The sequence below is a fragment of the Peromyscus californicus genome, unplaced genomic scaffold, assembly GCF_007827085.1.
Source record: "Peromyscus californicus insignis strain IS unplaced genomic scaffold, ASM782708v3 Scaffold_24__1_contigs__length_46423439, whole genome shotgun sequence".
NCBI classification, from domain to species: domain Eukaryota; kingdom Metazoa; phylum Chordata; class Mammalia; order Rodentia; family Cricetidae; genus Peromyscus; species Peromyscus californicus.
The window spans coordinates 14,363,092-14,434,673 of record NW_026294535.1 but is presented as its reverse complement, the minus strand read 5'-3'; the positions used below and the strand labels follow the sequence as shown (position 1 = coordinate 14,434,673).

The 71,582-nt window shown below is 44.5% G+C and overlaps 1 long non-coding RNA gene across 1 annotated transcript; it reads right to left on the bottom strand.

The window, feature by feature from the left end:
* Positions 1-20,288: 20,288 nt before the first annotated feature.
* LOC128119996 (uncharacterized) lies at positions 20,289-47,854 on the bottom strand. The gene is made up of 2 exons (XR_008221741.1): positions 47,602-47,854; positions 20,289-22,247 (listed from the first exon to the last, which is right to left on the bottom strand). It is a non-coding gene; the product is annotated as an uncharacterized LOC128119996 (long non-coding RNA).
* Positions 47,855-71,582: the final 23,728 nt, after the last annotated feature.

Here is a 71,582-nt window from a genome sequence, read left to right as displayed (position 1 = left end):
GTCTAGCCCATTAACATTTGACAGATTTAGATAAAAACTCCATTATATATATTAACAATGTCCAGTCCAGTAACATCTGATAAACTCAGACCAAAAAATTTTCATTACTTATCTTATTTAAAACAAGTAGTTCCTTTTTAAAAGTAGATTCCATAATCTCCCTTTTTATCTTATCATATCCACAAAACCCCCTGCTACAGCTGAAACTCTGAGAGTCAGGGGGAGTGTTTTTCTGCTACAGCTTATTAAAACAGAGGAGACGACATTGACCAAGAAAAGGGATCCGCTTCCTAACGAGACTAAATCAGATGTACCCAAATCGGGACTGGACTGAAAGGAGGGGAAGATCCAATCTGTGCCTAGTTTACATCTTGGAAAGCTCTAGAGCAGAGCTAAATTGTACATATACCCAATTCACGAGGACATTATTTCACACATCAATGGAATGACTCCCTTTCATAACATAATGTACAGGAAAACTATAACTATGTGAGAAGCACATTCCCATGAATTCAGAACGTTTGATACAAAAATGTAAGAACCGTCTGTATAGTCAGACTTTCTTGGACCACCAGCTCCCAGATAATGACATAGAGACTTCTTATTAAGTATGAAAGCTTGGCCGTAGCTTAGGCTTCTTCCCAACTAGCACTTATAACTGAAATTAGGTCATTTATATTCATCTTTACTCTGCCACGTAGCTTGTTACCTCTCGCCAGTGCAGGACATCCCACTTGCTCTGTGTCTGGCTGGCCAATCCCTGCCTCTCAGAGTTCCTCTCTCCCCCCCCCCCCCCCCCGACGCTGTCCTGCCTAGCTATTGGCTGTTCAGCTCTTTATTAAACCAATCAGAAGGTGCCTTGGCAGAGACACATCTTCACAGTGTGCGAAAAGATTCTCCCACAACGCATCTGAACTACTACAGACTGCTTGCAACTTCCGCTAATGTAAAGGGTTCAGGAGACAGCATCAGCAAAACTGTCAGCACTAACACAGGCACAGACCAACAACCCAATGGAAAACAATTACAACCAAGAACTCCATAGCATATAGCTCAATAAAAAACCATGATGTTCTAAAGCATTTTGATATTTGGTGCTCCCGAGCAACGATGTATTCAAATTTCCACAATTCTTGTTCTTTTGAGATTTGGTGCTTGTAAAGTAACTTAGCAAGGAAGTAGTTGAAGAAAACAAAATTATATACATTGTGTATGTGAAACACAAATGAATATTAACAGTCAAAGTTTCTGAGTTTGTAATGTAGACAGAATTTAATTCTTTATTCTATATTTTGGAATGACTGCATTCTTAGGCTACTGGTTCCCAGGCTTAACTTTTGGGGGACAGTAAAAGTTCCCAGAGTACTTGAGAGAGTCCCCAGAGTTGCCAAACTATTCATTTTGCCAACAATAACAATAACAAAAAGGCTACCATTTCAGAGAGGAAAGGATATTTCAACACCAACAAAAAAGGGAAGTTCCTAACTTCAAAACAAAAGAGAGCTCTTCCCAAGAAATACATTTGTTAACCACCGAGAACTCAAAATAATATCTTTATGGTTTCATACAAACACAGAAACGTTTGCAACCCTAAATTGCATTTAACAACACAGTCTATATTACATCTTCTTGGTATAAGCTTCCCCTTAATTTTATCTTACAGTGTGCATTGGGCATTGGTATTTGAGCTCTCACAGATCTAAAGTGCAACTTGCTCTGAGTCTTATCTGTCTGAGGGCCTGGGAGGATGTCTCAGGGGTGAGGTGCCCGCTCTGCAGCATCTGGACCAGAGCTGGATCCATGAACCTGAACGAGAAAAGGAGATTGGGGAGAATACATGGGGGGTTAGGAATGACAGGAGGGGTAGGAGTGACGGTGCAGGGGAGAGAATATATGAAAACACAGTTCGTTCAAAAATACCACAACAATATCTAATAGTTTGTATGTTAGTTTAAAAGTGAAAAAAATAGCTGGATGTGGTAGTGCACACCTTTAATCCCAGCACTCTGGAGTCAGAGGCAGGGTTGGATCTCGATGAGTTTAAAACCAGCCTGGTCTACAGAGTGAACTCCATTCCAGCTAAGGCTACGTCATGAGGCCATGTTTAAAAATAAATAAGTAAAGTAAAATATAATTAAATAAAAATTAAAAAAATATAGAGAGTAATTGAGTAAGACACCTAATATTGACATGTATGTATGCATCTCCCCAAACATGTTCACTCTTGAATATACGCATGTGCACAATAAAAAAATTCTGTTTCAAATGAGATCTGAGCAAGAGTGGAAAGGCTGGTTTTGACAGTGTGTATGGGGCTGATGCCCTACTTACTGAACTATGAGAAAGCCTTGACTGTTCTAATACATTTGAAACAGTCAAGACAAGCGAGGAAACTAAGGGACAAGATGGCCCCAAGCCTTCTTCTTTATTTGACAGGCAGGGGCAGGTCAGAAAACAAGCCCACAGCACCCCCTGAAGTCCCCTTGTTGTATTTCAAGACAGCACCAGGATGGCTCCCTTGCCTTCTAGAGGGAAGCTGAGGTTCCCTACAACAGGGCTTCTAAAGTCAAGTACAAACTTCTCCCTAGCTTCTCATAATGGCACGTGACCAGTAATCCCAGCTCCGGGAAGATAGAGACAGGATGATTGCAAGTTCAAGGCCAGCCTGGGCTACATGGTGAGTTTCAGGCCAGCTTGGGATACATACTCATTAAGCCTTGTCTTAAATAAAATAACATTTAAAAAAGTGAAAATTCTGAAGTTTCCCAGAGAGAAGAAGAAATAGACAAATATTCAGGCTACTAGATGAGAAAAATATGAAAAAGTATTTCATTTATACAGCTATATTTTAAATTTTATGATTGTATGTATATGTGTGATGTGGGTATGGGGTATATGTGGTGTATGTGTGTGTGTGTGTGTGTGTGTGTGTGTGTGTGAGAGAGAGAGAGAGAGAGAGAGAGAGAGAGAGAGAGAGAGAGAGAGAGAGAGAGAGAGATGTAGGTGGGAGTGGGTGCATTCTCCACGGCACACGTGTGGAGTTGGTTCTCTGTTTGCCCCTTTACCTGGTTCTAAGGATGTTGTCTTAGTTAGGGTTTCTATAGCTGTGAAGAGACACCATGACCACAGCAACTCTTATAAAGGAAACATTTAATTGGGGTGGCAGCTTACAGTTTCAGAGGTTCAGTCCATTATCATCATGGTGGGGAGCATGGCAGCATGCAGGCAGACATGGTGCTGGAGGAGCTGAAAGTCCTACATCTTACAGGCAACAGGAAGTCAACCGAGACATGGGGCAGTATCCTGAGCATAGGAAACCTCAAAGCCCGCCCCCACAGTGACACACTTCCTTCAACAAAGCCACACCATCCAATAGTGCCACTCCCTATGAGATTATGGGGGCCAATTACATTCAAACGACCCCAGGATTGAACCCAAGTCTCCAGGCTTGTGCAGCAAATCCCTCTACCCACTGAGCCATCTTATTGGCCCAAAACTGTATCTTAAAGAGCTAGAAATCATTAGCTAAATATAGCTATGAGAGAAACCACTTAAAGCAAGTTAGCATATACCTTGGGCTACTTTCTGTTGCTATAACTGGAAACCGCAGACAAGTCTACTTTATAAAAAATAAATAAAAGTTTATTTGGCTCTTAGCTTGGGAGACTGTGGCCCCAGGCAGGGGCCTGGCCTATGGGAGGGCCCTCTTGCTGCATCCTCATATGGAGGCCATCACAGGGTCAGAGAGAACTAGCCTGCTGACTCAGAACTCTCTCTTTATAGTGCTGCTTCCTCACGGGGCCTCATCCCATGAGTTCACGCAGTTGGATTATTTCCCGAAGGCCCCACCTCCAAACACCATTGATATGTGAATCTGGGGAGGTTACGCTTCTAAGATGTGGGCTTTCAGGAGACACGTTCAATCCACACCAATGTGTTTGATCTCTAATGTGTAGAAATTAGTTACTGCTGATTGTATCTATACAAGGTATGCACATTAATCTACATAGCACATTTCTTTGTTAGCTGTAGAAGATAAATATAAACATGCACACACATCACACACAGGTACACCCACACAGGCACACACATCACTCACACATCACACCCACACACACCACACACGCATACAGGCACACACACACACACACACACACACACACATACACACCTCATACACACATGTGCACATACGCACACATGCACACACATACCACATACACATATCACACACACACACACACACACACACACACACACACACACACACACACACACACGAGAACAGCAGCCGTACAATGAGATGCACTCAGACATTTCAGACTGGGTTTAGGGCCTGGTTGGTTCAGTTCACGCCCTTGTCCCACTGGCTCCAGCCTCTTTCTCCTTTGGTCCTGTTCCACCTTTTCATTGTGTTTTGACAGGTGAAGCCACTCACGCAAAGTCATCGAACAAAAACACAGGAAGTCCACCTTTGCCTCCTTCCCGGCTGCGCACCCTCCTACCCTTCTGCAGAGCCGGGAAGGAGGGAGTGGCAGGAGGGCTGTTTGCTTTGTGGGGAGGGAACTGGAATGCTGTCTGTCTGTCTGTCTGTCTTCTGACCTCTCCACCCCAGTCCCCAGGAGACCCAGCCCTGGAGCTCTTCAGGCTTCAGCCAGCACAAACACGGCCCAGCAAGGCGGACAGGGCTTGCAATCAGCCCATACAATCCACTTAAGCACAAACATTGTTCTTTATCTTTTATTAAAAGCTTCATTGTTACATCACAACCAGAGGAATTTAGCCTTTAACCCGCAGTTTCCCACTCCTAGCTGCAGGAAACCTTCGTTTCTGATAAGAGGAAATTTTCTGCCTCTCTCTCATTTCTGGAGATGAGGCAAACCGCGGCAATGTCTTTTGGACCCTGATTCACTCCACCTAAAATAACAGAAAGGGCTCCCCAGTAATATATAACACAAACAGAATCTCCTGGTACAGCAACGCACAGAACACACAAATGAAAGGACCAAGGAGTTTTTGTTTCTGCTTGTTTGTTTGTTTGTTTGTTTGGTGTGTGTTTTATATTTCCCAATCTGCTTCGTTATTTTCTTATTATTTCCTTCCATCTGCTCCTAAAAATTCTTTAGGTATTGTTTGGAAGCTTCATACAGTCATAAAGTGAATTTTCATTATTTTCATGCCCTCTCTCATCCTTCCAACAATCCCTTCTCCTACTTTAATGTCTCAAGGCTCAGGGAATATCACAAAGGAGAGGACAGAAAGACTCTAACAGCCAGATACTTATTTTAAAAAAGATGTAGGTTTCTCTTGCTTATGTGTGGAGCCATGCTCTGTTCCTTCACCTCCCTCTAAAGATCACAATGAAAAGACCCAAACCCTTCCTAATGGACGGAATGTCTGTGCCCCTGCCCATCTACATTGAAATCCTAATATCCCTCTCCGGGTGGAGGTACTTTAGAGGAGGCCTTCTGGAAGTCAGTAAGTCGTGAGGATTCCACCTTCATGAACAAGACCCTTGTCAGAAAGCACGGAGCCATGCTTCTACCGAGGGAAGTCAAGTGAGCGCATCACCTAGGAGGCAGTGGGCTCTCATCAGATAGTGCGTCTCCCAGGATACTGATCTCGGACTCCCCAGCCCTCTGAACCATGAGAAACATGTTCTGGAGGGAGTGTTGCACTGTGATGTATTCATCTTACATGCATGTATATATCGTGGGTGCACACATGCCACCATGTACCTGTGAAGGTGGAGACAACTTTCCGGAGTCATTTCTCTCCATCCACCACCTGGTGCTGAGGGGTTAAATTTAGGTTGTCGTGCTTGGTGGCCTTTATCCTCTGAGTCTCTAACAGGCCTGCGTGTAAGCCATCTGGTTCTTGGTGTTTTACAGGGTGTGTGTGTGTGTGTGTGTGTGTGTGTGTGTGTAATAGAGTTTGTTAGCTCCAAGAGACTAAGGTACTCCTTCCCTCCACTGCTGAGTTCTACTGAAATTTTGAGAACCAGACTTTATGGGACCAGCTGAGCAAGGTGGAGCTGGACAGGGAAGAAAGGGGTTAGAACAGAGGGGAAAAAAATCTCCCCATCACCCACGGAGGAGAGATCTCATGAACTAATTTCATCGGTTCTGAATCCTCCTCAGAACCCTAGTTCCCACCTAATTTATCAAATAAGATAAGATATGTGTGTGTGTGTGTGTGTGTGTGTGTGTGTGTGTGTGTGTGTGTGTGTGTTTAAACTAATGGTCTGGGTTTTGCTTTCCTTTTTGAATGCATGTATGTAAGTGCACGTAGTGTGTTGTGTATGTGTGTGAATGGGTGCATGTGTGTGCTTGTGCGTGCGTGCATGTGAGTGTAGAGGTCAGAGGATATCCTCAGAAACTCTTGAGAAAGTGTCTGGCCTGAAGCTCGCCAATTAGGCTAGACTGGCTGGCCAGCACGCTCCAGGAATCCTCCTGTCTCTGCCTCCTCAACGCTCATCACAAATCCACACCACCAGACTTAACGATTTCAGGTTGCTTCCTGGACTTGAACTCAGATCCTCACACTTGCGAAGCAAACATTTTGCCAGCTGAGCTACCTCCCTAGGACCCTGCTTTTGTTTGCTGTTGTATAGCAAGTTTCCGCAAACGGCCACTTGAAACAACTCTTTTCGATTATGTTATAACTATTATGGGTCCTCCTCTGCGGGCCTTAACACAATGCAAATGAAGACGCAGTTGCTGGAGGTGGAGATCTCGGCTGAGAAGGACTTGCCTCTGATTCCTCAAGTTACCGATTTTCTTTCCTTGCTATTAGATTCACGTTGTGTAGATTCACTTCGGAATCTGCTGTTGCCTTGGAGACCTCCCAGTGTGTCCACTATGAAGACAGGGTATCACATGATTTTATCCAGTCACTAGAATTACACCCCATTCCTGTGGTTAGAGGTGAGCCATGGGTTCTATCTGCCCACCCTGGGGAGCAGTGCACAACGGTGAGTGTCTGGAAGCTGAGCTCATGGGGCATCCTCTAGACCCCCTGGGGTCACGCCATTTCTGTTTATCCTTCCTCCAATGGATAGTGTGAAAGACCCGAGACCTCTGCAATGGCTGAAAAGTCACAGAATCAGCTTTTGGTAAAGTGAAGAGAGATATTTTACAAACATACACCCTAACACAAAGGTAAAATACATCTAGCTCTTTTCCCTAGTGGCTAATGGCATGAGAAGTTGACACCATGCGGCCGCCATGGCTTTAAAGCCCCGATTCCCAGCTCAGTCTTTGACTTACTCGGTTTCAGCCCCTGTCTTTAAGATAGGAATAACAATATCTCCCTTTGTGATTATTGTGAGAAGTAAATTAGATGAAACTAATAAGCACTTGGGAAATGCTTGGTGTAGAAGTGTTTGATAAATGGTCACTTTGGTATCCAGGTAAGAACCCGGGGGTGCCTCAAACAAGGTTTGGTTTTACTGTGTGTTCTGAACACAGAAAACTGAATTGCCAGAGATGGGCTGCCCCTTCCGAGGCCTTGGAGGGTTGGGCTTCAGGCATCGTACAAAACCGTTGGTCTGTCTGACCTCCCGGATGACTCTAACAGGGCTCTCTAGCCCAACTTCTCCTTTGTCTTCATCTATGAAACCCGATTTTGCAGTCTGGGGTCCTTGTAGATCTCCAGACTTCATAATAGCATGCTTGAGGGAGGATGGGGTGTCTCTGCCCATAGCTCATGGGCCAACACAAGTCAGTGGCCCACACAATTTCGGGGGAGGACAAGGAAAAGTCATTGTGTCAAACTTGGACTTGTAACACCGAGTGGCGGTAAGATAACCAGCACAAAGCAAAGGGCAAGCAGGTATTTTTAGGAGAGCGAATGAATGTGTTCCTGAAGGGAACGGGGTGCTAACGAGCTTTGTCACCTCTCTGTACAGTAACTTCTTCCTCGTGTAGAGTATCTCCATAAAAGTCTTCGGAAACACAAGCATCACATCTACTTAAAACTGGTGTCCCGATTTGACTAAGGTGTCGAATGATGCTGAAGAAATTGTGGAATTAAAAAAAGAATGAGACATGGATAGCAGGAAGATGAAACTATTCATATTCTATTGTAGGATTGCTGAGAAAACTCACTGTGAGATCCTACAAAGGTCATGTTTTGAAGCTTGGAAAACTTCATAAATGTTTTGTCCTTGAACACACATATATACCATCCTGCTATTTTTTCAAGTAAATTTCAAAGAGTTTTGCTGTGTATCATCTGGGGCTTTCAATGGGATTGCGACTATTTCATTTGTAAGAATACTCATTTCTTTTCTCTCTTTATTTTTAAATTTTGCTCTTCTTCTACTTCCTTTTCTTCTGCTGCTGTTGTTTTGTTTTGGTTTGATTTTGATGTTTTAAATTTGAGGCAGAATCTTACCATGTAACCCCCTCCAGCATTGAACTCCTCCTCCCAAGTGCTGGGATTACAGGCCCATGCCACCCCTCGTGGCTTCATTTTTTTTTTTTTTTGCTAACAAAACACCTGAGGCAGGATGTCTTTTTAAAGAAAAGATTTATTTATCTCATGTTTCTGGAGATTCAAGGGTGTGGCTTGCTCAGGCCATCATCGATCATGGCAGCTGAATGTGTGAGAAAAAATCACATTACTGAGCAGGAGACCAAGCAAAGAGAAAGGGCCAGTCAGCCTTTCAACTTCCCACTAGATCCCACCCCTTAAAGGTCCTACCACCCCTTAGCATCACCACATCAGAGACCAAGTTCCCGAACACATAAAACTGTGAGACACACTCCAACTGTATCCAAATCCATTGGTTACTTCATTCAACAAATTAGGGCATATTTAAATGCTGATCTGTGAAACCCTGAGTTTAAATCTAACTTAAGTTGTAAGACCCACAAGATCATGGGATCCCGCAAATGAGGTCTCACAAAGTATTTGGATAGACCAGAGGAGAGAAGCCCATGAGAAGTCATAATGCTACCAATCTTTGTCCGTATGTTCCAGCAGAAAACATCTTCAATGGTCACACCCAGTTAGCAGAGATCAGTAACTGTCCCTATGCTAGAATAAAGGGTAGGGAACCTGTTCATCACGCCTCCACCCTCTGGCTTTTCAACACACCACATTACCCTGTGGTTCCCACAAGTTTCCTTGGGCAGAACAAGTCCTACTATATCACCTGGTAGTACGTAAGAGCATGGGTTAGTTCATTGGTTCTCAGAGTGTGGCTTCCAACAGGCATCATCAGCCCCATCAGGGAACTTTCTAGAAGGGCAACTCTGTGACCCTGTCAGGACTGATAAGGAGAGTACCCAGCCAACTGGTTTAACAAGTCTTTCAGGGGATTCTGATGTACAGGAATGTTTGGGACCACCAAGTTCATCCAGCATGATGGTGCATGCCTACAGTCCCAGCATCTGGGGAAACTAAGGCAGGAGGATTGCCATAAATCTTGTCAGGGACACACAGCAAGATCTTGTCTCAAAACAAAACAAAACAAAACAAAACAAAACAAAAAGCCTTTTTTAAAAGCAAAGGAGATGATCATTGTGCCCATCAAATGTTCTTCCTCTACTTTAAGGCAATGGTGGAACTCCTCAACTCCATGCCTTAAGCAGACACTTAATCTTGCTGTATCTCAAATGGGAGCCCGCTGTAGTCATACTTACAGGTTACTGTGAGGAATCAATGAATTCTGTATGTAAAACCCCTACGCACATCCTTGGCAATGAGCGGTAGTCACACTTACAGGTTACTGTGAGGGATCAATGAATTCTGTATGTAAAACCCCTACTCACATCCTTGGCAATGAGCGGTAGTCACACTTACAGGTTACTGTGAGGGATCAATGAATTCTGTATGTAAAACCCCTACTCACATCCTTGGCAATGAGCGGTAGTCACACTTACAGGTTACTGTGAGGGATCAATGAATTCTGTATGTAAAACCCCTACTCACATCCTTGGCAATGAGCTGTAGTCACACTTACAGGTTACTGTGAGGGAATCAATGAATTCTGTATGTAAAACCCCTACTCACATCCTTGGCAATGAGCTGTAGTCATACTTACAGGTTACTGTGAAGGATCAATGAATTCTGTATGTAAAAGCCCTACGCACATCCTTGTCAATGAGCTGTAGTCACACTTACAGGTTACTGTGAGGGAATCAATGAATTCTGTATGTAAAACCCCTACTCACATCCTTGTCAATGAGCTGTAGTCATACTTACAGGTTACTGTGAGGGAATCAATGAATTCTGTAAGTAAAAGCCCTACGCACATCCTTGTCAATGAGCTGTAGTCACACTTACAGGTTACTGTGAGGGAATCAATGAATTCTGTATGTAAAACCCCTACGCACATCCTTGGCAATGAGTACACAGTTGATAAGTTACCACTTGACAAGAATTCCCTTCACCCTCATATCTTTTTTAACTGGCGTGATCTGGTTGGGAAACCTCGCCAAGAGCTCTGTGGCTCTGATCCTGTTTGTCCCTTTCCTCCACCGGTACCTCCTGTGCCCCCTTCCTAACATGTTTGGCTTTCTTTGGGGGAATTTTTTTGTTGTTGTTGTTTTGGTTTTTTTTTTTTTTTTGTTTTTCGAGACAGGGTTTCTCTGTGTAGCTTTGCGCCTTTCCTAGAACTCACTCTGTAGACCAGGCTGGCCTCGAACTCACAAAGGTCCGCCTGCCTCTGCCTCCCGAGTGCTGGGATTAAAGGCGTGTGCCACCACCACCCGGCTCTTTTGGGGAATTTTTAAGACAGGGTCTCACTGGGTAGCTCTCACTAGCCTGGAATTCACTATGTAGACCAGGCTAACCTGGAACTTGCAGTGATCCTCCCGCTTCTACCTCTCAGGCGCTGGCATTATGGATATGCTCCACCTCGTCCAGATTCTAAGATTTTTGTTTTTCCCAGCAGATCGTTCACCACAGTAATCCCTCCCCGTAAGTGAGAAGTCCGATGGCCGTCGCTACACTCTGTTGTGTGACCATGGGTACCTTCCATCTCCTGAACGGTTGTCACCTTCTCCCCACTGCAACCCTGTGCCCACTAAACACTAACACCTCGACTCCCTTCCCCCTCCCCTCCTGTGACTCTTTGAAAACAGCATTCTACTTTTCCGTCTCTGAGGACTTGACTATTCTAGGCGTCCGAGAGAAGTGAAATCATACGGTGTTGATCCTTCTGTGACTGACCTCCTCGGCTCAGCAGAATGTCAAGACCCACGCGTAGTGCATCACAGTGAGGATGCCCTTTCTTGCTAGGGTTGATTTGTGTCCCAGAGTATAAATGCACCGCTCTGTTTTTGTCATTCATTCTCTGTTCGTGGACACTTAGGGGCCATCGTGAGTAGTTTCTCTACAAACACGGTTGTATACGTCTTTCTTTGAATCCCTGCTTAGCACTCATTTTAATGTGAAGTGCGTTTCTGGTAGTCTACTAGTCTTGACAGCCCCATCCTTATTATAGAAGCCCCCCCTCTCTCTTCTCTTCTCTTCTCTTCTCTAAGGCTGCTTGGCCTCCGTCATCCCTCTCCGGCAGCCTAGAGAATGTTGTCCGATTTTCTTACGTTCTTTGAAAACTTCAGAGTGAAGGCCCAGTTTTTCCCGAGATTTCATTTGATTATAGGGCATGGTTATTTTTTTACGACCCATCTGCCAAATTCGAAGTACTCACAGAGAAAATGTTATTTTTTCCATCCCGTGGGTGATAGAGGCCTAAGAACAAAGGAGGATTATAGGGTGGACCATCTTCTATGATAACTTAGTTGTCTTCCAGTTGTTTCCAACCAAACACACAGTATCATTAGCTTTGGCCTTGGCTTCCACTTAATCTATTTTGACTAGGAATATTGTCTTCGGAAGCACTACAATTTCCTGAAGAGACTGCAAATCAGCATTCTTGCCTGCAATCATACATTATCTTTCCCCTGCTTGAAAGACGTACAAAGGCAGCATATCATTGCGAGCAGCAAGGTTTTATTTTATCTGATTTTATTTTTTTTATTTAGTGTCTGCCTCCCAGATGAACTGCAAGGTAAGGTATTTAGACACTGAACATTTATCAGATGTGTTTCATTTTCCTGCTATGTCCTGTAGACAGTTGAAAAAAAAAAAAAGATAATAGACTGTAACTAGCAGTTAAGAGGTTCAGACTTCCAAACCTTTAGTCTGTATAATATACAGTGGCAAGACAGTGGATAGCAAACTCATCTGCTGCTCGAAAGTACCCTGAGATGAAATGTTTAGTGAAGAATCATTTCTGTGAGGTCTGCAAAAAGATGGGTGTTACAACAGCTTTTTACAGACTCAACCTGAGCTTCGTCAGGAGTTGGTGCACATGTGTCCTCTAGGGGGCAGTGTTGTGTAGTGGAGACGTGGTCTGGATGCTGGTTGCTGAGGATCATAATACCCTTCACCTCTAGCTGTGTGACCTTGAGAAACTGTTGTAAATCTCTCTCTCTCTCTCTCTCTCTCTCTCTCTCTCTTCTCTCTCTCTCTCTCTCTCTCTCTCTCTCTCTCTCTCTCCCTCTCCCTCAATTGAAAAGTAGGAACGGTAATATCATCTACAGGATAGTTCCTATCTTTCCAGTGTAAATACCTAGAAAAGGTCACTTAAATCCATCAAACAAGATTTGAGAAACAAGTGTGTTATCAGGATAGCTTACTGAAAAGTTGGCAAAGAATTGTATAAATTATAAAATTATTTTCATTTCATCAAATTTGGTTTAAAGCTTCTATTAATAGTTTTTCTTAAGGAAAAACAAAATTTTAAAGAGGTTTTTTGTTAAAATTTTCAAATAATTGTTTTTTTGAGACAGGTTTCTCTGTGTAGCTCTGACTGTCTTGGAACTCACTCTGTAGACCTGGTTGGCCTCGAACTCAGAGATCTGCCTGCCTCTGCCTCCGGAGTACTGGGATAAAATACGTGCGCCACCACTGCCTGGCATATTCCTTCTTTTTCTGTTTGATTTTAGTTGGTGGTTTTTTTTGTTTTTGTTTTTGTTTTTGTTTTTCGCTGTTATTGCTGCTCTGGATTTTGTTTGCTTTTTCCCCCCTTTATTCTTTGTTTTTGTTGGTTGGTTGTTGTTTTCAGGATCTCCTCCAACCCAGATTCATCTCAGATTTGCTGTGCAGCTAAGGAGGGCCAGGAACTTCCGATTCCCATCTCCTCCCTGAGGGTTGGGATTAATAACGTGCACCACCATACCCAGCTTTACACAGTGCTGGGCCAAACTCGGAGCACTGTGCATGCTCCATGTACATTGTACACCCTGGGCAAGCATTTTGCCAACTGAGTTCCACCCGGCCTTTTTTTGTTTTGATTTGAGACTAGTTTGCACTGTGAAGCCTAGGCAAACTTTGCAATCTTATTATCTCAGATGACTGAATTTGGGGGTTACAGGCATGTGCCACCATACACCTTACATAATGTTCTTCATTTCACATGGACTCAATGTTTTAATAGGACCTGCATTTTGAGAAACTATTCTGAGGCTTCAAGTTTCTAAGCACCTTTCCTGTTTCCTTAAGATCGAGTCCTTCCCTTTAAAATCTCTGTCCTTCTTCCCATCATCCTTTTCCTCAGTGTGGACGGGGTGACGACTGTCCAACTATCAGTTGTCAGTGGCTCTACAGATAATCTCAGTGGGTTTTCTGTATTACTTTCACCAACTCCACGAAACCCAGAAATCTTGGCAAATCCCCCCTTCGTAACCCACTTTCCATTGTTCAGGCTTCTGCGGCCTCTGACAGTAAACCAGGCCATGTTCAGCAGAGTGCCTGCTTGCTGGCCAGGGTAGAAACTAGAGCGAGATGGTGAGAGGTTCAAGCAAGGGTTGCTTTTAGTGAACAGCCAGCCCATTACGATACATTGTGCTCCTGACACCTCTTGGGAGACGAACACTCGGAGAGCAAAGGCCTTCTTCCTCCTGAAACGGTGTTGAAGCCATGCCGTGTCCTCAGCTTAGTGCTGGGTGAACAGGCGTATACTTTAGTTGCCAATAACTGTCCTCATTGTTTACATAAAGACTCACATGGTCACAAAAGGCACTGAGTTGTGGTATTGAAGGTGTTGAAGGCACCGAAACATGTGGGGAGAGACAAGAAAACAGCATTGTGTCTATTTATGCTTACGTATAAATATGTAGCATTCACTCTCTGTAGCCATAAGTTCTGGGCTCACAAATTCAACACTATATAGAAAATCTTAAAAAGAAAAAAAAGAAAGAAAGAAAGAAAAAGAAATCATCTGAGCTGAGAGGGGTAATAGACGCTTTTGATTTCTGCATCCAGAAAACAGAAGCAGGTGAATCTCTGTGAGTCTGAGGCCAGACTGGCCTGTATAGTGAGTTCCAGACTAGGCAAGGTTACAAAGTGAGATTCCCCATTTTTCCATCCTTCTCTCTCTATATATATATATAGGTATATAATATATTTATTATATATACTGTATTGACGTGTCATTTTTTCCCAAACAATAAACTTAACAACTATTTATGTAACATTTATATTGGGTTAGAGATTATGTATGATCTAGACATGTGTCAAAGCACATGGTAGGATATATCATTTAATTAAAGGTACTAAACCATTTTACATCAATATCAATGAATAGACTATACCACTTTACATCAATATCAATGGATATACTATACCATTTTATAACAATGGGTAATGGACACGGGCTAAGAGGAATATTTCCCTCAAATCAGTTCCCCCTTTCCTTCAATTACAACCACAACTAGAGAATAAATTAATTCATTTCTCTTCAATCTACTCCTTACTTTTGACTTATCTTCTTTCAACAACTGTATTCCCATCATGCCTCATGATTACAAATATGCTATTCATCTGTCTCCTGTCATTAGATCTATGTTCCAGCATCCATAGCACTTAGTTTGTTCACTGAGGTGTCCCAGCACCAATAACAGGGTCTGTCACTTGGTAGGTGTTCAATAAAGCATTTGTTTGTGAATACATGGTGTGGTGGTTTGGATGAGAATGGCCCCCATAGGCTCACATATTTGAATGCTCGGTTCCCAGCCAGTGGAACTGTTTAGGAAGGATTAGGAGGTGTGGCCTTGTGGGAGTGTGTGTGGCCTTGTTGGAGGAGGTGTGCCACTAGGCATGAGGCTTTGAGCCCAGTCTTGCTCTCTCTCTCTCTCTACCTGTTGCCTGTGGATCAGGATGTAAAGTGCTCAGCTACTGCTCCAGCGCCATGCCTGTCTGCTTCCGGCCGTGATGGCCATGAACTCCACTACCTTGTGGAACCAGCAGCTTTTTGTCAAATGCTTTATTTTATAAGAGTTGCCCTTTTCATCATCTTTCTTCACAGCAGTAGAATAGTAACTAATACACATAGTAAATCAAAGACTCCATTAATGCCCACAGGCTATCACAACCATTCTGTGGTCAAGGATGCTCATTCACTCTGCCTGACAGACTCTGATGTGAATAAGAAAGACAGTCTGGGAAGCCAGTCAAATCTTAAGGAGCACAGTGCAGGATTCTCAGAAGCTCCAGGAAGAATGGCAGGCTGAGGCAGTCAGGCAAACTTAGTCTTCTGGGTTCTTAGACAAAGCCCCATTCGGACTCAGCTGACAAGGAATCAAAGCTGGTACTCCCAAAGGACAAAGGAAGGAAGCCAGAATTCTCGTCGTTATGAAGGGAAAAGTTTGTGCTTGAATCCTGGTGTGGTAGAATGAATTGCCTCCCTAGGGTGAGGAAATTTGTGTCCTGTGGCATTAATTGGGCCTGTATCTCAGGAAAATGGCCTCCAACTTTCAGGGCCCTGAAATGCATTTGTGTGACTGCAGAGGTTGAGCCAGCATTCCCCAGCCTCCAGACCTGCACCCATGTGGGAGCCACTGGCCACATGTGGCTGATGAGTCCTTGAAGTGGTGCTAGGGCCACATTTTCAAATGAGAAGACCAAAACACCATGTAGAAAAGGCAAAACAAACACGCAATGCATCCCTTAAATACTTTTGTAATGACTAATTTTAAAATAATGGTAGTTTTATCTACCGGGCTAAATAAAATATATCATCAGAATGAGGACAGTAGGGGAGGCAGATTTGAGGCAGAGGCTATGTGTGGACTGCAGTACCTTTGTTCGGTTTTGCTACAAAAACCTAAAACTGCTTTGAAAGAAAGAATGTTTAAGTCAACCATTGTAGAACATACTTATAATGGCAGCATTCTGGGACAGAACAGGAAGATCATGAGCTCCAGGCCAGCCTGAACTGCATTGCTAGTTTGAGGCCAACCTGGGCTATATAATCAGAACCTGCCTAAGAAACCAAAAACCAAAACAGAAGACTGTTTATAAATAAATTAATTAAATCAATAAATAAAATTTATATAAATATTAAGTTCACTTGTTCTTTTTTTTTTTTTACCTTTTTAACTGTAGCTGCTAGAACCTTGAAATTTATATATGCAACTAAAGATATGCCAAGCCAGGCATCATGACTCATACCTGTAATCCCAGTATTCAAGGGTCAGAGACAGGAGGATTGCCATGAGCTCCAGGTCAGCTTGGGCTATAGTATGAGATCCTGTCCAAAAAAGAAAACTGACTGAGGTGGTTTGAATAGGTATGGCCTGCATAGACTCATGTGTTTGGATACTCGGCCCACAGGGAGTGGCACGATTAGCAGGTGTGGCCTTATTGGAGGAGGTGTGGCCTTGTTGGAGGAAGTGTGTCACTGTAGAGGCGAGCTTTGAGGTCTCAGGTGATCAAGCTAGGCCCAGTGTGCCACACAGTTGCTTCTGCAGCCTACAGATCAAGATGTAGAACCTCTCAGCTCTTTCTCCAGCACCATGTCTGCCTGCACACCATCATGAAGATAATGGACTAAACCTCTGAAACTGTAAGCCAGTCCCCATTAAATGTTTTCCTTTATAAGAGTTGCCATGGTCATGGTGTCTCTTCACAGCAATAGAAATCCTAATGAAAATACTGATGGTGGGTGGGATATTTCTATTTAATAAATTCTCGTTTCTCCTTCATAAGCTGAAAGAAAACAGTTTTTCTGATCAAATACCTACATCTCATCCCACACTTTAGCAATCTCCATCCCATGTCATCCATGCTTATTATCCAAGTGTGTCTGCCAAGCCTGCTCAGAATACGTAGTGTACAGAACCCTGTTCAATTGGCATTTTCTAAATGCAGTTAGCCAGGGCACCTATTTCCCACTGAATACTAACTCATATCTTTCATTTTGAGGAAGACATCTTGGAAAACATGGCTCTAGATCGTCTGCAGCATTCCGATTCAATTGATTTATCACACGATTCTAAGGATATGGAAAGAAATCTTGAGTAGGCACGTGAGATACTTGTTCAGACAGGGAGAGTTAGAGGGAGAAATTACATTTCATTGATGGCTCCTGGGAGAAGCCACAGCTAGGTAGAAGCTGATAAGGAATGGAGTGTAGAGTTGGAGAGGGAAGATGAGCTTGGGTTCAATTTCTCAACAGAAGTGTACCCTGATTTTTCCACTTCTTGGGTTGCCTTATAGCAGTGGTTCTCAACCTTCCTAATGCTGTGACCCTTTAATATAGCTCCTCGTGTTGTAGAGACCCACAATCATAACATTATTTTCATTGCGACTTCCTAACTGTAATTTTGTTACTGTTGTGAATCATAATGCAGATGTTTGCTATGCAGATGGTCTTGGGCAGGTGACCCCCCACCCCAAGGGGTCATGAACCACAGGTTGAGAACCTCTGTCTCGAGGAATCAGTTTCCCAAGAACATCAAAGTCCTGGCTGCAGTATAAAGATACAGCGCCCTCAAAATAAACTCAAAACTCTAGGAAGAAGCATTGAGTTACCATGACTAGACAGCTACAGATTTCAAAGTTAGGAGAACATAAGACCTAAGAATAAGTCAAACCCAGCAAGAGCTGGGCCACCACACAGGGCTTCCCCTCTCACCCAGATGGCTCCAGGGAGCAGCTGAGGAGAACCCCCTCAGCGTTTATCTCTCCAGATAAAGCACGAAGCCACAGTTCACCACCTCTGATGGCTTCTGACAGAAGTTCCTATGTGGATGATAAGAAAGCTATTTCTGATGTCCAGCATTTCAGATGCCTTGCCGGATGTGGTGTTCTAAGTGGTTCAGATGTGAGTGAAAATTTCTCCTAGAAAAACCTCAAAATTTCTCCTGTTGTCTGCAAACTTCTTCACAGCTACTGAGGCTGGGCTTGGCGGCAATGCTCTCTGTAAACATCAAGCATGTACTCTGGGTTATATGTATTTTTCAGAGCTAGACATTGAAACCGGGCCTTCCTGCAGGCTAGACAAGCGCCCTACCGCTCAGAGCTAAATAACATTTTTGATAGCTCTATTAAGGTATAACTTATACACAATAAAATTCACCAATTTGAAGTGTGAGTGATCACAAACCTGTTTTGGAAAATTTCTACCGCCCTACCTTTCATCCCCAAGTTTTGGGGGGCTCCTTTTCAGTTAATTATCATTCTTAACTACGACTCCCAGAACTACCAATCTGATTGTTTTTCTGGTGACTTTTTATCGTGTGTGTGTGTGTGTGTGTGTGTGTGTGTGTGTGTGTGTGTGTGTGTGTGTGTGTGTATAGATGTGTATATGCAGTGTGTGTGTATGTATGTATATATATGCATATATATATATATATATAAAATCTTCATATAAGATTTCATGTTAATGGAGGAATACAATGTACTATGAGGTGTTTTGTTTCTGGCAATCTTTTGCTTATCATGATTTTGTTTGTTTGGTTGGTTGGTTTTGGTTTTTTCGAGACAGGGTTTCTCTGTGTAGCTTTGCGCCTGTCCTGGAACTCACTCTGTAGACCAGGGTGGCCTCCAACTCACAGAGATCCGCCAGCCTCTGCCTCCCGAGTGCTAGGATTAAAAGTGTGTGCCACCACTGCCCGGCACCATGACGTTTTTTAAGATTCCTCTGGGTCATAGGTCAGGACTCAGCTCCTTTTAATTGTAAACATTCCAATGCTCCTCACCAGTCTCTTTTTATCTATACATCAGTTGTTGGGCAATTGGATTGACTCAGTTCAGTACTCATAATATAATGACACTATAAATATGTGCATATCTTTAGTTGACATATATTTTTGTTTATCTAGGGTAATACCCTGTAATATAATTAGTTACTGGGTCATATGATAAGCGTATGTTTAACCTTTCAAGAACTTTATTTTCAAAATTGCTGTACTACTTTGCATTCCCAGCGGCAGTAAATCAGACTTCCGGTTTGCACCACAGTCTCAGCCCTTGTTGTCGGGCTTTTTAATCTTAGCTGTGCTAGTGTGGGCTTTACAGCATCTGTGCATCAAGTTGAATTTCCCATCATGCTAAGCATCTATCCAGTCATGTGCTTTTTGACTGTAGATGTTCTCTTGCCAAGTGCTTATGAAAATATTATGGGGTGGGGGCGCTGGAGAGATGGCTCAGCAGTCAAGAGCTCTGGCTGCTCTTCCAGAGGACCTGGGTTCAATTCCCAGCACCCACATGGCAGCTCACAACTGTCTATAACTCAGGAGCTGACACCCTCACACAGACGTACATGTAAAATAACAATGCACGTAAAATTAAAAAAAATATTTTCCTCACCTTATTATACTATTGGATTGGATTGTTACCCTTTTATTGAGTTGAGAGCTATATTTATGTTATCTAAATATGAGTCCTTTGTCAATTATATACCACACAATTATTTCCTCTTGGTCAATGGCTTGCTTTTTAATCTTCTCAATTACATTTTTGACAAGCTAATGTTTTTAAACTTTATGAAGTCTATTTTTCTTTGTTTGTTTTTTTTTTTGGTTTTGTTTTTTTTGTTTTTTTTTTTGGTTTTTTGAGACAGGGTTTCTCTGTGTAGCTTTGTGCCTTTCCTGGAACTAACTTTGTAGACCAGGCTGGCCTCGAACTCACAGAGATCCGCCTGCCTCTGCCTCCCAAGTGATGGGATCAAAGGCGTGCGCCACCGCCGCCCGGCGCTTCTTTGTTTTTTTTGTGTTTATTTGTTTTTTGTTTGTTTGTTTTGATTGTTTTTGAGACAGGATCACACTCTGTAGCCCAGGATAGGCTGGGATTTATTATGTAGAACAGGCTAGCCTCAAACATCTAGTGATCTTCCTATATCTGCCTCCTAAGTGCTAAAATTATATTCATGCACCATACTATCTAGCTTTGTAAAGTTTTAAAATAAATGTTTTTTTTAAGTCTCATATTTCTGTGTTCTAAATAAGAAATTTAAGACAACCCAACATCCCAAGGATCATCCTCACATATATTATTCTAGAATCTTTATGATACTAGCTTTCAGATTTAGCTCTAGGATCTGTTTTGAATTGAATTTTCAATCCATCGTGAGGAAAAGGTCGAGGCACCTTCCTTAATATAGATATCTAGTTACATATCAAAGTCTGTACTTTTGATCACCACAGTTTATCGTGACTCAATTGGCCACAGAGATGGGAGTCTCTTTCTGAACTCTAAACTCTGTCACGTAGATCTATACGCCTATCTTTATGACTACCACATTGTCAAGTGATTAAAGCTTTCACAGTAAGCCTGAAGATCAGGGAGTGCTGGTCCGTACCTTTGTTCGCTTAGAAAGTCGTTGTTTGCCTGGGCTGCATTTTAAAGGACGCTTTAGTGTCTGGGAGGGATAATCCTGTGCCAATTTCATAGCACAAAATGTGTAGACACCTAGACAGACGCTCCCAACTTCATACGGTGAGACTGGGCTCTCTCTTTGTGGTCACCACTCATTTCCCTATGGTAATGTCAGCTCATGAGAGCAGAGACCGCACGTTCTCTTCACCTCCCAGTCCCAAGCGTGATCAGGCTTCTGGTAGGTTTTCTTTCAACAATTACTTTGTCAACAAAAGGAGTAACCAGGTCCAAGAGCCACGCGGTGGCTTATCTCTAGTACCAAAGTCAAGGGCAGGCTGTGTCTAGAATTTCAGTTTCTGAATGTCTCTATTTTATCTTTTTTCCACAACACATCCGAAAGCAGTAGACAGAAGGAAGGAAAAGCAAGGGCGGGAGGAATGGAGGTAGGAAATAGATAAGAGCCCTTCTGGAAAGTTCTTTGAAAGGCTCTTGTTTTGAAACCACTTAGCCCATTACCTGTAGCTTCCAGCTTCTGAACATGCACAACATGCACGTGTCTATTCTTTGTGTAGGATGCCAAGGGATGCCAGTGATTCGCGGGTTCCAAACTACAACCTTGGCAGGGGACAATAGTTCTTTCCCTTCCTGACACAGTGCTAAAAAAAAATAAAGGACAGATGCGCAGGCCAGAATGGATCCAGAGGTCAGGAGACGACAATCCCAGCAGAACTGGCCAGGAATCACAGTGCCTCCAATTCCCAACATCTCTAGGGACCAACAGTCGGCAACTTTCCCCCTTCGCCACCGAATTTAGGAAAGGCCCTTACCTTTAGGAAAACAAAGAGTAGACATCCTGGAGAAGTGGATGTCAGGGGGGAGGGGGGGAAGATAACCTGGTATAAATCTGAGAGGAGAATACTCGGAGAAAAAGATAAGGAATGTATGAGTAAAGACGGAGGTGGCTTCAGTGCGCAACCCCTAATTCATGCGGCATGCAATCTTCTTAAATAGCGGTTGCAGGATGTAAATGCGCATTTGGAGGGCCGGGCACTGTCAATAAGCCCATCAGCCAAATTGTCTCTTCAAGTAATTACATGTCCCTCCTATTGAAATGAATGGGTGTCACTTACAGGTAACCGGGAAGACGTGGTCCCAGGAGCTTACAAGGTGCTCTGAAGATTGATTTAGAAACAGTGACTAAGGCAGATTTCTACCAGAAACAGCTATCGATCAGGAGAGAAAGGGATCAGTATGTCATAGCCAAGGAAACGCTCGCTTAGGGGGGATTTCATGAGCGCAACACGGTAGTCACTTCAGAGGCAAATCTAAGGTGAGACATGGCCCTGCCACAACTTGTTCTCAAGTCTGCAGGGGAGGGGCCGGGGCAGCATCCCTGTACGTGGCTCATTCCCTTGGTTCTCAGCTTGAGGCGTTTTCTCTGCATGAGATTAGGTTGCCTGGGAAGATGCACGTTATCTGTTCTCTTTCGTCACTTGCCTATCGCTTGTTTCCAGCTTCAAGAACAGAGGGGGAGCACGTATGCTTAGCCTGCCAGGCGGTGGGTTTCTTGGGAAGAACATGAGTCCCAAAGGCTGCAGTCTGTGTCCAAATCGTCCACTCTCTGTGTGATCCTGGGGAAAAACCAACAAAAAGCACATTAGTCCTCCCATCTGAAGGACAGAAACAATAATTTTGTAATCCTCACCTCCTAGCACTGTATGATTAAATGACACCCAGTCACTAAATGGCCCAATGTGCATTAAGACTTCAGTAACAAAATAAAATACAGCAAATAAATAGGTGGATCTTTTAAATGAGTAAGTAAGTGGTGTTCTCTGGCTGCAAAGACAGCAAAACAGTGGTCGGAAGTGTTACTGGGGGCTTACTTTGGGCCAGGCACTATGCTGGATGAACATTACTCAGTGCTGTTGGGAGATGGGGTTATTGAAGCATCAATAACAGCCTGACCATTCTGGCTCTTCTCTGTGAGCAGGACATTATTCATTAGAGAAGTCAGGTTATCAGGACAGCCCTTACCTTGGTGACAAGTGAGTCACTGGAGAAATCAGTCTTGGAATAAATAAGTGACAAGCTCCAACAGTAGACCAAAAGACAATGCAAGGATTTAGTGGCTCAAGGAAGCCCACAGGAGATCAAGAGGACCCAGAGACTCCCGACAGTGCAGAGCGGTTGCCTCCCATGGGCTGGAGTAAGTGGGAGAAATGGCGTTTCCAGGATGCAGTGAGTCAAGGGATCACAGCCACCCTGGGCTTGAATGATGAGTCATAGCCAAGCCATGGTGAGGCAGAAGCAGTAAGAATTCCTAAACTATTCTCCTCTCATTTGGTTGATTTCCTGTTGCTATGGCATAATGGCTCCACCCAACAAGAAGCTGGAGACGGTGGAGCCCAGGGGATGCTGCCCAGAATCATTTTTGTCTGGAGCAGAGAACAATATACAAGGGCTGAAGACAAACCATCTGGCTGGAAGAACCACAGAATAATGTGAATAGGTGCATAGAACCACTGCCCATTACACCTACTGGATTATGTTAGGAAATGAACAGTGTTGACCGTTAAACTGAGCAACACTCACAGAACTATTGTGATGTGCTGGGGTTGCTGTGAATGTGTTGCTCTGATTTGGTGGATAAATAAAACACTGATTGGCCAGTAGCCAGGCAGGAAGTATAGTATAGGCAGGACAAGCAGAGAAGAGAATTCTGGGAAGAGGAAGGCTGAGTCAGGAGTTGCCAGCCAGACACAGAGGAAGCGAGATATAAAAGTACTGGTAAGTCACAAGCCACGTGGTGAATTATAGATTAATAGAAATGGGTTAATTTAAGATATAAGAACTAGATACAAGAAGCCTGCCACAGCCATACAGTTTATAAGTAATATAAATCTCTGTGTGTTTACTTGGGTCTGAGTGGCTGTGGGCCTGGGCAGGACTGGAGAAAACTCCAGCTACAGTGAAGTTAAAGATGAAGGCAGGCTTTTTGTTTTCTTCTACAACTGATAAAGACACCAACAGTCGGGCTCATTGGTTCACGGAGGCCCATCATTTCTTCTTCTCAGACTTCACTGAGATCCCACACTTGCAAATGATGCCATATTTTTATTTTGTTGAATTTAAGAATCCTGGCTTTGTTAATGAACCCAGATCATCCTCACCTGCCGCTCTATCCCCTTTCATTTTTCTAGGCTAACAATCATCTGATTAAGACTGGGGCTTTGCCAGGCAGTGATGGCCTAGACCTTTAATCTCAGCACTCGAGAGACAGAGGCAGGCAGATCTCTGTGAGTTTGAGGCCAGCCTGGTCTACAGAGCAAGTTCCAGGACAAGCTCCAAAGCTACACAGAGAAATCCTGTCTCAAAAAACCAAAAAAAAAAAAAAAAAAAAGACTGGGGGCTTTTTCTGTTTGTCCAAACAGAACGTTTTTCTGAAAGAAGAATTTATTATCATTATTTATGATATATTTTTATTTTATGAAAATAAAGTTATTTTTATTTTTGTAAAAATAGAACAAAATACAATTCTAATTTAACTTCATTGTTGTTGTTTTGAAACACACTGGCAGCTCAGGCTTGCCTCAGACTCACCACGTAGCAGTGGGTGACTTTAAACTCCTAATTCTGCTGTCTCTCCCTCCCCAGTGCTGAGTTGACAAAGCTGTACCACCATGCCCAGCCCTCTAAACGGTTCTGAAGTTTACAACGTGGTGGCGCTAAGTGCAGACACACTCCTGTGCAAGCGTCACGGTATCTAACCCCTAGACTTTCCACCATCCTACATGGAAACGATACCCATTAAACAAGAGCTCTCCATTTCTTCCTTCCACAAGCCCTACACCACCATTCTTCTGCCTTTCCTCCTGTGCGGAGCTGGCTGCTCCAGGACCCTTGCAGACACGGAATTACACAGAACTTGCCTTTGCAGCTGGCTTGTTTCACTTAGCTTAGTGTTCCCAAGCATTATCCACGGTGCAGCCTGAGTCCTTCCTTCAAGAAGGTGAAAACACTCACACTGTTTTATCTGTTCAAGTGTCAACCCTTGGCTGTTGTCAATAATGCTGGTCTAAACACGGGTGTCCAAATACTCAGTCTTCAATTCTTTGGGAGTTATACCCAGACGTGAAATTGTTGGGTTGTGTGGTAATTACCTTTATCTATTTTGGGAAGCCATTATACATTATTTTACACCCGTCAACACTGTGCTGGGTTTCTAATGGGCCCACCGCCTCACCTTTACTTACCTCAGTTGTTTTTTTTTTTTATTGTTGTCGATGTTTGCTTTTGTTGACAGCCATTGCAGTGTGTATGAATTCGTATGTTGCTGTGGTTTTGATCCTTATTTCCTTAATGTTTGGTGTTGCCAAGCACGGCTTGAGTAACTTACGGCCCTCTGTACATTTTCTCCGCAGATATGTGAGTTTGAGTCCCTTGCCAATTTGAAAACCAGGATGTCAGAGGCTTTGCCGTGGAGCTCTAGGGACTATGTACACAGTCTTTCATTTCCCCACCTTACGTTTTTTTCTCTTGGTAACTTGAGGAGTATAAAACCCCTTCTCACTTTTCTGTGTTGTTCTGCCCTACTGGGAGGCACCAGCAAGGAGCCAGGAGAAGGACTCTCTTAGTCCATAAATGACAATCCTAAACATTTTTAAATGCTTTATTTTTGCATTTATTATATGTATGTATGTTGTGTAAATATGTCATGTGGGCAGGGGAAGACCCTGAGAGGCCAGAAGAGGGCGTTAGATCCCCTGGAACTGGAGTTACCTGCATTGTGAGCTGCCTGACATGGGTTCTGGGAACCCAAGTTGGGTCTTCCGGAAGGGTAGCAGAGCACTCATAACCACTGAGACATCTCTCTAGTCCCACAAACTTTTTTTTTCTTAATTTAGGGGGAAAAAACTAAAAAGTCCAGAGAGAAGCATCTCAGCTCCAGGTGTAGGCAACTCTAGCTATGGTGGCTCAGACTCAGGTTGTGGGGTCCCTTATTATGAAAAGGTGGCATCCCTCCATTCATGTTTATATTCCACCCCATGAGCAAGTGCCAGGCAAAAGACAGGTTCAGTTTCCCTTAGAGTTACCAGAAAAGGCCCAGCATGTTCTTCTGTGTTAACATTGATCAAAGGTTGAGTATGGGCTATATTCTCAGCACTTGAGAAGTTGAGACAGAAGGATCAGGAGTTCAAGGCCAGCCTAGACAACACACCCCTGAAATAGTGAGACACTATCTTAAACAAAACAATAAATCCTTCACAGCATCATTAAGGCCAATGTCTAAGAAAACATCCCTGGGGAATTTGAAGTGCTTGACTTGACAAGCGTTGTCAATATTGACATTGGCCATCATTTTGATTTACTCCTTCTATAGTTAACTTACTCCCCTTATAGAAGGAGGAAATGCTCAAGCTAATGGTGCATTACTCAGGGACTGTATTCTGAGTCCCCTTACTCATAAGATGCATGGGTCTAGTGGGTTAGAAAGAAAAGGCCATAGAAATAATTATGTTTAAGGAAAAAAATTGGTGTAGATGATTGTTCAATGAGATCTTTCAAAGCAAACAAACCAACTTCATTAATCACCAAATTCTGCCTGTTTTATGAAAATATAGAAATGGGATAGAACATGAAGATGAATGATCCAAGTCTGTGTCCTAACCCTCCAGCTGCCCACTGTGTGCCCTGAACACAGTCCTTGACCTGGGTGTCTGATCCAAGACAAGAATAGAGGGGAGACAGCAAGCATCAGCTAGACTGAAGAGTTGGATGTGGTATTGCATTTGCAGGTAGTATGTGGGGAAAGGAAGGAGGGCATGATTCCAGGACTAACTGTGAGTCTTCCTTAGCTCACATAGAAATGGAAATCACTCACAAACGATATTTCAATTATTAGTAGCAAGAAAGTGTTAGCATTATACCTCACAGTGGATCATCTCAATCACAACAGGAGAAACTGATCCAGAGCAATGGCTTTCTGGATGTTTTGATTGAAGACATCCAAGGCAGGACAAGAGATCCTATAGTTGACATATTTCACCCAATTCTACTTTCCAACTTTAAAATCCATTCATGGGTTGCAAAAGTAAACATTTGAAAATACTGCCTAAATCAAATAAGAATGAAAAAAAGAAACCATGATCGATTCAAGATAAAATCTGTGATATACAGATCTGAGTGATTTGTGCATACCTGTGTGATAATGAAGGTACTACTTCCTAAATATACCACATATATACTTCCTATATACAACTGTTTGCTGGTGGGTATACCTACATGGTAGTTATGATGTTAATAAGCATTGCATATGAGCAAGCTATCTTAGTGAGTGCCTTAGCTACTTTTCTATTGCCATAAACAAAACGCTCTGACCAAGGCAACTCATAAAAGAAAGCATTCCATTTGGGGCTTGCTTGCAGTTTTAGAGGGTGATTCTCTGACCATCATGGTGGGAAACATGGCTGCCGCCATGGGCAGATGCTGGAGAAGCATGAGGCAGAGAGGGAGAAGCTGGAAAATGGCCCTGTCTTTAAAAAAAAAAAAAAAAAAAAAGGACAGCTCCTAAGGAATAATACCCAAGATTGTACTCTGGCCTACACACACACACACACACACACACACACACACACACACACACGTACAGTGAAATGAGGAATCATAAACAGATCTTGAAGGAGCATATAGAATACGAGAACTCAGTAAGTACTGTGAGAGACCAAATATCTGAGATCAAAGCCATGTGTGTGATTGACTTCATGACAGAGAATACAATGCTCTTGTGTAGTGTCAATAGTAAATGCAGTCCTTCCAACACTGTGGCCTTAAGATTTCCTTCACTGTAACTAAAGCCCAGTGACCTTTATCAGAGTTGCCCATACACACACACACACACACACACACACACACACACACACACACACACATCACCATAAAGAGCTGAGTCTGAGCTTCCAGGTTATTTGGCTCCAGTGCAGATAAGCACACACAATAATTCTAACAATCTGCTCTTGCTTCAAGCGTGTGTGCACCAATAACACAAAGTTCACTGAAGGAGCTGTAAAACACTGCTCCATGAGAGTCAATCCAACCATTTAGATCTCACGCTGCCTACAAAAATAGCTGCCGTAAAAGAAAATCAGATGCGGTGAATAATTCACACAAGTGCCCTGGTGTGGGCGGGAGTTGGGTGCTATTTGCTTTGATACTGCGAAACCTGCAGTTAGAATACAGACTTCTTCTGCCTAGAATGTCAGCCTGAGCATTTTAAGCCACTGACAGTTGCAGAGCGAATGGGAATGTTCTGGTCACGCAGCTGTGGCACTAAGGGGCACCGGGAGGCGTGGTAGTTTCTAATTAATGACTTATTTCTGTCAGTATATGTTATCTTTGTTTTGGGGGTTGTTTTCAACCCCCTCTGTGGGCTGTAAACAGACTGTGATGTCTTAGATGATACAGAAGCTGAAGAATAACTTCAAATCTCCTTTTAGAATAATATTCAAGTTCTCTCTTTACCCCAACATGTTCGTCCTGTGAATTTAACTCAACACCTATGACATCTATTTTCAGAGGCCCTGGAGGGCTGAGACACCAAAGAAAGAGGGTAGAAATAGGCAAGTGAGAATATTAATTGTATCTTCTTGTTTGTTGTGTTCTGTGATGTTCTAACATGCTGGAGGTCTTCTGAACATGGAAGAAACTCTTCCCCGAACTAGTGAATTTCTGTGAGTATGCTATTCATAGAAACCATCCAATTTCAAGCTCACGTGACCACATGCTTTTCATCTAACCCTCAGACACTAAGCCAATATTGCCTGTGCCCTACATCACCCCAGGGCCAAGTGTGGGGCAGGGTGGGCAGGCTCTGCCTCTGCAGCCCAAAGTTCTCCAGAAATTGCTAGCCAGCCAATGCTGAATTGCTCAATGGCTCACTCCCTGCCCCATAGAAAAAGAAAAGGGCTGTAGTTTATGACTTCTCATTCTTTTCTGGCTCCTGACCAAATCTGGTGACCCCCGTGTGGCCCAGAATGACGGGCATTCCTCCTCTTCTCAGAAAATATAAGTAATAAATTCTTCTTCCAATAACATTAGTTTCTCCATGTTGTCACTCAGTCACTTCCGTAAATAAATTCCCACAGGCACAAAACAAGGCAACTACCCTCCAGTCATTTTTAGGAAGATGGTCATTTGGTTTCAAGTCTGGTTCAGAGGCAACCCATTTCATCAGAACATCCTAAGTGACCTACCTGTAGCTGAGGATAAGAACCAGACATTCCATATATGAGTCTTCTTATTGCCACACGGCAAAATGGTACATGTGGAAGTACACTCTTGGGTTGACATTTAATTTTTTTTTCTTTTGGTTTTTTGAGACAGGGTTTCTCTGTGTAGCTTTGCGCCTTTCCTGGAACTCACTTGGTAGCCCAGGCTGGCCTCGAACTCACAGAGATCCGCCTGGCTCTGCCTCCGGAATGCTGGGATTAAAGGCGTGTGCCACCACCGCCTGCTGGGCTGGAGGGATAGCTCAGCCGTTAAAGGCTAGGCTCACAACCAAAAATATAAGAGTTGGGTTGACATTTATAGGGACACCAACGACTAGAAGCGTGTGCCCTGCCGAGGAGGGCGGGAACGCAAACCTGTAAAGGACGTGAACAGAGGAGCCTTTTCTTGGAGGCTCTTCCAACTGCTCAGGCAACACACGGATCACAATTGCATTGAAATTGATGTACTGACTTCTGTGGGATGTTCTGTATGTCAAATATGTTGCTCTGATTGGTTGGTAAATAAAACACTGATTGGCCAGTAGCCAGGCAGGAAGGATAGGCAGAACAAGCAGAGAAGAGAATTCTGGGAAGTGGAAGGCTGAGTCAGAGAGACACTGCCAGCCACCGCCATGATGACAAACAGCATGTGAAGATGCCGGTAAGCCACGAGCCATGTGGCAAGGTATAGATTAATGGAAATGGATTAATTTAAGCTGTAAGAACAGTTAGCAAGAAGCCTGCCATGGCCATACAGTTTGTAAGCAATATAAGTCTCTGTGTTTACTTGGTTGGGTCTGAGCAGCCGTGGGATTGGCGGGTGACAGAGATTTGTCCTGACTGTGGGCCAGGCAGGAAAACTCTAGCTACAACTGACTGCCCAGCTGTGACCGCTGCCGTAAAATCCTCTTCACTGGACCCTTATGACCGTGAGTACCGTTATCATCCCACTTCAGAGAAAATTTCGAGGTGAAAGACAATGGGCCAAGGTCACAGAGTGTACACAGACTCCACAAAGTCTAAATCCACACTCCACTACTTGCTCTAGACCATCTGTCAAAGCGGAATGAGGCAATTTCTCTCCCACGACACAGAATCCAAGAGTACAGTTCCCTTTGCAAACAATGTGTCCATCGGAAAACCCTCAACTCCTAATTGGCACCTCCTATTGGCTGGCAGATGGAGCCGCATTCCTTCCAAACCAAACATATTTGGGGGTAGGTTTTTAGAAGGTTCCAGTTCAAAAAACATTGGGAAATAGGCAGCCCTCTTAGAGTCCAGAGATTGCTTTTCCTAGAATTCAGTGTTCTCAGGAATGAGAACACTGTTATTAACACTTCTGTTAATGACCCAGGTCACTCTATCTTCAATTTCTCAGGTCACTCTGTCTTCACTATTCTCTGTGGTCTGTGTTTAGGGCTAAATTGTTTCTCTGTGTTTCTAAACACACCGGAATTTTCATTCTGTCTTGTTTGGAAATCCATCAAGAGCTTCATTCCAATGGACTTGTTTCTGATTCCAGCTGTACAGCTGTGTAAGCTATGGCCTTGAGCCCCGATTTCCTCATCTGGAAGATGGCTATTGTAACTCTGACTTTCTCAGCTGTGAGTGAGTGTGTGTGTGTGTGTGTGTGTGTGTGTGTGTGTGTGTGTGTGTGTGTGTACACGCACGTGCGTGGGCACACATGCAGGTGCACTTCTGTGTGGGTTTGTAAACACGTTCCTTCATGTTGATGCTGGAAGACAGCCCTGAGTGTCATCCTCAAGAATGCCATCCAACTCTCTTTGAAGCAGTCTGCCGTTGATTGGGAACTTATCAATCAATTGGGGGGGGGGGGATGAGGGATCCTCCTGTTTCCTCCTCCCCAGTACTAGAACTATAAATGTACACCACCACACTTGGAATTTTTATGTGGATTCTGGGTCAAACTCAGTTCCTCACGCTTGCAAGGAATGAGATTTATTCTCCCCACTCCCTAGTTAGAAAAGAAGATAAAAATAAGTCCACTGTGCTGCGCTAAGACCAATTATTAACATGATGAATGTGCGACGATGATGGTTTAGCCATGAGCAATGGCTCTCTGATTTCCATATATGCAGTTTGGAAAAGAATCGCCAGTAGCTAGTGGAGCTGTAGAAGAGGCAGGTACATTATGGACCTGCGTCCAAATAGGGCTTGATGAACCAGCCATAAAGTTAACGCTGGCCGAGTACATCTGAGGATTCAAGAGCTTATACAGGAAGTCTGTTGGAACTAGATGATGGAGTAAATAAAATCTAAACAAATCTAGCAAAGGACCGTGAGGAGTACAACCCAGAGTTTCTCCAAATGTTTGCAACTTTTCATGTCATAGAACTCTAGAAAGAGAGCTAAAAAAAAATCAAGCATTAATATTGTTCTCAAGTCCATCCTACTTTGGGGCCAGATGTCCTTGACTATGTCATTCAGCCTCGGGTGTCAGTTTCATCCCCTAGAAGAAGAGAGTGTTGGACCAGCTGATCTCAGCGACCTCTTCCTGTTGAGCCACTCCACAAATCAACGACACCATTGTCCCTCCCCTTGTACTCTGGAGATACTGTTGCCACAATAATTAGCGCTGCCCCCAAGTAACATCACGTAGCAAAGTCCAGTCACGCACGGGAATTCTAAGCAGTGTGAGTGTGAATTCTAATCCCTCTTTGTTCGTACTGTCCTTGAATAACCTTGGGCAGGGCACCTAACTTCCGCTCATTCCCTCCGATACCTCATGACACAAAAAAAAAAAGTTCCCTGGCCTACTAATTTCCAACTGCCCTCCAAGTGCCCTTACATTTCTGCCACCCACAGAAAATCATAAAATTAGGCTTTTTCTTTGAATAATTCTCAGTTGCAGAGTTTTCACTTCAAGCTTGGAAGCCCTATTTTTTTCCTTTTCAAATTATAACCACTCTTTAAGGAAGGCCAAATTTAAGTGAAGGTTTAAAAAGCTATCGTATCTACAGCAAAGTCAAGGTCTATGAGGAGGGCTGAGTCTCACTGTAGAATGGAACTGCCATACTTTCAGTAGGTTGCAACAAAAAGTAGAAACTGCATATTTCACCAAGCATTTTTGAGTAGATGTATTTTCTAATCATATTGACACTATAATTCCTGCCCTGAATTAAACAAAAAAGTTTAATATTTTTGTTAAATAATAATAAAGTGAAAGTAGTGTAAATAGTATGTGTTTGACACTACGATGAGGGATTTACATAGCATGCCTATTAATACTCATTCAATGGCTTAAATAGTAGGTGTTTCCTTTCTCATGTAACTATTGGCCAATGAGTGGCTTTTTTTGAGTTGATTGAATGAGCACCATGTAGTGGTTTGAGAAATGTCTTCCTATAGGCTCTGTATTTAAACACCGGGTTCCCAGTTGATGGCCACTCAGCATCCCATTTGGGCCAAGATGCCTGCTAATGGCTGCCACGTTTCCCCGCCACAATCGACTCTAATCTCTCTGGAGTCACAAACCCGAACAAACCTTCTTCTACACGTTGCCTTGGTCATGGACTTTTATCCCAGCAACAGAAAAGTAACTAATACACCAACAATAACATGATGGGGAATCCATCCTCCAACTCCACCATGCTCAGGGTAAGGTCGACATCTCCACTTGAGCTTGCATAATGGCGGTGTGTACCACAGACATTCTGACAGCTAGCAGGGTAGACCTCCCCCATGTCCCTTCCCACAGGTTCAGAAATGTTGACCCAAAAGGTCACCCTACAGGTTCCCCTGCACGTTTCCTTTCTAGGATCAAATCCAGTGTGGATATATAAGTTAGTCCATAACAAGGAGAATGAGGCCGCAAGGATCACCTCAGACCCATCATAACTAACCCCTGCCTCACCTTCCTGGGACATTTGGAATGTAACCACCCCAGCAAAATAGAACTGGTTTCCACCAGATGCTCCTGCTGTGCTAGGAAATGGTGGCTGGGTAGGCAACCAAAACGGTGGACTAAAAGCATCTTACCATTTTAATAAATACCCTCTGAAGAATTATTATCTTTATCTTGAAGAGACCCCGGTTCAGAGAAGATTAAATGATTTGCCCTTGTGCCAGAGCTGGAAATTGGAAAAGTCTATGCTAATAACCATCAAATAGACAGCTCTGAAATGCCAATGTATATAAGAAGCATTGTAGAGTTCCATTAAAAAGTGGATGATCAGACTCCACAACCAGAGATTCTGACTCAATAGCCTTCCTTCTCTCTTCTCCTCTCCTCTCTTCTCATTTCTTCTCCCATATAGTCTTGAACTCCTCTACCTCCCAAATAAGGAGATTACAGGTGTGCAACACCACCTTATCCTTCGTTTGATAATCTTACTTAGTTTAGACACAAGTAGCCTATAATCTATATCTTGACCTAAGATAGGGCTGGATATCATTTGGATAGAAATCTGATTTAAAACAAAACGAAGCTAATTTTCTGGACATCCCAGACTCACTGTTTATAAAAGCAAGGTATCATTCCAAGCACCCCCGAGGGAACATCTCATCATAGTCCCTCTGTAGCTTTTAGACATCAGCTTCATCTACTGCCTACTGGGTGCTCCCTCACAGAAGACGGATGAAGAAAACACATTTAAATGAAGAGAGTGAGGTCAAGAGAAACTTTACAGGTTTCCTGAGTAACCATCAAAGAGTATTAGAAGATTTATGGCTGAAGACAGTCAACTGTTTGGAGTAGGGGGGAAATCAATCACAAGCCTCCAAATATTGATAGGCATCATGGGTAATGGATGCCCAGAAGTAACACAGCTGTTCAGAAACTATGTTGCATTACAAGTGAGAACAGACTAATAATGTACACTGTGTAGCCATACAAGGCTCTCAGCCTCACAAAGCATTCTGAATTTATTCAGTCAGATCCTGGTGGACCCCATGTCTCTCATCAATGTTGCAGCAGAGGACCCTGTATGAAATGAAACATTGTGTTGATGTCTCTTAAGATATGGCAGGATCCCTCTTTTCAACCAAGCCCTCTGCAAACAGACTTGAGTTCATTTTTCCTTCGCGTCCTTTCTACTGAACTCTTAGAATGCTATTTTTCATGCATTTAGTCCCCATGTTTTCCACATCAATAGGATATGTCTGACTCTGAGTCCTCACACCATCTAACTCATAAGCCATGTTCATCACAGGTGCTTAGTACAAACTTGGAAAATAAAAAAGAATGATCTAGGACAGTGAGTAAGCACATTCAAAAGATAACACCGACGCTCCAAGGTAGAAGTAGCTTTTTGGACATTGGTCCTGTTTTTACCACCCTTTTAAAAAGCACTTTTCGAAATCACGTTTGTCACAGAGTACTCACATGGACCTTTGCACTTGAACTTTATGGCAAAACTATTTCTCAATACCCATGTGTTTTCCTTACTTTTTTACCCCACAGTAAATCATGTAGATGGTACTTGGGCATAGTCTCGAATACCAGAATCTGAACAATTCCCCACACACCCATGATACTACTAAAAGCTTCATTTCTGTCTTGGGTAGAAGAGGAGCCCCAGCTAAAAGTCAGGGGCAAAGCCATGGCTGAAAAGGGAGGCAGGGCCATTGTTGAGAAACTTGTTTCCAGCAGCCTCCGTATCTCTTATGTTGATGAAAACTGGCAAATCATTAACACAGGAGATAAAGGATTTCTTTCTTCTCTCTGTTGTTTTTAATTTCTTTCTTAAATTTTTTTTTTACATTTATTTATTTACTCTGTGTGAGCACGGGAATGTTCAATGACCCTCACGTCACTGGAGGTCAGAGGACAACTTCCAGCCGGTTCTCTCCTTCCACCATGCAGGGTTTGAGGTTCTAACTCAGAACTTTCGGCTTGGTTGCAAGTGTCTAACCCAGCAGTTCTCAATGTGTGGGTCAAGGCCCCTGCGGGGGTCGCATAGCAGGTATTTACATCACGATTCATAACAGTAGCAAAATCACAGTTATGAAGTGGCAACAAAATAACTTTATGGTTGGGGGTCACCACCACATGAGGAACTGTATTCAAAGGTCTCAGTGTTAGGAAGGTTGAGAACCACTGGTAACTCTCTGAGCTGACTCTCTGCTCACCTGTCACAGTTTAATTTTAAAGCTCTGCCCATGGCATGTTGCTGGGGCTCTTCAGAGCTATACCCTCCCCTCTTGCTTTTCAATCCTGATGCTTTTCACCACTTTCTTCCCCCCAGGAGCAAACACTGTCTGCACTGCCCCCGATTCCCACGCTCACATAGATAGCGTCACGCTTCATTCTGTGAAATGAAATCTCTCTGACTCACCGTGTGCCCAAAGACATAAACCCTAACTTCTCTTCATTACAAAAGTAAAACCCGGAAAGCCCGCTCCAGCTCTTTTTCCAAACACGATCAGAAGCGTTATTTAACAAAGACACCTCCTCACACATTCTCCTGCTGGGGATCTAATGGGCTGGAAATGGAACAACTAATTGTCTGTAGGAATAAGGATGGTCATCCAAAGAGACACCAGCAGTTATCCCTGGGCAAATAACAAAACAAACAAAAATTTTCCTATGTGCTCACTCACTATATTAGAAATATAACAGGAATTCCATATTACTGAAAATAATTTGGGTTTAAATTTTATTTATTCAAATAGCTATAAAGAGTTTTCAAAATGAGTGCGATCTTTGATTTTGCAATTTCACTTCCAAGGATTAATTCCTAATTAATATACCAATGCACACCTACTCGAAACTTTGCTATAGCTTTAAATGTTTTATAATGCAAATTATCAAGCATACACATATGTAAGAAGAAAATGATCAGCCACCAGGTACCCACATCTAGCTTTGTTGATCAATGTTTTTCCCAGTTCCTTCTTCGTTTACTTCTCGTTACTTTTTTCGCCTTTTTTTTTTTCATTAAAACAGTCTGAAATAAACGTTGTCTTGGCATTCAACTCAGAAGTAGCTCAGTTTAAACCTCTGGGGGAAAGGATTTTTTTTTTCTGCTTCTATTCAGATTTATGGTGAAATTCAGGAATAATTTTTTAAAAATTAGTATTACACGAATGTCGTTAGCTTAGACAACCAAGTGAGCAGCAGTTCCTTTGTGTAGGGGCATGGTGGTGTGGGGTGTGCATCTTGTGTGTGGAGGCCAGAAGAAAGGACAGGGTGTCCTGCTTTCTTACTCTCTACCCTGTTCCTCTGAGGCAGGCTCTATTACTGAACCTGGGGTTCTGCAGCTGGCCAGCACACCCCGGCTATCTTCCTGTCTCTGTCTCCCACAGTACTATGGTGGGTGCTGAGGATCTGAACTCAGTGCCTCATGCTTCTGCAGCAAGAGCTCTTATTATTAGCAGAGCCATTTCCCCAGTACAGCACTGACTCCTTAAAATCATCTAAAAACATATTCACGTGTAATTTTAGAGTGCTAAAAAAAAATGTCTTCTTATAAGTTGTTCAAGTATGGATCCAAAAGTTCTACAGGCCAGATTCATCAATATTTTTTCCATGTCTCCAAATATGTCTCCAAAATATGTAACCATTTCTCTCCTTCCTGTTAGTCCATTTATTGTTGAAGGAATCAAGACATGGAATGCCATAGATGTTACTCATGTTTTGGATTTGGTCGGTTTTGCTCATGTCATTCAATCAATGTTCCTTCACCCCCTGAAACTAGTATTTGGAGCTAATGCCTCAGCTGAATTCGGAATCTTGTTTCATTCTGATAACTAATCTTGGGCCAGGATACTTCATAGGGCTCTGTGTGTTTCCTGTTACATCACATCAGAAAAGACACTAGACCTGTTCCACTCCACTGTCAGTGATGCTTCCACCGATGGATGAACTGGATTTTCTTCAGCCTAGCCTTCTGCGTTAGGTTGCTTTCTACTGCTGTGATAACCACCGCCCACATTCGCAGAGGACTTCCCTCCGCTTCCCTTGGTGATGGACTGGGTACCCGAAAGTGTGAGATGAAATATACCCTTTTCTCCTCAAGTTACCTTTGGTTCTGGTGCCTTATCACAGCAGCAGAATCTCTAAGACGGGAATCTTTTTTATTTTACTCACTAGCTACGTACCAGTTACTGCTTGTATTACATTTCCTCTTTCTCCTCTCTGCTGTTTTGCTAGTGTTATTTCTAACGTAACAGGATGTGTAATATGCACTGCTCTTACACATATGTTTCCCCTTTGTCTCACTCTTCCACGTAGAACCAAATACTGTCAGTGCTCGCCATCAACGCCTGTGGCTCCTGTTCCCAGCCCCTCCTGGCTGGGCACACTCATTGTCCAATGGGTTTCTCAGAAAGGATTCCGACTCCTTGCGTACATGTCTTGATATGTGAAGGACAACCAGAGAAGTAACACGGCCTTGTTTTTAAAGGACAGACTGGAAACAAAATAACCAAAGTCCAGGACAGGCGAAAGAAATAATCTAAGGTCAGTTAAGTAATGGGACCCAGGTCTGAGGTCCGAGTAAGCACTGTAATGCTACAACCACTTCTGAAAAGTAGAAAACGCCATATAATCCCACAGTGAGTGGCAAGGGTGTTTGTGAAGTGTAAGGCTTCCATGGTGATATGCCACGAGGTTAGGAAAAGCAGCAGATTGGATATGCACAAAACACTTGGTAGTGATTTTTTCATTGCAGTACTTGTGATCTGGTCGGAAAGAATATGTCTATTTAAAGCAAGATATGATCTGAAATTCTCGGGTTTTATTTTAGTGTGCCATTTTTAATCAATGCCCCAAGACAGGGTGTACCAAGGAAGAGCAACATGAGCTAATTAGCAGGCTCAGGGCAGCCTATGCTAGTCTCAATGTTCTGCCTACGATTAGCACTCAATGTTGGCTAGTACCAAGAAAGCGAACATTAGTCAGTTTCAAGCAAAGTCATTTTGGGTACTCCTCCTGACTCAGTCAAGTGCCTGCCTCTAAGGTTATACTGAGAATGATGGGTGAAGGAACCAAGTGATGTGGGCTGTGATCAACATCCAGGCAGAGAAGATGAATGATCACCCGCTCTCAACACTAATAGGGATGTGTCCATTTTTATTTAGTCCAAGGAATAAAAATCAGTATGGATAGAAAGCCCAGAAAAGAGCCTGAGGCTGTGGATGAGAGAAGCACATAACATCATCAAGGGAAGGAGATTAGAAAGGTAGGAGAAGAGACAGGGTGAGCTGAGGACACAATAGGACTCTATTTTTGTGTTTGCCCTGGACATGGTAGAACTGAGGCCCAGGAAAAGACCCATGGGGAAGCAAGAGACTATTTCTGTGCCTCATGGAGTTATGTATCCACGGGTCACACCTGGTGGAAGGCCCCAAAGACCGGGGACTTCATCAGCGTAAAAAGGGCATATGAACCAGCCTGTCACCCTGAGTATGCTGGAAAGGGGTCATGCAATCCAACATTGACTCAATTCACAGATGCAGGCAAAAAGCCTCAGGTCGGACGTCAGGGAACACCTGGGCTTTAAAGATGTATGACAGACAATGTCGCCCACAGATCCGACAGCATTATTCACCCTACAATTAGACATCCAGCCCCTACAACCATGGCAGCCCCTGGGTCCCAATAAGATAAGAAGCCCAGCTAGACCCATGTCTACCCCACCCCAAGGCCCACAAAGACTAAAATGTTGCCATTCACAGGCAAAACTGCCCCCACAGACCTACCCCCCAATCCAGGACCCTTAAGCCTTCTAAAAGCTACCTATTTGGTTTGAAATGCATCAAAGCCCAGTCTCACTAGAATCTGGTGGCTTTGCCTGCATATGAAGCTGCCTTATTACGAAGGGACTGCAGTAATGGGAGACCATACCAACTTCTCTGACACCGAGTCATGCAGATGGCAACAGTCAGGCAGAGGGCGGCTCGCCTTACGGTCTGTGACATCAGCCTCTGCATCGGCAGGCCCCCGACAAATTATGCCCGTCTCTGCAACGAGACTCAGAGTCCACCTGGGGGACAGGATACTTACTCCCCCAGACGATGCCTGGTGGGCTTGCACTACAGGTTTGACCCCTGTGTACGTGCTCAAGTTTTAAATAACACTCAGGGTTTCTGCGTCTTAGTACAATTGGTCCCTAGAATAGCCTATTACCCTGAAAAAGAAATTCTCCACTGGCTGGAACCACCAGAGCAGGCCAAATGGGAAGTTTTCACAGCCATATGGTGTCCTGCCTCCTAGGCCTAGGTTTAGCTGGGGACATAGGTATTGGGATTTCAGCCCTCATTCTCCAAGACCAGAATGAGAGGACTCTGAGCATGGCCATGATGCAGATATAGCCACTCTAGAAAAATCTATCACCCGTTTAGAAGAATCCCCCTCCTCCTTAGCTGAAGTAGTCCTCCAGAACAGAAGAGGGCTGGACTTACTATTCTTTCAACAAGGAGGCCTACGCTTGGCCCTAGGGAAACAGTGTCGTTTTTATGCCAATAACTCGGGAGTCATGGACTTAGAGAGTCCATGACCCTGCTGAGAAAGAGGTTGCATGACAGGAAACTCGAGAGGCCACCAAATGCGGGATGGTATGAGTCCCTGGTTAACTGGTTGGTCTCCCTGGTTGACCACGCTCTTGTCTGCTCTGGCTGGCCCCTTAGTCCTCCTGTTGACCTTAACGTGTGGGCCTTGCATCATTAATGCATTAGTTAGGTTTGTCAAAGGATCGCCACCGTTCAATTGATAACTCGTAGACCTGGAAGAATCATCTCCGAGATTTGAGATGACCCATTACTCAAGGGGGAGGGGGGAGATGTGACAGCCAGCGGCATAGGTGAGTATGGGCACCGAGCTGGGAGCCCGACCCTGGCCGGCAGCTCCTGCTTGCCTTGGCTCGACCTTTGGCATGGCCCCCAGCTCCACTTCCGGTTTGCTACTTCACCATTCTTTCGTGAGGCCAGGACAGTGGCCTCCTCCCCAGTCAGCTCCTGAACCCAGCACAGCCTGCCCAGTCTGGGCAGGCTCAAGCCGGCCAATCAGAAAAGGGCAGATCCTGCAAACCCCACCCACTTCTCTTTTTTTGTGGTGCATATCCGGGCCTACCCTAACATGTCCAAAGGTGCCACAGCCAATCAAATTTAAACTAGCGTAACGGTTGCTTGCTTAGCCCATTGTGTTTGCTGGAGACGACCTAACTGTCCCTGGAATTCCTAGCGGTGTATAAAAGGAGCCTGCGAGCTTCTCTTGGGGTTACCACCATTTCGTTGTGTGGCCGACCCCCCCCCCCCCCCCGCATGCAGGAATTTGCTCTCGAGAAATGAGCACTCTTATGGATTGCATGTGTGAGTGATGATCTTTGTGGAGTGATCTGTGGACCCTAACAGTTGAGGGCTTCAGTCTTGCACTTCAGTCTTACAACTGTGTACGCTTAAACACACAGGCGAGAAGGCCAGGCAAATACCATGACAGCCTGCCCTAATAGCTCAGTTAAGAACTAGGCCTCGTTGCCTGCTTTTTGGAACCCAGCAATCAGTTTCTGAGGAAGAGCCACAAACACAGGACAATCAATCTTCAACGTCCCCATCAGCAAGGACAAGGAGGCCTGGTGGCCTAAGCCATAAACAGCTCAAAGTAATAACCAAATAAAGACAAAACCTGGGACTTGTCCAGGCCTGCCCATGAAATGGAATATCTGTAGCCCTGATCAACGCCTAATTAGCCCTGGCCAATTAGAACACACTAATATGATTGCTACTTGCTTAAGCCAATCATATCTAAAGTGACCTAACTGCCCTAGGAACTCTCCTTCTGCTAGGCTTAAAAGGAGCCCACCTGTTCCTCTCAGGGTCTTTACCATCTTGCCTTTGTGTGGGATGGCAGACCCCAATATACTGGAATAATGAATGTTCTTGCTGATTCCATACGTGGATGGTGGCCTTTTGTGGGACTCCTCCGGGGCCCTAACACAGGCAGCGAATCCATGCAGTTAGTGGGCTGCTCCCTGTATGCCTGTGACTCAGTGTGCAGGCTGAGTAGCAGATCAATCCCTCATCTTCTAATAGCTATTCTAGAGGTACTGGCCACATCCCAAAGCACCCACGTCTGATGGAATGGGGATGTCAGGGTTAGGGCATCTCTATAAGGGATTGTAAGGACTAGCCATGTTTTGAGCAGCTGTCTATCCCATTAGTCCAAGGGTAATTATTACTACTGTGTCTTTCTTTCTTGTAAAACTCTCTTAATAAGCATGAAGTTAGATGTGGTGGCTCACACCTTTAATCCCAGCGCTCGGAAGGCAGAGGCTGGGTGATCTCTGAGTTTGAGGCCAGCCTGCTCTACAGAGTGAGTTCCAGGACAGCCAGAGTTACGTAGTGAGACCCTCTCTCTCACAGAAAAACAACAGAGGCTGGGGAGATGGTTCCGTGGTTAAGAGCACCAGCTGCTCTTGCAAAGGACCCACATTCAATCCCCAGCACCCACACGGCAGCTCATCACTATCTGTTACTCCAGTTCCGGAGTTCCAATGCTCTCTTAGGATCCTATGTGCATGTGGACATACAAATTCACAAAAGTGCACACACACACACACACACACACACACACACACACATACACATTTAAAAAAAATTGAAAGGATAAATAAGCAAATATATAGGGGGCTGAAGGGATGGTTAAGCACTTAGGAACACTCAGGTTCGATTCCCAGCATCTACGTAATGACTCCCATCATCTGTAACTCCAGTTCCATGGGACCTGACGCCCTCCTCTGGCCTCCGTGAGTACTGCAGGCACACGGTGCACAGACATACATGCAGGCAAAACACTCATGCACCTAAAATGAAAACAAATATTTAATATATGTAATTTGTAAAACAACAACAAAAGAATGAAATTATGTGCTGTCCTGCCTATACTGCACCTCTCCTGATGACACTCTCCAAGAAGATGGTAACCACTCACTTAAGAATAATCATTATTAGTAAGAACCCCCATGGGGATAACCTCGGACCACCCCTTACATTGCACAGCTAAATTCAAGACTTGGAGAAAAACAATCCATGCCACTTACATTCACATGGGGTGTCAAGCAATAACCCGAGTGGAGGAGACAGAGGGATCACTTTTGATGGAGAATGAGGACCCAGGGCATCTCAAACATGATGCTTTTCATCTGACTTCCTATTTGGCCAGTTAAGGGAGGTGGGAGTGAATGTGAATTTTATTTTCACTCCTGGTTATTTTAAGAACTCTTGCTTGTTGTTACCTTAATCACATTTGGTTCCCAGTTTCTAGAAGTGTCAAGACTTCACAGTGAACCTACATGGCACTTCAGTCTGAGAAACAGATCAATACTTCCCACGGACTCAGTATATTATCCAAAGTGGGGCCTGCCTTGTCCTAGCTTAATCCTGATCTGTTACCCATGTAGTGAGGACATACGAAAGGAAAGACATGAACTTGAGTAGTCTCACAACTGTCCAGGCGTTGCCTACCTTTTCTTTGAGTGGAAGGTAGGGTCTCTCACTGGCCTAGAACTTATCAAGTACGTGAAGCTGCCTGGCCCGTAAGACCCAGGGATCTCCCTATCCCCACCACCATACCCAGCTTTAGAAAACCAATTCCTTGCTGTGTGTGCCACAAACATGGAGGTCAGAGAACAATCAGGATAAGCCGGTGCTCATTCCAGCCTGTGACCATCAGTCTTGGTGCAGGTGCCCCGACTTGTTGAGCCCTCTGGCCCCCAGTTTTGTTTGTTTGTTTGTTTTAAAATGTATGCTCTAAGGATTGAGTTTCAGCTCCTCAGACTTGCCAGGCAAGCACTCTGCCAGCCGAGCTCTCTCTCCAACCCCAGTTAACTTTTAAATTAACATTTGCATTTTCAAGGTTACACATTGAAAGTAAGCAAGCTGGTTTTAGTTACTTGTCGTTCAAACTATGACCAAGTTGAAAATGAATAAGAGAAAGATTCTCAAAGTTTCTCTGACGAGTTTCCAGAAACTCCAATGGACACATTCGACTGTTGAAACACTCAGATCTCAGCTATCTGTTTCATCAATTAACAGTCTCAAGTTTCAAGTGCATTTGTAAACGTAATATAAATTCAGATGCTCGACAGGACAAATTTATAATGGAAACAAGCAATAACATCTCTACCATTTAAAGAGCTCTCTCTCTTGTGATCTTTAATCAAATAAACCTCAAGCCACCAGAAAAAAAGAATTCTCTTAACTCTCCTAGCTCTGCTTACAAAGTTAATCAAAATCTTTGTAACCTTTCGACTTAACACCGGCAAGGTTAAAATAAGTTACACAGTTTATACCACCATGAAGACAGACATCTCCTGGCGTCAGAACCAGCCCTGCCCTCTGGAAATAGCAAATCCTGGCCCTTTCAGAGCAGCTTAATTCGGGTAGATGGAATTCAGCAGCCATCAGCCTAGGCTGGATTCAAGTCATCTCTTTACTGCCTGACTGACTTCTGCATTCTTCTCATATTCTGTTTGTCCAGCTCCAGCCAGAAGATCCCATCCGTCTAACAACCATCAGCCTTTCTTTGGTCTAAGTTGAATTGAGTGGAAGTTACCCCTCAAAGTTGACATGCTACAGCCTGAAGAGCCCTTGGGAATGCACATGGCTCCCTTGGATGGAAATCACATTACCTAGCTCTCACACTGACACACACACACACACACACACACACACACACACACACACACACACACACACACTGGTTTGGCTTCCTCAAGGGGAGGTACAGTGAGGAACAGGCTATTATGAGATGAATTCAATGCCCTTTGAAAGCTTTTTCTTTTCTTTTTTTTGATATTTGCTTAGAAGGCTCTGTAGAAGGAACACGGGGGCCTTTTGTAAGCCCGTTTGAAAGGCTAGTCTCCAAGGTGATCACAAACTCAAGGCATTGTTAGGAGAAAGTCTATTATATAAAGATGGTTAGAGCTGGAAGCGATTTGATGATGGTTTATTTGGTCCAATCTCACTCTCCAAAGGGCAGGCATGGAGAAACGGGGAAATTCCACTTCTTCTATGCTCTAGTTACCACACAAGTTAGCCTTCAATTATGATGTCCAGAGTGCTCTCAGTGATCTTCCCCTACTCTCGTCCCCAGCCATATCATGATTCTCAAATCCACATGACCCCTGAGTTATATCCTCACGCGATAAGGGAGTTTCTTCTACCGAGTTCAGTGGAAGTAACGAGGTATTCATTCACTACTCCAAATTCTAACCCAGACTCACCTCTCCCTGAACATTTTGTAGATAGGAGCTAAATTTTAGAGGACCAAAGAGTCCAAAGGAGATTCAGAGTCTTGTCTTGTGTGTTTGTGTGTGTGTGTGTGTGTGTGTGTGTGTGTGTGTGTGTGTGTGTGTTGGAAGAAAAGGGTCAAGGTTGGGTGGAAGAGATGGTAGGGTCGCAGGGTCCAGATGGAAAATGAGCAAAGTTGAACATGTTTGTAGGGAGAGCAGATGAGGCCAAATACACACAGCAGAGGCCAAATGGTTGACAGACAAGGCCTCTCTCTGAGTAGCAAGGACACAGGGTAAAGCACCGATTCAGAAGGAAAGACAAGATGCTTCACTTCCAGAGGGAAGAGAAGGGATGCTTGCTATACTGTGAGGACATGAGTGAGAAAACAGTTTTGATAACGGTGAAGATAGAGGCTGAGCAGGAGGGGATGGAAGGTGGATAAACGTGAAGGATGGAGGATCCGGCCACCATCAGCTAACGGAGTCTCGGAGACGAGGGAATGGATGATTTGGAAGGACATCAGGGTTAGAGATTTCAGATACGGTGATCCTGAGTTAGTGGCACAGCTGAGTAGGGATGTTGAAACCCCAGCAGGGCAGGACAGAGGCCCCAGCTGAAGACCCGGAGCCAGCGGGTTAGCAGGTTACCCTTCTTGCACCAGAGGCGTCCAGCTGACATCTGGCCAAAGCCGGGGGAGAGAGAGGTCGAAATTGTGCTGCCAAAACCCTCTGTGAGTTCTCCAGATGGGTGGCTGACGATACGTGATAGGTTTGACAGAGGATGAGGTGTGAGGGAAATTTATGTGAGAAGGAAAGAATACGGCCTGGGCATAGTTTTAAAGGGTAAGGGTGATATCAACTCCCGACACGCAGCCCCAAAGGGCAGAGGCTAGGTACGAAGGAGTCTCACCAAGCACAGGCACTTGCTGCTGACCCGTGACAACCTGAGTTCAATCCCTGGAACCCACACGGAGGAAGGAGAGAGCCGACCCCCAAGGGTTGTCTTCTGGTCCCCATACACATGCTGTGGGACATGCATGCTCACCCCACCCTCCCATAAACAAGCACATGTTTTAAAGAATGAGTGCTTGTGGGGCGGTGGTGGCATACACCTTTAATCTCAGCACATGGGAGGGCAAAGGCAGGCGGATCTCTGTGAGTTCAAGGCCAGCCTGGTCTACAGAGTGAGTTCCTGGACATCCAGGGCTGCACAGAGAAACTCTGTCTCGGGGGTTGGGGGGATAAGTCCTCTCTAAGAATAGGAAGAAGCAGGAATCTCAAGAGATTAAGGCCCACATGATGGCAGAAAGGGGAAGCTTGGTAGAAATGATAAAGATACAGGCATGGGGTCCTGAAGGGCACGACTGAACGCTGTAGACTATGGGGAGGCAGAAGGGGAGAGAACACATCCTGAGACCATCCAAAGAGGCCTTTGATGCTGGTGCTTAATCCTAAGAATGCTGTTGTGTTAATAATACATGAAGGGCATTTAGGAAAATGATTGACACGTAGTCAGCTCTGAAGAAGTGTCAACATGAGAGGGGAAAACATTACCATGCCACACTTCCCCCAAAGTCACAAATGTCCAGTTCCATCAAACCCAAAAGAACATATTATCGTCTTTTAACACAGAGAGCTACAAAGTAAAAGTTCTGTCAGAGTCACTTGTAGATTTTATTTCTTACTGATTCTAAGGTAGAGGCAGTTCAAGGCCAGCCTCAGCTACTCAGTGGGTTCAAGACCATGTTGCGCTACATGAGAACTTGTCTAAAAAACAAAAAACAAGCAAACAAACAAAAAGCCAGGGGCTGGAGAGCCGGCTCAGCAGTTAAGAGCATTCGTTGCTCTCACAGGGGCCCCAGGTTTATTTCTCAGCACCCACTTCGGTGGCTCACAAACGTCTGAACTCCAGTGTCAAGAGATTGGACACTGTGTTCTGATTTCCCTGGCACCAGGCACACACATGGTACACATACGTTCATGCAGCCAAGACAATCATCCACATACGATAAATATTTAAAACAAACCGAACCACCTCAAACCAAACAAACCAAACCAACAAACGACAATAAAAAAAACTTCAGTATGACGGATCATTTAAAAAAAAATCAAAAATAAGATTACCCCATGATTGGGCAATCTCTTTTCTAGATGTGCCTGTGTACATATATGTAAATAAATATAAATCAAAAGCAGGGGTTTGAACAGGTATTTGTGTGCTCATTTCTATGCTAGAGATCGTCACAAAAGCCAAGATGTAGAAACAGCGTCACCTCTGGATGAACAGATAAAGAGAAGGCAACAGGCAAGAAGTGGGAATTTACTCAGCCTTAGAAAGGAAGGCAATTAGCTGGTTACAGACAGGCAAGTGCTGAATGATTCTTTTCTATGCATTATCTGATGTCAGGTTCACAGAAGGAATGATGTGGTTACCAGAGGCTTTCGGGAAGGGGACGCTGTTTCATGGGTCCGGTTTCAGATTTGTAGTATGAAAGTGTTCTGGAAATCAGTTTCTCCACAGTGGGGGTGCACACAGTGCCACTGGACCGCACGCTCAAGAGAGGTCACATGTTCCTGTAAGCTTAGCATCAAGGAGGCTGAGCACAAGGGGAATGTGAGTTCCAAGGCGGTTCTGGGCTGCTTACCCCTGTCTCAAAGCACAAAGTGACAACAAAAATATGGTGAAGGTGACAGATTTTATGATATATTGATATATATATATATATATATATATATATATCACAATTAAAATAAAATCAAGGTTAAAATGGTCATTCAGTATCTCCTCTTCTCCCACCTGATAGATAAAAAGCCAAGGAAAGGTAATTGTTTATCCCAGGCTGCCAGCTCACGGACACAGAATCAGGACCAGAACTCTGCCTGGTGTGACCCTCACTGTGGGTCTTGGTCCATTTCTGTGTGTGTGTGTGTGTGTGTGTGTGTGTGTGTGTGTGTGTGTGTGTGCATGCGTGTGTGTGTGTGTGTGTGTGTCCCTCTCTGTCATCTCTCTGTGTCTCTCTGTCTGTCTGTCTGTCTCTGTCTATGTATCTCTCTGTGTGTCTATCTGTCTCTATCTCTCTCTGTTATCTTTGTCTCTCTCTCTCTCTCTCTGTGTCTGTGTGTGTGCCTGTCATCTCTGTCTTTGTGTCTCTCTGTGTGTCTGTGTCTGTCTGTCTTCCTCTGTATGTGTGTCTGTTGTCTATGTGTCTCTGTTTGTCTCTGTCACTGTGTGTGTATCCCTCTCTGTTGTCTCTGTCTCTGTGTGTGCGTGCGTGCATGTGTGTGCATGTGTGCGTGTGCGTGTGCGTGTGCGTGTGCGTGTGTGTGTGTGTGTGTGTGGTGCTGAGGTAGAGAAAAAGAGGAGGCGGCTGATTTATGGGCAGTGACGTTCCAATGAACCTGAAAGGGATCAAGACTCTCCTCTGCTCATAAATGTTCCTGCGTCTGTGCCCTTTCTCCTGATCTCAGATGGATTATTCAGCTCAGCCGGATCCCACAGGCCACCCTGGAAACCTCCAGCTACTCACAGCTCCCGGAGTCTGAGGCAGGCCAGAGAGCAGATGAGAGAAGCTTTTCTGTTCCCCAGCTGTTCCCCCATGTAATTTAGAAGTCCAGACAGTCCCAGCAGAAAACAGGAAAGAAAACACAGGGGCGCCCTTCAAAATGAGCTTGGTGTGGGGTCTTTCGTGGGGAAGCGGCTAGTCCAAACTTGCTGCCTTAGGCTCCCTCTGCAAACGGAAGGGAGAGGAAGCCTCTCTTCCCCTTTAGGAGTGTTCCTTTGGCTCCGTATTCCATAAGAGAGACAGCAGGGAAGGCTGGCCCCAGCTCAAGAAAAGCAGGGGTGAAAGCGAATCCTCCATCCTTTACAGGGGTGATATACATGGGTCGCGTTTTATTTGCCATCGGAAGTTTCACTTCCACGGAGGGATAAAAAGAATGGGTTTTTAAAGATTCCTTATTCACCCTCCGCAGGATCAGAGCTGGGGACAGTGGATGTAAATGACTTGGCGATTCCAGAAATCTGGCCAGGTTCAAAGTGTCAAAGCCGAGGCCCCCTCCCCACCCCCATCCCTGCTCCTCCCATCTTGATGGAGAGACCTCTCAAGAGTCCCACATCCCCCAGAGCTTGGAAAGTGTTAGGAAAAACTCCCTGCACAAATATGTCCCGTGATGAAGAACTAAATAAAACATTTGGCAAGGACATTTCTAAAGATCTTTCCACTGAGATTTTTTTTCTCTCTCTCAGCAACCCTTCAGAGGTTGAACCAGGATGCCTATAAAAAGCCTTCTGCATTCCCCTGCACACTCTTCATGAATCCTCAGGAAGGATGGAATAAGACAAGGGTCAGAGACCCGGAGCCATGCCAGATTCTGAAGATGCCAGGCTAGCTGGAGTCACTGGCGACTGCGCTTCCTGTACCAGTCTCCTGCCTCTCTGGCTGCCGTGGCCGCTGCCTACACTCAAGGGAAATGGTCATGCTCCTGGCTTGCTTCACCTGTGTGTCTGTTAGAGTTATTGAACCAAGGAAGGGTTATTTCCATGCTCAGTTTTCCAGACTGTGGTAGTCTGAAGGTAAGTGGTCTCATTTCTATGAGATCATAGAAAGTGGCACTATTAGGAGGTGTGGCTTTGCTGGAGTGGGTGTGGCCTTGTTGGAGGAAGTGTGTCACTGTGGGGCGGGCTTTGAGGTTTCCTATGCTCAGGGTACTGCCCCGTGTCTCAGTTGACTTCCTGTTGTCTGCAAGATGTAGGACTCTCAGCTACTCCTACAGCACCACATCTGCGGGAATGCCACCATGCTCCCCGCCATGATGATAATGGACTAAACCTCTGAGACTGTAAGTAAGCCACCTTCAATTCAATGTTTCCCTTATTAGAGTTGCTGTGGTCATGGTGTCTCTTCACAGCAATAGAAAACCCTGACTAAGACACAGACACTAACAAGCACAGATCTGTCAATCAGCTACAATAGTAGAAAACTCTGAGTGGAGAACCCCCCTAAGCAAGAGACTCATCCACTGAGCTGCCATCCCTGTCTCTGAGACACTCCTGCCATGTAAAAGCAATGAGCCATGCAGGAAACATCAAGAGCCTCTAGCTAACCCTAGAAAGCAAGGTCCTTCTTGAGCTCAACCATAAAAGTGGAGGGAGAGACTGAGGGCCTTTGCTAATGCTCTGTCCTGTCACACATGCAGGAGTCAAAAGGTGACAAGGCTTTGCGACATCCTCACTCATCTCCTCCCTTCCACCAGGTAGGTAGGCTCACCTCTAAACTTCAGGAATCCAGGAACTATGGCTGACAAAATGTTCCACCCTCAACTAAATGCCGACAAGATTCTATTAATCAGACAGGATGATGGACACCTGTAGGTCCATGGCTGCCTTCCACAAACTTAAGGGGTTGAAGGAGCATACTTCCCCTGGGATAGGAACACAAGGACCTCTTACCACTACCTCCCTCATTTGAACGTCCAGAGGACCTGGGACCATCCAAGGCTCTTCCAACAGCTCGCCAGAGTTCCACAGCTCTTCACGATTCCTTTGCATCTTATCTAAGGGAACCAGGACTTAATAGTCATAGAAGACTGGGGAAATAGCATGCGAGGTTGGGGGAGGGGCTGGAGGAGATGGAAGGAAAGGAAGATTCTTCCGGGACAGGAAAGAAGGAAGCTATTGAGGAGCAGAGAGGGCCAGAAAGGGAAGAAGAGCCATTTGTGGGGAGCCCCAAGGGAAGTTTGGAGCTAGCGAGGAGCACATAGACGGCAGTAATTGATGAAGGCTGTTGGTCATTTCCTGGCTACTGGTTTGGAAGGTGGGGGAGAAATTGCATTCATAACTATATTATCCTCTTTATGAGCTGGGGCTGAAAAGGTCAACTTGGTTCTTCAATCAATATATTTCCTTTATATAAAACAAATGCACCCATGTACGTATAAAAAGACATGCACTGTTACGGGTTAGGACTGACTCCAGAGTCTCCTCTGCTGTGGGATGTTTATGAGCAAAGTGAAGCAGTCAGGAATATGAATTGGTTGTGATGTCAGTTTGTTCTGAGCATTGGGCTTGCTTGTCGCTTTATATTCAGGGCCTTTGAATCTAAACCCTTTAAACAGCTGTCCACCTAACATCCCCACTAAGATGCACAATGACATCTCATTCATCCCAAACTGGGCTGCTGTCCTTCCTCCCGAAGTCCCATCCCAGCCACAGTCTCCCCCATTCTGGTTTATGGCAGTTTCAATCTTCCAGCTGCTTGACTAAGACCTTGGAGTCATATTTGACTCTCCTATCTCATCCTGACTCAGTCTACCAAGATGCTATCTTGAGTCTACCTGCAGAATGGAATCCAGAGTGGTAATGCTTCTGACTTCTGCAGCCACTGTCCTGGTCCAGACCACCCGCATGTCTCACTGGGGCTGTGTAGATAACCCCTTTGCATCTACTCTGCCTGTTGGAAGTCTGTTCTTACCACAGTGATGGATGGATCCTTTGACCATGTCAAATTCTGTCACCTTGTGGCTCAAAATCACCAACAGTTTCCCATTTTATGCAGAAGAAGAGCTCAAGTCCTTATACACTGTGTCCTCTGGGGACACCTTTCTTCCCTGATACTATCTGAACACCCCCTTCTCATGCTACCATAGTTCACCAGCCTCCTGGCTTTCCCTCAAGCACATTCCCAATTCAAGTTCTTTCTTGAAGTTGGGATTTTGATCATGGCTGTGTCCCCACATTGCCTAGAATGGTAATCAACATACAACGAATGTGTGGGGGTATTTCTGTGCCTAATCTTTCCCATTTCAAATAGTCAATGAATTAATGATTCTATATCAGGTCGACTTTTTTCTTTGTTTGTTTGTTTGTTTTTGGTTTTGTTTTTCAAGACAGGGTTTCTCTGTCTGTGTAGCTTTGTACCTTTCCTGGAACTCACTTTTTAGACCAGGCTGGCCTCAAACTCACAGAGATCCGCCTGCCTCTGCCTCCCAAGTGCTGGGATTAAAGGCGTGCGCGACGACCACCACCCAGCCTCAGGTCGACTTTTTATCCTGAGGCCACATTTCAGCTTTTGGACTGTGTGCCTTACATCATGAGCTACTTACCTGGTCTGCCAAAGCATTAGCTCATGCTTTCCAACAGCAACCTCTGATTTGGAGAAAATGAAAGAAAAGGTTCAAAGAACCCAGTGAGCTCATGGGAGACATTCCACAAGATACAGGAAATTTCAATTTGCTCCACACAGCTGAGACTCCTAGAGAAAGCCTTGGATTCTCATTGTTGGCAAAAGAGAGGAAGAGAGAGAGAGAGAATGTGTGTGTGTGTGTGTGTGTGTGTGTGTGTGTGTGTGTGTGTGTGTGTAGAAACAGAGAGAGACAGAGACAGAGAGAGATCTGTGAATGTAAACAATGTACACACATACACTGAGAAAACTGATATCCCAAATCCCAAACAACCAAAAAACAATCTTAACTGGGAGAGACATCATGGGAAAGTCTGGCATTTAGAATAGTCATGGGGTAGGGAGGGGGGTGTAATTCCTGAATCTGAGTGGCGGAAGAATCTAAAAATACCTTGGCATATCCAAAGTTGGCTTGCTTGTCATGTTATTTCACATTTTAAAAAAATGTATAAGTTGGAGGATAGAGGTGAAAAGAGCTATAATATTGCCTGCTATTAATATCCTGTCTGTCTTCCTAAGACCACATGGTTCCTTCCACCTTGTTCCTGATTTTTTGAAAATGACTGTTACTGAATTTACCTGTTCACATGTGAACTTTCCCACTTGTAAATTTTTAACCCAGTCCTCTTCATACCAGTGGACGAATTTTCTTCTGGGAGTTGGGAAGGAGGATGACGGCGAACTATTATGTGCCAGACGCTCAATACATCACATTCCTCTCCATCTCCAAACATAAAGCCCATCCCATTATCCCTACCTCACACAGTAGGAGGCTAAGGCTGAAGACCATTAGGTGACTTGCTCAAAGCCCCTTGGATATTTAGGACTTGGACTCATCACTGATGTACACCCAAATCTTTGCCTGTTGTTTTTGCTTTTTGGGGGGTCCACTACCCAGCTCCCAAATAAGTCACGCATGGAGGCTTATTCTTACCTATAAATGGTCAGCCTTAGCTTGGCTTAGTTTCTTGCCAGCTTTCCTTAATTTTAAATTATCTTGCCCACCTTTTGCCTCTGGGCTTTTCCCGTTCTCTTACTTCTGTAAATCTTACTCTTACTCCATGGCTTGCTGGGTATCTGGGTGGCTGGTACCTGGAGTCCTCCTCCTTCTCTGGCTACTTCTCTCCCCCCAGATTTCTCCTTCTATATACTCTCTCTGCCTGCCAGCCCCGCCTACCCTTTCTCCTGCCTCGCTATTGGCCGTTCAGTTCTTTGTTAGACCATCAGGTGTTTTAGACAGACAAGCACAATAGCACAGCTCCACAGAGTTAAACAAATGCAACATAAACAAAAGGAACACACCTTAAAATAATATTCTACAACATGTGCCTCTTCAGCCACATTGTGTTACCTTTCACCTACAATGATAGCAGAGGAGCAAGCTGTTCGTGAGCATTAAGCATGAATTAGTCTCACTAGTTAATCCCGATGAAATATACAAGGCACTGGGGCTGCCAAGATGGCTCAGTGGTTAATTAAGAGCACTGGCTGTTCTTCCAGACGGGCCCGGGTTCAAATCCCAGTGCCCACATGGCAACTCACAATGTCAGTAACTCCTGTTCCAGGGGGTCTGATACCTTCACACAGCATATGTGCAGGCCAAACACCAATGCACATGAAATAAAAATGAATAAATTATTTTTTAAAAAGAAATATACAATACACAACTTTTATACATTTCTATCTGTTTCCTTCCATCAAGGAAACAGCACTGCAAAAACGTGTTGCTAATAGGAGGTGAAGTTTGATGATGAACCGGAATGACCGATTCAGGTCAAAAGAAGTCAAATGTCATTAGATCCTCAAAAGCGGCCTTTTCAGCATCTTCTGGCCAAGGCCAACAAAACTGTAAAAATTTACCTTATAACTTCTAATGCTGAAATGGGCATGTTGTCTAGCAACGCTTTGGGTTTAATCCTGAGTACCACGTACACCAGGGGTGGTGGCTTCTGCTTGTAATCCCAGCCCTCATGAGGTAGAAGCAGGGAGGTCAAGGGTTCAACGTCATCCTTCGCTACATAGTGAGCTCAAAGCAAGTCTGAGTTACTCAGAACTTTCCACAGCCTTAAACATCTCTATTAAAAGCCACAGAATGTATGATTTCTGATTAATGCATCCAGACGGGACAGATTGCTAGTAATAGAAAACGCAAAGTAGCTTAAAAATGAGATGTACTGTCTTATACAGCAGGACGTGTGGAGACAGGGTGCCTCAGAGCTAGTGAACTGAGTATCTCTGTGACATGACCAGGACACACAGTTCTCACAGCTTGCCTCTCCACCATCCCCTCTACAATGACTTGTCTTTTTAAGGCAGGCTTTTGTAAAGATCCCGTGATGGCTGCCCCAGATAGAACTCACAAATATACAATAATTTTGGAAAAGGAATTCCCTGCCTTGGGAATTCAGACAAGATAGATCATCTATTATGACCTAAGACAGTGGCTACCTGGAAATACACACACACACACACACACACACACACACACACACACACACACACACACACGTCCGCACACGCACATGCACACACTCTATAGAAATGCAAAAAACAAACAAACAAAAATCCAATGACACAGTACATTTGAAGCCTCTGTTTGGATCATATCTATCAGTACATGATTGTCCAAAGCAAATTCCACAGTCAAGGGTGCGGTTGAGGAACAGGGATCCTTGTAGCTCCTATAAGGACACGTGACAGGGGCGCAGATTACGTGTTACTGCAGGGAGTATGGAATTAGACTCAAGAAATGCAGCTTCCACTTGTGGCTGTATTAGGCAGAAACCTGTGAGAATGTTATCCTTTAGGTACAAAATAATGAATATCGACAATCTTTAATGATTTAGTTTAATATCCATAGAGGTAGAGTGTGTGTGCACACATGTACGTGTGCATACACAGCACACATGATATGCACATGTGGAGGCCAGATGACATCCAGTGCCTACCTTTATCATTCTTCACCTTATTTTTCATGGCAGGGTTACTTGTTGAACCTGGAACTCACTGGTTGACTAGTCTGGGTAGCCGGTGAGCTCTACGGATCCTGTCTTCACCCAACCCCATCATCCCAGCACTGGAACTGCAGATACACCGAGCTTTAACATGAGTTAAAGGGGATCCAAACTCAGATCCTCAGACTGGCACAGCAAAAACTTTACCCACTGAACCATCTCCCAGCCCTGTAGAAGCAGAATTTAACTAAGCCTTTTGCTGGCCAACCATTGGAACTCTCTGAAAAGCAAAGCAAAAAGTTTATATCGAAAGAAAAAAAAAGCAGACAAACCAGAATTGCTAAGCACATGGAGAGTGAAAACCATGGAATTGTCTATCTCTGGAGTGGCAGTTTGGTTCCCTTTAAGAGGAGTCATGCATGCGCCATTTGAATCACTCCTCAGGGTTTAAAGAAAGTAAACCGTCAAAGCTGAGTCCTGGTACTATTTTGCCCTGGAGCATTAAAGGTGTTGTGGTCCCATGAGCCGTGTCTTAATTGACAATAGAGCTCTAATTGCATGTGAGGCTTTGTTATCACTGGGCCTGCTGAGTATTGGTCTATCCAACAGAATCACACTAATAGAACATCCGAGTCAAAATTCTCTCCTTTTATCCCTTTCTTCCTACACCACATGTAAATCCCCATGAACTTCTTTTCTCTGCCATCTCCATTCATGCCCATCTCCTTGAAATACATGTCACCCGACTGGTCTTTAATCAGCCTGTCTACTGCCGCTCCTGTTCCCAGCACCTACTCACTCCGCTTTCTGGTGATACCTGTGTGTATCTGTCATGCTGAACTTAGTAAAGGCGTATCTCTTTCTTCCCCTTCACTGCCGGGCTGCTTGGGTTCATGGACTGTATTGAACTCATCTTCATCCTTTCAATATCCAGCATCATGTTTGGAAAACGGTAGGAGCTGAGAAATATTTAACGAGAAAGGGCGTGTTCTAGTTAGCAGGTCCAACCTAGTCTTACTCAGGAGAAGTACAAACCAGCTATTCGTGGTTGTGTGGATCAATGCAGTCAGAAACATAAGGCAGTGTGTTGTGTGGAGAAAGAAGCCTGCTGGCAGAGGGCTGGTGATTTTCTTAAACTGGGTGATAGGTACAAAGAGGATGTCAGGCTTTGTATCCTCTTTTTTTGTATTTGTATTTTATTTTTCATTACCAAATTAAAATTTAAAATGTTCCCATCTTGGTGCTGGGATCTCATGATATTGATATTCACGGAATAGCCAGTACTGTGGAGTCATGCCCATCAAGATAGCCACAGTGGCCTGCCTTTTCTCAGCATCCAGTTTCTTGGGATGCTTGAATTCAGGATTTTAGCCCAAGATAAGCCAAACATATATGAACTGTTTATACATAGCCCTGTGTGACTTGGCTGCTTAAAGACAGACGCCGGGACGGTGTGTCTGTCCTGGATTCAATATAGATGAAACCATCCTACTGGGTGTGCCGTCCAGGTGCCCCTCCCCCTCCGAGAGTCACGGTAACATCTCTAGCTCCAGAAGGGTTTGTTCTGGTTTGCACAGTGACAGCAGGGCTCTGCAGGAAACTGATAACTTGAGCAAACTGTCCAGAGTCAGAAGCCACACGATGATGCACTTTACCAACAGGGACTGTGAGACAGCCCCATGGCAGCTCTGGGGAGGCTGCCAGCAGTCAGTGTCGGGGCTGGGAGAGGAGCAACCACCAGAAAGAACGAACTGCAGCTCCCGGGGTTGCGGCTGAAACGGAAAGTCTGTCCTATCATCTCAAAACCAAAGGCAAAGGAGAGTCCTCTTTTGCAACATGGAAAAGAAACATGATTTCAAGTCATGCTCTGGGCAGGGAGACCCTTGAGAAGTAGATGAGGTCATCCCCTGGCCCGAACTTTGAACAATTATCATTGACTTAATGTGAGGCCCTGTTGGCAGTAGCTCTAAAGCGCTCAGCTCCGGAGTCAGGCTGCCTGCGCTCAAAATCTGGCTCATCTGTTTCCTCCACATTTCTTTACCTGTTTGCTCGCCGATGGAATGAGAGTGACAGTGTCCAGGCACAAACGGACGAATACCATACGATTTCATGAATATAAGCAGCTCAGAATAGGCAAAGTCTCAGAGATAGGAAGTAGAATAGAGGCTACAGAGGCTGGGGGATGGAGGAGGAAATGGGTCATGGCTGCTTAATGAGCAGAACGTTTCTGTTTGGAATGTTGGTAAAGTTCTCCCAATGAACAATTGTGATGGTCGCATAACAGCAATGTGCTTAATACACTGAGTCATAAGTGTTAAAATGGAAATAGTAGGAGGTTTCGTGAAATATTTGTGATACATGTAGAATCTTTGTGACATGTCTATGTCACAACTTTATCACACACACACACACACACACACACACACACACACACACACACGTATAAAATATCTCCACAACTTTAGAAATAAGGTTTTTTTTTTCTTCTGCAAATCTAATGTTGAACAGAGAGGTTACCAACAAAATAACCCGTGCTGTGTGACGTTGGTGAATGGAGTTAGAAAGAAGATCGAAACTACTGGTGTTGGAAATCACCACTGGGGGGTGGGGTGGGGATGGGGGCGTCAGAGAGACTGACCATACTCTCTCCCTTCATCAAGGGTCTGCTTGCCCTTCTGAAGATGATTGGGTTGGCACTCATGCATACATTAGCAGAGTACCCTTCATCCTCGCAGGAAAAAACGTGACTATGCTAACACTGCCCTGCTCGCAGGGATTGTTTTAGTGTCTAATGAGTTAAAGAGAGAGCACATTCAGAACTGGGGCTGGGACAGACTATCTCAGAGACTGGATCAGCAGGAATTTCCAGGCGCAAACAGAGGTAGTCTTATCTTTCTTAAGCAGATTTTCATGGCTCAAGGAATTAAGTCATATTGACACAGGTGGTCTCAGGTCTAAATCCAAATACCGATGTCATGCTGACGGCTGTCGTCATAGGAATCAAGATAGGAATAGCTGCTCTCCACGGTTGCTATCAGGAGCAGCGAGATCACAGTGCTGACCCACATCAAGGACCTCACAATCAGTGACCCAACGGTGTTATTCATGTTCATTTACTTTGGAAGATAAGACAAACGTAGCTAGAAAATCTGGTGTCTTTCAACCTTTCAGAATCTGTTTTGGTAAATTATAAAGTCAAACCAAACAAAAACTTCGGGCTGGGAAAATAGCTCAGTAATGGAGTGCTTGCCTCGAATGCATGAGGCCCTGGGTTTCATTTCCACTACTGGGAGGTGGGAAGCACAGAGAAAACATGACTCCAGGCTTCGTGGAGTTCAGGAACTTCCAGCATTGCTGCTAGAGTCTGTACTTGTGGAGAAAAGGGGATAAAACTACTGAAAGGGCTGGCACCTTACTGCTTGATCTAACGGGCTGCTTCTTTGCACCTCCTGGGGGACTCTTGAGTGATGAGCTTCTGAAAGCTGCAGGTCTTAGGAAGACAGAACTCTCTCAAGCAGAGGTGTGGAAAGATGGTGTACCATAGGAAAACACAACTGGATGGAGACCCTGGAGGTCTGGCTTATTCACCGCGTGCTCCCAGTTTAATTAGCAAAGATCCTTCATAGCAAAAAAAAATCTCTTCAGGCTCGGAACAAGCCCTGTGGACTTCTCTGAACAGTGCCAGACGTGACTGTTATGTAATTAGGGGGAAAGGCTAACGTCAGCCGGAGGAATGACTGTCCTGTTGGCCATCCTTCCCACGGCTGCGACCAAAGAGCTGGCACGAATAAGAGAGGAGAGATCTCTTTGGGTTCGTGGGTTCTGGGGTGTTAGTCCGTTGTGGTGGGAAGGGGAAGCAAAGCAGAGTAACTGACAATGTGGTGACAGGGGAGGAGAGGTGGAGTGGTGGAGGGAGAGAGAGAGAGAGAAAGAGAGAGAGAGAGAGAAAGAATGCCTGCACTGATAGGCTTCTTCCCCTCCCATACCATCTGAACCCCCAGCCTACTGGATAATTTTGTACAAGTTAGACTGTGTTTTCAAAGATGTCAGGACACGTCAGCTTCAAGACTACTATGGTCTTGGGGACAAAGAGTAGGTGCCCGCACTTAGCTTCCGAGTGGCACGATGGACACAGTGGGACGGTCATTATTCATTGCCTCAGTTGACCTGAGCATTTACCCTAAAATGCTACTTTCAACTTGTTCAGTGGTTAAAGCATTTCCTAAGCAAATGTAGTTCCATTTCAGCCCTTGTCTGGAGTCACCAACATTTGTGTTTGTAACTGACTGCATACACTGGTCTCCCTCCCTGAGTTGTAACCAGGCTATCAGTTTCCAGCTTCGTGTTCTTGGCGGTCCCTGGAGGAGTTTTACCACGCTTTTAGTTTGCACTTGCATACTTTACTGACTTGGTATTAAAGAGAGAACCTAAGACCAGAAGTTGGATGGAGGAGGTGTGGCATAGCCCTTACCTGAGATCTTGGCTGAATCATGTCACCTGTCTGAATCTTTTCCTGAAAAAAAAAAAAAATGAGAGGATTTGGTTCATTGATCTCAAGACACTATGTTGGAAGAACCTTGTCAGGAGAGTCCAGAAGTAAGGTCCAAATTCTAGCACTTGTTGGGTGCATTTTTTACAGCACATCAATTGTCTTCGTGCATCTGGGAAGTGAGTATCAGGTTCTCACAAATGCTTCCCTCTCGGGCCCGTGGCCAGCGCAAAGCTGAGTGATGGAGAAAGCATTCTGTAAGCGGTAAAGCACTAACTAGATCACCATCAAGAAAGATTCAGTTAGTCTAATTTGTATTCTGTCCATTTGTTTTCCTACAACCTTTTACAAATATTTGTGCTCCTGTGGGTAGACTCCGTGGGCTGGCACCAGGCTATAAAAGTGTATTTTGGGCATCCAGACTGCCTATTATAAATAATATCTTCTTGGAATTAATGGACTCCCTGTAAATCTTCAGTTTGTTCTTGAGCCATCATCTGAGTCATGATTCTTTGAGTCAAGAAATATAAAACTCTAAAAAAAAAAAATTATCTGAGAACTATCTTTTCGTCCATTTTTCTTCCCTGTGCAAGTGTCTATGTATATATATCCCGGGAAATAACTTGTCTGTCGCTGTGGAGTCTCTTCATATTTCAAAAGGATGCTGTAGAGGAAGATGATATCCACACAGGGGGCTGATGCCTGTACCCTCGAAACACACACACACACACACACACACACACACACACACACACACACACATACACACACACCACCATGCACATACATGCACATAACCACAGACACAACCCTCCAGCCAGAAATAAAAACTCTGCCCTTCCACTGGGCTCCTTTTCTTGCTGCCCCACCCCCACCCCCGCCGGCTTTCTGTTTCTACAGGGTCCACCTGTCCAGTCACGCCTAACATTTGGGGTTTTATTTTAAAATCCTAAATTTTCAATGAGATGTAGCAAGCGGTTCTTTGCTCTTTGATAATCTTTAAGCAGTTTTTTTTTTTTTTTTTTTTTTGGTTTTTCGAGACAGGGTTTCTCTGTGTAGCTTTGTGCCTTTCCTGGGACTCACTTGGTAGCCCAGGCTGGCCTCGAACTCACAGAGATCCGCCTGGCTCTGCCTCCCAAGTGCTGGGATTAAAGGCGTGTGCCACCACCGCCCGGCTAGCAGTTTTTTTTTTTTTTTTTAATGGGTGTGTACGTTTATGTGTTTTTGTGTGTGCTCAGATATACATACAAGTATGTGCAGGTTCACACGAATGCATGTAGAGGCCAGAGATCAACAAGATCCTCATGTGCTGACCACCTTTCATTTGCCGGCATCTCACCAGGTAGTCTTGCTAGGCTGGCGGGCCAGCAAGGCCCAGGGATCTATCTACCTGTCCCTGCCTCCCCGGTGCTGGGATGACAATGTGCGTCAGCATGACGGGCTCTTTTTTTTTTTTTAATGTGAGTTCTGTAGGACTTAAATCAGATCTTGGGGTTCGTGTGCCAATCATCAACCTAACCAAGTATTCCTTAGACTGAATGACCTGTTCAACGTCCATTTGGAAGAACATAGAGAAACATTTGATTCATTTATTTCTTTTTCTCTGTTCCCTAGGTAGATAGTATCAAGTCATTCTAGTGTGAACCAGGCCTTTCTCCACACACAGTCCTCCTGTGGCACATATACAGTTCTTAAGGCCGCCCCACACCACAGAGCTCCTGGGACTATGTACCTCCCCCTCGGACTGTGAGTCCTGTGGAAGAGTAATTATCCTACTCTCCGAACTGCTCATGGCTTTTTAACACCGCATCTGCAGCCAGTTATTACAAAAGTTCTGCACACTGAACGGATGTGGAACACCCCAAGGGTGTCTTCTGCCTTCCTACAGATGAGTCTGTTGGACTCTCGCGCAGAGAAGACCTTCTGGAAATACACAAAGCATCAGCGTAGATGCAAGAGCCCCCAACATCTACTGCTGCCCCTGGCTAGCCTTGCGATTTTCAACATTCAAGATCTTTGGGGAAGAAGAGGAGGTGTTGCGCAATCCTTTCCAGACAGGTTTTGGGAATTACACATTCCTCGTACATTCTGAGCTGACTGGGGTCTGAGGGCCCAAGGCCATTTGAAACATGATTTTAATAACTGTCATTACTTCCACCTAATAAAATCTCCCACTGCTTGATGTTACTATCTTTCAGTTGCACAGTGTTGCAGACGCCAGTGAGCCACGGAGCATCTGGTCTTTGCCAACATTATCCATCAAAGGAGGATTTAAAAAAAAAAAAACCATAGCAACACCCAGCTTGTCACAGTGGGTCATGGCTTTGGGAATGCCGTAGCTTCAGCTCAGCCTGGGGTTTTCAAAGATGCTGACCCCTTTTATCCACAAAAGTGAACATGGAACACACATTGAATGGGATTTTCACAACAATGAAACTCTCATAACTAGGAATTGATAGTTAAAATTCTATTATCCCATAAGAGCAAAACACAGTAAAATGTTAATGTAATTGCTATTTCAGCTTTTTCTTTTTTTGAGGCAGAGAGAGACAGAGAGGTAAAGACTGCATTTAAACCCTTCTTCTATAGTTTTTCAGGGACCCAGTGAAAGGGGAAAGGATGACCTCGGTCCACTTCTTTCCATCCGTCTATTACGCCACCAGAGAAGGGGTCTTCCACCTCTGCCTCATCCAGGAAAGAGAAGAGTCCCCAGCTGTGTGTAAGGGATTGTTCCTTACAGGTCTGCAGCTGGAATAGAAGCCATCATTTTTGACGAAATGTGTCAAGAATTTTGCATCGCCGCTTGGCAGCTTCCCAGTCTCTCCTCAGTCCACGGATTCCACTTAACTAAAGACTCGGGGTGGGGGTGCACTGCTTTGTGTGTGAGTGTCAGCGAGAGTGCTGTGCACTGAGGGCGACCTGAACCTGCGAGTGCACAGCCCAGAAACTCACTTACTTACATTTCTTTATGACCTTACGCAGATATCAGCTCCTTGAAACATACTCTTCAGGCCTGTTGATCTATTTATTTAAATTTGTTTATTTATTTTGAAGGCCTTGCTCTGTTTGGGTTTTTGTTGTTGTTGTTGTTGGGTTGTTTGGTTTGGTTTGGTTACTTTTTTTTTTGAGACAGGGTTTCTCTGTGTAGTCCTGGCTGTCCTGGAACTCACTGTAAACCAGACTGGCCTTGAACTCAGATATCCACATGCCTCTGCCTCCAGAGAGCTAGGATTAGAGGTGCTCGCCACCACTGCCTCGGGAAGGTTTTATTTTAAATCCCTAGCTGGCCCCAAACTCAGTGTGTAGCTCAGGCTATCCTTAAACCCAAGACCCCCTTGCCTCTATCTTACAAATTCTGGGATTATAAGTGTAGTTCATCCCGACGCCTGGCTAAACATAAACTACAAATGAAGAGGCAAATTCAGTATGCAGCTGGTCGTTTCTGAGTGCTGAATTGTGATTTCTGGGTAGTTCCCTATAACAACCTAAATGCAAATTTCTAATTCAACAGAAATATTTGATAAAAAGACCCCAAACTGTTAGTAAAGAAGATCCATATTTATAGATAGTTAATTTAGATACCTATGGACTAAGGTGTCATGGGTTATAAAACAGACCACCATTTAATTAAGAAAAACACCGTTAAGCCATAACGCCATGCTTTCTGATTAGAAAATTTCACCTCTTGCTATGCTTAACTTAATTGATGCAGATACTTATCTGAACAGCACAGAGCCATGGTGTGAACATCGACACCCCAGACTCCACGTGCTCAGCTGTGACACTGTCATGACTGCCTCCAGGTGACGGTGACTCGGCACAAGTGACTGTAGGCTGCATCCCGATCAGTGGCCGTGATGAAATCTTTTCCTCACCTTAGGATTCCTGTGTTTTCCAGACTCCCTACCATTTGCCCTGGCCACCTTGCTTCTGCTATTATTATCTATGATACATATGTATGTCTTATGCATAAATATATTTAATATATATATTTTTATTAAATAACATTAACTCCGTTCTCCTCAGAAGATTTATGTATTTGTTGTGGGGATGGAAAGATTATTTTTTAATGTGTCCATCTTAAATTTTGCTGCTAATTATGTAACATGAAATCTACCATCAAACCATTTCTGCAGCAAGATATTTTGTGGTTTTGTGCTCCTGGTATACTACATCTTACTTTTTTCATGTATTTTAAACATAACTGGCCATTACTGTTCCTCTCCCCCTGACCCCCAAAGGATTTGGAGGTCTGCAGTGACTTGGGGTAGAAAAGAATCATTCTACACAGCGCTAGTTCAAAGCCCATCCCTTCCCCATGTCCAGGAAGTCACATATGCACAGCCTGTCTATTAGCTGACCTCTGCAACATCATCTTTCCTTCTGTTACAGCTGTACAGCAAGATCAGAGAGAACACTTTGTCCCTTGAGCTTCGGAGACTGCCTGGAAGAGGACAGAAAAGCCTTTAACTCTTTCTTAGAAGTCACAAAAGTTACCTGATCATCTCATGACCCTCAGCCAGAGGGGACAGATTGTCCCACACCCTGTTCTCTCTCTCTCTCTCTCTCTCTCTCTCTCTCTCTCTCTCTCTCTCTCTCTCTCTCTCTCTCTCTCACACACACACACACACACACACACACACACATGCACACACACACACACTCGCACACACACACACACACACACACATCTCCATCTTACTATCACTTTAAAAAATTACACTTTTTACCTTTGAATTTTAATATTCATATTAGCCTAATTCACCTATATAAAAACATTCAGGGGCATGTGGACACTCTGTGATTTGTCCTCATTCTAAATATCTCTGGCGCACATTTTTTTTAAAAAAAAATGGTTTTGCTTCTAAGCAAAGCTAGGGTGATCTCCCTCTCCTTTGGGCAGCGGTCGTCCTGGGAGGCGGTCCGTCCTGGGAGGCGGTCCGTCCTGGGAGGCGGTCCGTCCAGTTGTTATCTGTGTGGACCCCTGTGCTAGTGAACGTTTGACGGCCGACTCTGGTGGCCAGAAGGCAGTCTCGTTTGCTAGAGCTTGTCGATTTCTGGAGTGTAAATACCCCCCACAATGGCCTATTTCAGCACTAAGATGATGTCTCTGGACACAGCTGAAAAAAGATACACACGAGCACACCTACAAGATGCGCTACAGCCAGACAGTCACAGCGGTCAAAATCAATTCCAAAACCAGATGCAACAGCAAAATACTATAAGTATAATCACTCAGGAGGTTGAAGTTGAGAGCTATGTATCGTTTTGTTGTTATTATAAATTAGTTAATTTGAAGTTTATATAACCAATTTTGTTTTGGTTTGAGACAAGGTCTCCCTGTATACTTCTGGCTAGCCTGGAACTTGCTGTGTAGACCAGTCTGACTTTGAACTTTCATGATCCTCCTGCCTCTGCCTCCCAAGTGCTAGGATTAAAGGCATGCGCCACCACCAACTTTAAATTTTCATAATGGCTATGTTTAATAACTAGCTTGCAAAATTGTGTGAAAATGTAGCATTTGACTCTTGCAAGCCAGTAGGAGCGGCCCCGGCCCATCAAAATGATGAAGCAGGTACTCATTTGCGTTCTTCTAAAAATTATTTTATGTTCCCCACTGACTTTTTATACTCCAGATTACAGAGCCATCTCTCCTGCCCTTCCTTGTATTTACAATGGGGCTAAGTACAGACAGGTAACTAGCTTCTAACATTAATAATGACATTGACATCATAAATATTTTTGAGAAGCCATCAAAAATCTCTAAGAACACAATTGTGACTGGATCTTAAATCTTGAAATATTTTATTTAACCATGAAACCTATATAAATTAAAAGGATATTACAAAAGGAATATATTCCTGGCAAGGTAATTGAATTACTTCTTTCACACAAGCTAAAAATACTTCTGTATAACAAAGGGAATAGCCAAGAAAGTGTGTGTGTGTGTGTGTGTGTGTGTGTGTGTGTGTGTGTGTGTGTGTGTGTGTGTGTGATAGAGGGAGAGAGAGAGAGAGAGAGCACTGAACACAAGAAAATTATTTGCAAAGTATTCACCTGACAAGGAAATAATTGCTAGGCTATATAATTATATAATGAATTCTAAAAATGACAAGACAACCTGACTGAAAAATAGATGAAGGGACGAGAGAGATGGCCCAGGAGTTGAGAACACCAGTTGCTCTTGCAGAAGCCCGCGGCTCAGTTCCCAGCACCCACGTGGCAGCTCACAACCATCTGGAACTCCAGTTCAAGGGGATCCGATGCCTTCTCCTTGCTCTCCCTGGGCTCCAGACACACACGCAGGCCAAACACTCATGTTCAAATGGGGCCCTGCAGACTCAGTTGGTGCAGCATGCGACTCCAAAATGAATTAACTAAATAATTAATTTTTCTTTTTTTTGTTGTTGTTTTGGTTGTTCAAGACAGGTTTTCTCTGTGTAGTCCTGGTTGTCCAGGAGCTCTCTCTGTAGACCAGGCTGGCCTCGAACTCACAGAGATCCACCTGCCTCTGCCTCCCGAGTGCTGGGATTAAAAACCAGATCCTCCATTATTGCCGAGAAGCACCTGCTCCATGGAGACAGGAATCCTCTCTTGTTCTTCCTCCCTTCCCAAAGCATTTAACAGGAAGAGGGCAGCTGCTGCCTCTCTTCCAACTGCTGTAACTCAGCCTGTCTTCCCCCACTAAGGCAGAATTAAAAAAACCAGTAGTGACAGTTTGGAGAATTTGGGCACAAGGCAAGAAGTCCTTGTGTCCTGCTGCATGCTGTCCATACATGGAGAGACGCATGCCGTGATGAGCCTTTGCAGCAGAGTGGTTTCCTCGACAAGAAGGAAAGCACACTCCGATGAGATGTGAAGTCTCCTTAAGCCTGGAGCCTTTGATGGGTTTTTGTTGTTGTTGCTGTTGCTGCTGCTGCTGTTTTATTTTGTTTGTTTATTTGTTTGTGCTTGTCTTTGTTTTGTTCGGCTTGTACCATGAACTCCTGATGGTTTAGGATTAGGTTGGTTTCCCTTTCAACATGTCACATTTCGTTTACAGTTGCTCAGTAGAGACAAAACTCCCCGCTGGTCCTGCACACAAGGGCCTTCCTAACACAGCTCCACGTAGGTTGGGAACTGGGTTGCCGTGTTTACTGATGCACAGCCACTGTAGGGCTCGGCAAAACTTTTCTGTGTCGAGCGACTTGTTAAATAGCTCATGCTTTATCAAAACATTAATAAATGCAAACAAATAAGGCCTGACCTAACCACTATGGGCTGGTCTCTGCCGTCCCGAATAGGAGGCCAGGGTCTGCACACGCTAAACATCTCCTCACTTGCTTGCTCTTTTCCCTCACCTTTGACCCCACTTTACACCCATTTTTATTCCTTATTTATTCGCCTTCCTCCGCCCCTGGATGAGGAGGGGGTAAGTGTATACTCAGTCCTATCACAGTGCCTCACGCAGAGTCTATCCGCCACACACAGTTGTGCGCTCGGTTCTAGACCGTGACTGAAAACCACGCACGCCCCTCTTGCTTAGGGTGCCAGAAATAAAAACCATGCCACCCCGCTAAACTGTAGTGAACCTTCCACACGTTCATAGGCGTGTTCTTGGGCCCCGTTCACTAACTCTTCATACAAGAAAAGAATTCCCCTATGGACATTCACTCACTAGTCCTCTGCTCGTCTCCTCGGTAGAACTGAACTTCTTTGTTCGGTAGCCCCAAAGTTTGATACAGAAATAGACTTCGGAGTGTCATTCAACTTGACCTTGTAGACTTTTCTCCCAAAACAGCCTGGGGACAACCTTTAAATCAGAATGAGTTCTAGTTGCTAACCTTGTGTCTGTCCCCCACCTATCTTAGAGGATTATTTTCATCCCATTGGCTGTACATTGCCCCAGTCACCTTTTGAAATAGAGCAAGCTCCCGGCAGCTTTTGGAAAGGCCCTTTGAGGTGCCTGGTCAGCACTTTCAATCGGTAATTATAAGCATCGCCTGATAGCTTTCACTTAATACTTCTAAGGCATGACTGAGGGTAATTGATGGTTTTGAAGTGAAATCTTCAAGGGCCACTGTCAAGGCAAGCTTACTGTCCCTTATGATCTCAGAGAAGTCGCTCCAAGCAAAGAGGAAACACACCTCTCTTCCGTCCCAGGAAAGAGGAATTTTATTAGAATGTAGTGAAACTCTTGTAAGAACGTTAGAGCTTGTGCAACTCAAGGATTGAATTTATCTCAAGCCCTCATTTGCATACTTGCTTCTAGGGAAATCTATTATGGGATGGCCTGAATATGTCACTTTGGAAGCCTTGCTGCTAATGATCAGACAGGAAAAGGTGAGAAGTTGTCAGCAGGAAGAACATTGACTCACCCACTGCTTTCCCATAGGATATGAATGTGCTCAAAATACAGTACAGAAATAAAGGAACTCTTTTGAAACAGAGACAAAAACATTTTGACTCGTGAAAGGAATACTGTCAGTGTCAGAGAATGTTCTTTAACGCAGTGTAGAGAAAGAAGTCTCTCATGGTCTTTGGTCATGACTCTCTCCTTTCCCAAATTTATTTCTGTCATTGATTTTACCATCTCCTTCCTCATCTTCCCTCAACAGCCCCAGGATACGTTCTTGATATATACTGCCCCTCTTGAGAGTCATTTCATCCCCTTCCATACCCTTCCACTAATCATTGAATAATAATAATGAATCCAATCAACACTGCCCCCACATATGTGAGTGTGGAGTCTACGGTGGTTTGAATGAAAACAACCCCCATAGGCTTAGAGGGAATGGTATTATTTGAAAGGATTAGAACGTGTGTCCTTGTTGGAGGAGGTGTGAAGTTATTGGAGGGAGCGCGTCACTGGGAGCAGGCTTTGAGGCTTTTTTTTTTTTTTTTTTTTGGTTTTTCGAGACAGGGTTTCTCTGCGTAGCTTTGCGCCTTTCCTGGAACTCGCTTTGGAGACCAGGCTGGCCTCGAACTCACAGAGATCCGCCTGGCTCTGCCTCCCGAGTGCTGGGATTAAAGGCCTGCGCCACCACCGCCCGGCAGGCTTTGAGGTTTTAAGGGCCCAAGCCAGGCCCAGGGTCTCTCTCTGTTCCTGCTGCCTGCTGATCCGGGTGTAGAACTCTCAGTGATCTCCTCAGACCCAAATGTGCCACCACGCTTCCCCCTGTGACAGTAATGGATTACAGCTCTGGACTGTAAGCCAGCCCCAGTGAAATGTTTCCCTTTATAAGAGCTGCCTTGGTCATGGTGTCTCTTCACAGCAAAACAAACAACCAAACAAACAAACACCATAAGACAGGGTCTAATTGGAGTGTTTGTTTGTTTGTTTTGTTTTGTTTTGTTTTGTTTTCGAGACAGGGTTTCTCTGTGTAGCTTTGTGCCTTTCCTGGAACTCGCTCTGTAGACCAGGCTGGCCTCGAACTCACAGAGATCCGCCTGCCTCTGCCTCCCCAGTGCTGGGATTAAAGGCGTGCGCCACCGCCCGGCTTCTAATTGGAGTTTTTACAACAAAAGCCCAGGCTTCAATGGCCCAAACAGGCTAGGCACAGCCACTCACTCCCAGTAAGGCAATTAAACAGATGAGTAGCAATGAAAATCAGGGAGGGATTTATCTAGTGCGGCCACATTGGAAAGAGGGACAAATACAGGGGTCCGATGACCCCAAGGCCAATGTTGATGTGCTGACATGAGGTTTGGCCTTAAGCAGAGGAAGAGTTGGGCCCGAAGGCAAGAGGCGTGATTAACTAAGCATCGTCTCAGTTATCACTGCCATCCCTTGAGGAGGCCAATCTGCTTCCCACAAGATGAGCCGTTCTGGGATGCCGCTGCTCCCTCCTGAATAACAGCCTTCATCCGAAGAAGAGTCGTCTGTCTGTCCCGCATGGTCCTGCTGCTCCAGGAACCCAGCGTGACTCCGGAGGGAAGGTTAAGAACAACGCTGTCTCTGTGCTTTCGGTTCAAGGAGAGAGGACAGATGACACACAACGGGTCCAGAGGCACCAGGCATTTGCTCACTCTGTGCTTAGTTGCCTAGTGAGCCAAGTGAGGCGTCCATGCTTTTTCAGCAACCAAAGCTTCCAAGTGCATGTTTCAAAGGCAGGACGGTGCAACCACATTCACGTTTCAAGCTCTGCAGAAGTTCTCAATCTTGGGGGCTCATCATTCCTCTGTACTAGAGGCTCTGACTAGCCAACAATGTGTCCCACTGATCTAGTGGACAGAGTATGGCTGTAATTAACCCCTTGAATCAAATACAGAGACACAAAGTAGGCCAAGCAGGATGGGAGAAGATGGCAGAAGTATGGAACCTGTTTGGGTGGGAGCTCCACCTCAACCCCTGGCACCCTGGCACCCTGGCACCCCTATACCCAACGAATCTGGAATGTTCTGGTGGAAGATCCACTTCAACTCCCCTCCCCCATCTCTTTCCCCAAACCCTCCCCATCGAAGCCCGCCAAACACAGTTCCTCCCCCAGAGAGGCTCAAGACCACTCCCACAGGGTATTTAAGCTGCATCCCAGAAAACAGACACGTGGTTTTCCGATCTCTCATCTCTGTCTCCTCTCTGGGGGCCGGAGAATCACCCAGGAATGTTTTACCCATTAAACCAGGGCTTTTTCTAATTCGGTCTGATTTGGTTTGATTTGGATTGCTCCGTCTGCGGAGAGGCCTATCAGGGTGCAAAAACCTACAGAACCCAAGCCAAAAGCAGGCATAAGTTTAGAGAAAGAGAGCTCTGCCTTCCTCTAGCACAGCGAGGGATCCTGTGACTTGCCTGTTACAAGTGTTCTGGGACTAGCTCCCCCTTCCGCTCCCCCAGCATGCTACATAACCCGACAAACCCATCTCAGCCCAGACCGTTCAGCCCACAGTGAGACTCAGACCTGCCATCTACACAGTAGCCCACCAGCCCAACCAGAAGCCGTCTTCTTGTGAAGTACGTGATCCCTAATGGAACCAAAGCACACTCCCTCTGGGCTGGCTCAAGAGACGTCAATTCAGACCGAAGCCTACCCCCAAAGTACAGAGCATGAAAAGCACATTCTGGGCTTCACCTCTCCCCCAAGCCCATACTTAGACAGCGTCTGTGTGACGCTAATGATTATTAAATCAAAAGGCATTCATTTAATGGAGCCGTTTCAGGATCCAGCAGTAAATTGCCTTCTGCTGCATGGCTCTGGGCATGAAATGATTACACCATCGTGTCTGAGCCTCTGCTGCAGGGTGAGGTGAGGATGGCTGGGAAATTGGTTTTCAGTTTTGCAAAGCCAGCAAAAAAAGAAAAGCTTCTTGCCTCTGAGGGGTTTGTGTCCTCTGCCTGGGACCACTGTATCCTGCAGAATCACACGGACACCGAGTCCAGAGATAGGGACCCAACTCCAACTCAGGGTAGAGAAAGAGACCTTCAGTAGGCAACCGCTCTTGAGATTTATTCAGGGAATGACAGTCTGCAGTGACTAAGAAAGCGTGGAGAAAGAAAGACTCAGAGCAGAGCCGCTGAGACGGGATGATTTGGAGCACATCAAATAGACTGCAGCCTGGAGCTGCTCCCACACTCTTTCCTGACTAATGGTGAATGCCATCAGGCGCTGGTCACATTTGGGGTGCCAGCCTCCCTGTTAACACTTTCACACTTTTGACCTTCACAACAGCCTCTACCAAGGGGTTACTATCATCATGCCCATTGTACTGATGATAAATTAGAGACTCGGCAAAGTTAAGTGGAACAGGGCACAGCTAGTCCGTGGTGAAGCTAAAATTCACACTCCAGTCCTTCATCTCAAGAGCCCAAGTCCTGTAGTCACAACGCTGGTTGAGCATTATCTCCAAAGCCCTAGCTAAAAGAAATGGGTCATGGGTATAGCTCTGGCTGTGTTTGTTAGCTTCAGATTTCCAAAAAAATGGATGATAATCTGATAATGGGTCTCAAATATAGTCATCATGCTTTGCAAGATCTGACGTAAGCAATCACATCTAGTATTTCTTTCCAACACCTGTCAACGCATCTCACTGGATCTCACTCTTACCTTAAAAGCCGGAAAGGGGAAGTGGATAGGTACTTCCTGTTCAGAATTCCACCTTGGTGTGGTAGGCCACCTTCTGAACTGTCCACTGAGGACTGTAAGTATTTTAAGAATAAAAGGATTTTTTTGTTTTGTTTTGTTTTTTTTACCTCGGTAATCCCAGCATTTAGGAAGTAGAGGCAGGCAGATCTCTGTGAGTTCAAGGCCAGCCTGGTCTACAGAGCAAGTTCCAGGACAGCCAAGGCTACACAGAGAAACTCTGTTTTGAAAAGCCAAAAAAAGAAAAAAATAGAGTAAAAAAAAAGTAAATTTTCATTCTCAAGGATCTTATATCCCCCAAGAGAGACTGGAAGTTAACAGTTCAGAAATACTCAAGAAAATGAACTGTTTTAAGCATCAGTGGCCTCTCACTCCAGATATCTAATGTGTCAAAGGACCCCAAAGGAAGATCTCGCTACTTTGGTATGTGAAAGACCAAGTCATAGACTCCATCCTACCGAGCTAAACTCAGGATAGAAGTTCTTGCTCATATAATGACTCAGCATGAGTAAATTATTTTAACCGTAATTGTTCCAGAACCTTGGGTGCCCATGGTCAGGAGTCCTAGAAGAATTTAATCACACTGTGGGCATTGTACCAATCAACCCTTTGGGAAATTTCTAGCATAATTCTGAGTTAGAAATTTCCCCCTTGCAAATGAGATGGGTGCTATCTCATGCTCAGCCAATAGTCGCTCTCCCCTAACAGGCTCTGCTCCATTAACTCTTAACTGGTCCATTTAATAGTCAGTTTATAGTTTTGAACTTTTAAAGCCTTATCAGATGCCCTTTGAAACAAAACGCATAACAGATTGATTTTTAATCTACTCAC